Consider the following 69100-nt stretch of genomic DNA (forward strand, 5'->3'; position numbering starts at 1 on the left):
TTAGGAGCTTTTGTCTGGTGCAGTCTCTGAAAACACAGCAACACCTGTCTTTGGAGACCTTTTGAGAAAGCATTTCAGAGGTTTGAAGACATAGCATGAAATTAAACACCCTTTTTGTATTTGCTATTATTGTTTTAAAAGCTAGGCACATGACATGGTGCAATGACGAGCACACCTGCAAAACAGGTTGATCAACAAGCAACTCCTATCTTATTTCCTGCATATGGGAAATCACTTTACCTCACAGAACAGCAAAAATAATATGTAACTTGCCTGTGTGTAGCCTATCTGTAATTGTGTGACAGGATGACAGAGAAACAAGTAGAAAGACAGGAGGAAATAGAGACACAAGAAACTTGAGAGGGCAGGGGAGATCTCTTTTGTGTGCACCTGGGTGTTAGAAGAATGTGTGTGCTCCGCTGTCCTGGACAAAGAGGAGCCAGAGACTTTATTTTGCTTCATCTCTGCCGGCTGTGTGACCCGGCTGAGGCTATGTCCACCTGGAGACAGGTATCTTGACCTAAAAAAACACAGAGATCTCTTGTAGCTAACAATCTTTTTCAGTGACACTGGGATTATTTGCCTTTGCCTATTTTGTTTCCATCCCCATCTGCTCTCTTTTTGCCAGGCAGTGTAAGGTATAGCTCAGGTTGATGAAGGTACCACTACGGCAATAAATGATGCATTATCACCAGGTTTGCAGGTAGCCATTGGTCAACCATGTGATCAGACTGCACTCTGGTCTTTCTTGTGCAGTCTTCTAATAACGCATTTTATTTTACTAGTGTCAAGCTTCAGGAAGCTTTGTTGAAAACACTTATTATAACATTAACACTATTATCTATCTATCTATCTATCTATCTATATATATATATATATATATATATATATATATATATATATATATATATATATTTCTAGATCACCATTATTTAAAAGTTACATTTAGTGATCAAACATATGTTGGTGTAACTTATTTGGTACTTGAATTTTTTGAAGGTGATAAACCTAGTTAAGAGATGTCAAAAAAAATGCTCAGTTAGTCATGACCTTTTATCTCTTTATCGAGCACAGAACAAACAACAATATTATACATGTCATCAATAACAATAAAATGTGACAAAATAATACAAATAAATACATAAATAAATACATTGAGCAGGGTTTTCTACATACATAACGTGCTGGGTTAACAAACTTTAAATAATCAAAAAAGACATTTATAACATTATGTTGTTCTTATGTTTAATAGATCTCATAGATTGCATTTGAGATTTGAAGTCTACTGAGAATTAAAAAAATAGTCTACTATCAATGTGCTAAAAAGTAAAGTGGCTTAAATCAATTTTAGCTTAATGGAGTTGCAATATATTTTAAAGGATCTCAAAGTGAACTTTTTCTATCTTCATAAGAATAAAGTATTAGTAGTAGCCTAGTCAGCCAAACATTCTTCCAACCAACACATTAAAGACTCCAAAATCATTTCCCTGTCCCTTTTATATGTTCACTGCAAAGTGATTTAAAAAAAAAAAAAACAATAGTAAACCTAAGTAATATATATTATAAATTGTTAAAATATTACAGTATTTGGGTCAGTCAGTTGTGATTATGGCTGCAGTTGTCAGTCACGGATGTGTTTCTGCGTCATCGCTCCCCAGCCAATCACATGGCGACGTCAAGAAACAGGGCACCCAAGGCGTAAATCTGGCAAATATGGCGACGCTCCGAAGAGAGTACGGAGATTGGAAATACGACCGTTTTTAACCGAGAAAATAACCTCCTCTTCGCATGTTACAATGTGGTGGGGTTAGCCAGAGCCACCGCACGCACAGCCTTTTAGACGATGTTTGCAGAGGTAAGTTAGCGCCGGTGAAATAGACGCGTGAATCGTTACAGTAGTTTGTTTTTCAGTGATAGACACGGCTAACTAGTTAGCTTGTAGCAGCTAGCGCCTTAGCGTTAGCCCCATAGTAGCCCCACAGGTAAACACAGCCTGACAGGGAGAGGACAGCACACAGCCGCTGTGCTTTCAGAAAGGCTGTCTGCTATAAGTGGCAGTCAGCCCGGGATTACATAGTTAACGCTAAGTTAATACGATGAGCTCAGGATATCCTCACTGTCAACACCGTGGTTGAATTAACACAGGCAATGTCGGTAGTATGCGTTTAGATTATGAGTAACGTTCCTCAACAACGAATTTCTTCTACATCACAACAAACACAGGTGAGCCGGGCGTTAGCTGTCGATAGATCGACTAAAACCTAACGTTAAAGGCGAAAGAAAGTTACCTAACGTTACTTGGTATCAGCAAGGTTGATTAAAAGCACGTTGTGGACTACTGCTTACCAAACTGTTTTCTCGTTTAGCTAACATGTATGTTGGCAACAAGCACATTGAGCGCTGACAGCTAATTACCAGAATGATAAGAGTGTTGTGGCATTTTCTTCTCATTTTACTTTCACTATAGAAAAAGTCTGAGACATGTATACACAGCTGTCCTATAGAGATGTTTCCAGTTGCATTCAGTAGCCAGAATAACAGTCAGAATAGCTCCCTGCTCTTGTCTGGTCTCTGTTGATGCTTTTAAAACGCAGCTGAAGACTCACCTATTTAAACTAGCCTTTGTCTCATGTTTGTAATTGTGTTTGTTCAGTCCATTTTTGCTGGTCAGTGATTATGAAGATTACACCTTGGCTTTTTGATCACTCGTTTTTTAAGTGGGACTTGTGATAACATTGTAGTTTTGCTACAGTTCTCACATGAAGCAGTTTCTCAATGCAGGCTGGTTTCCTGATTTTAGATAGACTCCTGACCATGACATGTGCTGACAGGAAAACAGACTACACTGTCCACCTCACCCAGTCGGCAGGTCACCTAGCCACATCTAGGCACCTCTCCAGCAGTTTAAGTACAGGTTTAGCCTTGGTAATGAGGCTTTAGCTGCTACTGCACTATTATGCATGTCTGACAGGGAGCACTGATTTCTGTGTAATGTGCAGTCAGGTGTTGAACTATAGCTTAGTAGCTCTTGCAAAACGTTGTCTATGTTAACCTTTAGTCTGAAGTAAATGATATGCTTGTTTTGGACCATCCTGTGATGAGTGTTGGCTTCACACCGGCTTTTGTAGTGTCCTTGTGATTTAAGATGTAAAGTGGGTTTGGAGATAATACAGTAGATGTAGCAACTCACCTCATAGATTTTGTCTCAGACTTTTAGCAACATTTTATTTATTATAGTTTGCTTTTTGCTATGATTTGCATTTTGTGTCATTTGATTTTAAATGCACATTTGCACACTAAGTTGTAATACAAATGTTGCTCTCGTGTTTTGTAGTTCTGTTGCACATCACAAGTGAGATCAAGTTTTGGCTGTAAACATTTATCATGGATTTCTTTTCTGTCAGACTGTGATTAACTTTTTTGACAAAATGGCTTACACGTAGCTTGAATAATTGAGTTAGTTTGTTGTAGGGGGTGTGAGGGCATTGTGTGTTTATCCACAGGCAGACAAAGTTATCTTGGTCCTTTTCACCTCTGGCTTAATCTCGTCAAGGTGTCTTAATCAAAGCTTGGTAGACATTAGGCCAGCACACTGTCACATCAGGCCTGCTTGTCATCTAGTACATCTTTTCCTCCTTTCTTTAGTATATAGAAGTGGCTGCCCTGCCAAACAAGCTGACACCTTTCAAGAACTAAGCCCTGCACAGACCTGTGTCTTGTTTTTTAGATATATCCATACCGTGTTTAGGTCATGCTGAGAGACACAGAATGCAGTTCACATTTGGCATCACAGTTAGACTTGTGTGACCAGTTATGAATGGATTCTGATTTAGGCCTACTATGTGTAACAGTTATGTATCATTTCAGAAAAAATAGGTGAACAAAATTGTGCTCTGCCATACAGGTTGGGAGTAGATGGCCACAGTGTTTGTCTGTGTGCCAAAGGGTGTACTTTTCTTCTCCCTGCAGCGGTATGTGTCTAATACTTTTCGGATTTTTGGGTACATTTTATTAACCTAAAAATTAGGTTATTGTCTACTGGCGGTCCCTGGGGACCTCAGGCTCCGTGCCGTCGACACTGCCATCTTTGTCAGGCAACAGAGGTGCACAGAGCTTCGGAGGGCTGGGGATAAGAGCAGGTGTCAGTTCTGTGCAGAGCACCGGAACAAAAACACAGACACATCACCAACACCACCTCCGAATGTGGTCTGAGCGATCAGAACTCAATGCGTCCTCAATGCTTTTTTCACCTGTACATAGAGCTGTCCACTTGTAATTGATCAGCAAGGACGCATGTTAATATCAGGTCTTAACAGGGCCTTAGTAAGGTCTTGGGCCACCAGAAACGCATTAGCCTAATTGTACAATTGTCTGGAACTTTACTTCAACTTTATTTTGTCCCTAAGGGCAATTGATTTTGCAGCAAGACAATACAAAGACATACAAGACAATAAAATACAAAAAGCCTACATAGCAACATAAAAAAAGGGAGACACCATCCACACCATTTCTCCAAAAAGATATTCACTAATTTTTTTTTTTTATGGTGGCGCATCTGACATGTCATTCCAAAGCGTCAGCATTTATGTTAAATTTTTCATGCATAGATGTGCTCACACATATCTATTACCACTTAAGAAAGTCTAGTACTTCCTTGCTCAGTCACATACATTTCTATTTAGTTACAGCTGCCTACCTGTGATCAGATCATCAAAGATGCATTACAGTGCAACATTTGAACAGGGCCAAAGATTAGGCTATTCAAGGGTTTGTTGTTTGTTAGTCTGGGCTGTCAGTGATTTGACAGCGGAAGGCTGACCACCTACAGATAACAGAATAGTTTAGACATGCTGGTGAGGTTTCAGTCAACCTGCCTGTGGACAGGACCACCTATCAGGGCTTACTTTCTCTCCCTCTGATGCATTAACCATGGCTCTCCCACAGGAGAGCTTTAATGGGCTAAGTTAACCTCTCGCCCAATGACCACACATATTGGGGTTGCAGCTAAGCGCTTGTGGCATACCTGCAAACTAGTCGCTTTTCGGTTTTGAATGGGACAATGTCATCCACGTGAATCGTGTAGATCTGAAGACTTTTTATTCTGCAGTCAGGTGCAATTGGTTCATTGGCTGGTCAATTCCCATGATGCAAGGCGGTAAATAGAGTTGTGTTAAAATTTGCTGAAAAGTTTGCAGTTTGTTCAAAATACAAATGTAACTTTATGAATTCCGTTTATTAAACATGTCTGCTTAGAATGTAGTATTTTGTTGCCTGGTAATTGTCATTGTTGTGCTGGTTTACATTTGTAACCATGAGTTAAGTGACTGTTACGTTTGATAAGAAGAGCTAGAGTATTGCAGTGTTAAACTTTGAGCAGTAATAGTCTTCCTTCAGCCATTATTCTGCTATGTGTCACTTCACTAGTGGCCCTTTTACGTCAAGTGATGCAAGATCAGCGGCTTTAGAGGGGCCCCTATTTTGCTAGCTCTGCTATAAATGTGGTTTTGTTGTTTTAACTTGAAACTATGAGTTGTTAAAAAGCAGAAAAGTATGTCTGTTATACTAGGCAAGGAAGGTTTCTTGCATTATTAAAGAAAATAAGTTATTTGTTTTAACTTAAAGTATGAAGTTATACCAAGTAATAAAAAGTTAAACTAAAACTTCAACTAAAAGAACAACTTTAATAAAACTAGAACACTGTAGTTACATCAACCTCATTAACTTTAATTTCTAAGTTGAAACAAAGGCAGTCTTCAAGTTGAGTGAACTTTTTCAAGGCAGCAGGTGAACTTGCATTTCCAAGTTAAACTACCATGAAATTTCTTACAGTGAGTCTGCTGCTGCCGTTGTCTGAAAAACAACACAGATGTTGTGTTCACTTGAAACTCGCCTCGCCAGCCTCGTGCTGCATTCAAAGTTATTGTAAAATACCCTTTTCCCATCCAGTGGTTGTTTTAGTCGTTTAACAGGAATTTACTGGTGAAATAAGTTATTGTTATTGTTATTCAGTTTTTAATAAATCGGAAGAAGGATGGGAAATAGTTTTAACATGACTTTAAAATCGACATCCACCGAGCCAAAATGCTTATGTTATCAATAGTTAGTTCGTTCTGGTTTCCTAACTGCGTTGCGAATTATAGGAGCTTAGCTGGGAGCTTCATGGAGACAGCTAAAGACTATGTTAACTGCCCTACAGCTGTCAGAGTTAGCCTTGACTTCATATATTACCTTCTAACAGCTGTATTCTCAGTAACGTGACAATCTGTAAGAAACAGCTCGCTTTTAAATCACTAAAATAGTAGTGACAGAACCGTTTGGCTTATTTATCAATGTCGTTAGCATCGTCGCTAACATTTAGTGTTACTTAGTTTATGACAAATCGTTTTGGCTGTGCTTTCTAACATGATGTCATTGTGTTAACCGAGCACCGTTAGCCTTTACAACAGATCAATACACTTGTTAGATAATGCTTCATTACAGAGTTCTCAGTTTTGTGTTTGTCGCTGTGTGCGTGGTGGAAAATAATGTAAATGGAGAGCAGCGTGCCAGACCAACCACATGGTTATAGTGGCATTGGCAGTGCATAAACCTGAGTAGTGTAGTACATATTTATAACAGGCTGCATATGAGCATTAAATATTCGAATATAAAAAAAAAAAATGGAATTTAAATGGTATTATAGAGGAAGACTGACAGCTCTAGTGTGGGTTGCGTAATAAATTGCCTAGATGTTTGGATGTGTGCGTTCCCGATGGGCTTGGGTGTTAATCACTGGAGCAGATGGTTCATGTTTAAAACCCTGTGTAAGCTGTAATGACTCAAGAGTGTGGGTTATTGTCTTTCCTACAGAGCCAAGCCTCCACAGCCTCATCACCTTATCACGCACAGCCCGTACGAATAGCCTCCACATTCACTGCTGCTCACGCCTGACGTCAGACTGGACTTGCGTTACTCATTTGAACTACATTCAAATACTTTCTCATGTAATTTTATTGCATTTGGTAGGAGGGACTTGGACAGTATTTCTTTTACGTTGGAAAATTTCCCACACTCCAAGAAAAAGTCAATTGACCAGAATTTTTTTCTTTTCTTTTCATGATAGTACTGTTCAAATAAAATCTGTTTGTAAACTGTTATTTTTTTTTTATGAAAGGGTAGCTTTAAGGTTTGTTTTTTTTCAACCTGGACCCTATTTTCTTATGTTTTTGTGTCTAAGCGGCGAAACAAGCTACAATGTAACGTTAATGGGCAATTGTGCACCTTTAATCCACGTCCACAAAACATGCTTGTGTCTGACAACATTATGTAAAGGATCCCTACAGAGGTCAACCTTTTTGTTAAACAGTAAGATCCTTCAAAATCAAAAGCCGTCTTAGTTCGTCTTTCCACTGCTCCAACAATAACCACTGGTTTGGTTGAAATAAACCCTTAATTCACCCATTTACATGTGACAATATATGCTCTGTATACGCTAAAAGTATTGATTATTTAAATGGAGTCTGGTGAGTTTGGCGATTTTTGCACTGTTCTGTTAAAAAAAGTAAGGATTTTACTCTTTAACAAAAAAGTCTATCTCTAGGGATCCTTTCTATAATGTTGTCAGACACTTACAATAATAGTCTGAGCATGTCAGTGGCAAAAACAGAACTTTTAGTGGACAGAAATGAATGATGCACATTTGCTCCATATGATTACATTGCAGCCCGGTCCCCGACTGATGGTTACAGCGTTGTTGCTCAATACTGGACCAGTTTCAAAGATCTTTAAACTGATACAGGAATTGCCCTCATATTTACTAAAACACTGCTTAATGTCTGTTCTGGCAACCACAAACCCAACCCACATCCACTACATCAGTCTTAAAGGAATTTAAATGTTTAAAAAGAAAAGAAAATTAACCAGCTCTGACCGTCTCTGGCAGTGTGTTTTTGGGTCCTGCATACCAAGGTCAATGTTGTTCACTAAAGAGTAGTTGCTGGTTCAGGTTACTCCACAGTTATGCTACTTTATTGTCACACTGTTATCATGTGTGTGTATAATAAATACAGTCACCGGTTAGCATGTAGCTTAGGCCTGGTGGTAATAAATGTCTCAGTGATGACTGCAGTAGGCTGCTGGGAGCTACTGAACATTCAGTGAAGCAACTGACTTCTCTGTGATTACTGTGTGGGTCAAAGGTAAACAGAGTAGATGTGGCCAGACAGGTCAAGCTGTTCATTGAGGTTTGCTTGAAAGTCATTTCCTAGTGTTTAATGTGGTTTTCTTGTCATGGCGACAACATTGTGGCAGATAACAGTTCATTTAAGATAGTCCGCGTTTGTGGCATGGTATAAACTACTCTGTGAATAGCAGTCCTTTGTATTTCTACCAGTCATAGCTCAACTGTAATAATAGACCTCTTTGGCCAGCCCTGTTCTCTTCCCAGAGTCCTAACCATGCTATTGTGACTTTGTCCCAGCCAGTTATGACTTGAGAAAGAGGGTTAGTCTAGCCAGTTTGGACACATTCTGCAGCTCAGACACCAGTGTGTTCACATGCACTCAATACACTTGGGCAATAACCTGATTTCCTAAACTTTATGTACATAAGAATCCTTGTTTTCTTAATATGGGTAAGGAATTTAGTGGTTAACACAGCTACATTTCTGCTGGGAGAATTCATCTTGGCCATGTAGTGTATAATGTATGTTAAACAGGCATAGATGAGGTCATGTGCATGACAAAGACTTCAGACAGGGAAATCCCTGAAAGTATCACAGAGGGATGAACTGAAACATTAGCTTTACTTCCTTTTTTACAAAATATGTCATTTGTAAGACTGAAATTGAAAAATACATTTAAATAATCTGGTTTCTACATTAAGGGAAACAAATGTGTCCTCCCTTACTATGCTGTCAGTCCAGATTCAACAAAGAAGAAAAACCCTTCAGTCTTACATAACTAATACAATTAAAATGGTCAGCCTTGGTTCAAAATATGGTAGGTGGTGGGGAAGAGAACTGATTACTGGCCAGTTACATGTAAAGGAGAGGTTTAGAGTAGTTGCAGTGCATGTAGATATGTTCTAATATTTCCTGCCCTAACCTGATTTCTCCCATAACCAGGTTCATAAATGAAATGACTGTCTGCTGTGCGTCATATATTCCAAGGCGTGCTTAGAGATACTGTTGTTCTGTTAATGTAATGACCCATGTGTTTAAAACCAGTTCTGCTGTTTTAGCCTACGCTATGACAAGCCTTAGCATGTCTATAATATATTAAGTATTAGTTGTTTGGTTTACAATGAGTAAGTAAAGTCAGGGTCAGTGGGTTCTCACTGACAGCCATTAGCTTCAGGCTTTATTTTTCCAGTGTGCTGCTATGTAATCAGCTGGTGTAGCGACCAGGGATGTCACAAGCTGATCTGCAAGATCTGAGCTGGAGCCAATCAATTAATTTTTTTAATAGACTGGTATCAGCTTTGTGAAGCCTGATCCGATTGAGATCCTTTGTTCAGTGTAGCCCATCATGCTCTGTCTGGATACACCACGGACAATATGTCAGACTAGAGGTCGACCAATATGGGTTTTCTCTGGCTGATGCCCTTCTTTAGAAATCAGGGTCAGCCGATTTATTTTGGCGGATATGTGCTTGTTTTTAAACATCTATTTGAAAGATAAAATGTAACACTAATATACACAGAATTTTTCAACAAAAACATTTATTGAACACTTCACCAATCTACACTTGTATACTTCATTTAAAAATGTATAATGTAAAAACATACTGTATATTGTATAAATAATGTATGAAAAATATATTAAACAAAACAGGTAAGAAGAAAATAAACTTTGTCAAATAAACTTTTCAATGAAAAAATAAAGTTTAGTGCACTTAGCAGCATTTATTAAACTTCTGAGAATACAAATCTGCAAGCTTCACAGAAAGTGACATGTTATTATTAATCTCAACACTATTTCCTCCTAACTCCCGTTGAATCACATAACACTAGGGCTATCTAAAGTAAATTTTTGTTCACCTTGTTTGTTAGATCATTGTTCATTTGTTGAAGTGTTTTATCTGTGTTTTGGGGATCCTACTGTTACATGTCCTGTTGCACTCATTAGGATCTTATCTGAGCAGATTTCTGTTATTCAAACAAGTCTTGGTTGTAATTTAAAACTCGTCCAGCCAATTTAATAAAATTAAGGGTTTTATTCGCGCTCGAGTCCATAGATGCAGTTAATGGATACAGGCACGGAGAACTGAAGGCTCTGTTAGCAACGATTAGCTCCGTTAGCGGTTAGCTCCAGTTAGCTCCGTTATAGGAGTGGATGAGACTGCCACGGACAGGGGTAACAACCAGAGTCTGATAAATGACATTCAGGGAGCTTCCACAGCGGTGTGGCCACGGTGTTTTGTACGGTTTTATTAGTACAGTCAATCCCAAGGCAATAACACCAGCAATATGCTACTACTAACGGTAGCGTCTGTGCCTGAAGTGATGCAGTGATGCAAGACACACAGCGCAAGATTTCACGAGGGGAGGGGCTGGAGGCAGCTGGTCTGGGTGCGCTGTAAAAAATGTCGCCTATAGAGCTCAACGGTCCCGCCCACAGCGGGTTCCGGAAGTAAAAATACAATGCAATTTCTCCATTGACATTTGCAGTATAAGCCATAAAATCGTAACTGTCGATGGTAGACTTAAAACCAGCTTGCATACATGACTAAGCGATTGTATATGCTCATATAGACGCCAAAATATCATGGGGCACTAACCTTGTTTAGAGATAAATGTCTTTTATTTGCGATGTCTTGGATAAGTACTTCATTACCCACAATTCTGAACAATCCTACAATCCCACAGTGATGACTCTTTGGTGGAACTCATGCTGGTGAGGAGGGGGGTCAGTACCCGATCTCTGCTGCTTGCACGATCCATCACGAGGATTTACGACACTGCACGAATCACGATCTGTGTGTCACGCTTCTGATGTTAGCCTCTGCCGGGAAGCTAACGTTAGTTTAGCTAACAGCTAATTCAGCTAACCGCTAGCTGACAGCTTGATTCAGTCTAAAATAACGTTAACTCAAACTTAACACTGGGTAAAGCCGTCTACAGCTGACGTAACAGCTGTTATATATGTTAACGGTTATTTTCAGGTTTATTTTGAGGGTCTTTTAAAGTTATTACATTCTGTCTCACATGCTAGCGGTTAGCCGAATTAGCTGTTAGCTAAACTAACGTTAGCTTCCTTTGTTCAGTGGTACACGGTGGTTTATGGGATGAGTAGTTCCTTCACTCTGAGATGACGATAGATACAGTCTTGTACCTTTGACTTTTTGGGGGATTTTCTGTTCGTTTTTTTACTCGAAATGATACGTTGTATGCTTATGAGTCACATCCCATCTGGTTAGGCCTAAGGCATGGTCTAAAACACTTGGATTTTCCCAGACGTCAATAGGAGAAATAAATGGGAAATTTACTTCCGGAACCCAAGGTCTCTCAGAGGGGCGGGACTGTTGAGCTCTATTCATGTTTTTAACACTAGGCTGCCCGCAGATGCGCCTGCCTATTAATCGGCTTGATATACTGGGATATTGGCCGATGCCGATATGTAAAAAAAAAGCCAAAAATCGGCCGATTAATCGGTCAACCTCTATCTCAGACATGTCAATATGTCAGACTTAAGCAACTAATGACAGAAATTATAAATCCAGACAGGTCATCAAGACATCCTAGTCATGAGGCATGCACTTTGACATGATCTCAGCATTGCCTTTAGATTCTCAGGGAGTGTTTAAAAATGATGATGTTTTCATTTTTAGTACAATGCAGGTCCTACTTATAATCAAACCTTGATAATTAGACTGATCATTAAAGTAGTAATGACATTTAGGGCTGCGTATTGGCAAGAATCTGGCGATACGATACGTATCAAGATACATGGGTCACGATTCAATAAATTGCAATATATTTCGATACTGTGCGTAAGGCGATATATTGGGTAGTAAGTAAGTATAAATAGTAAGTATAATTTTAGAAAAACTAATATTTAAAAAAAGACATGATGTGCATAAAAGTCAAAGAAGTTTACTTGAGGTAAACAATTCAGTACACAGAAAATCAAACTGCCAGTTTGGGATTGTGGTTCACAGGTTCTTAGTGAGCAAATTTTTATATGCTAAAGTAGGCCAAAGTTCAGTCATAGCTACATTGTTAGCTTCTATCAAAAAGTCAGGCACTGCTAGGCACTGTTAGGCAAGGACACTAGGGGTGCGTCTCAGCATAGCCATCTAGCGGTAGGGGGTTTAAACACAACATAAACGTGAACCACTGTCTTACATGAATATTTTTGCACGTAAACTAAAAAAATAAATAATCAATATTGCGTTTTTGAAAATCAATACAGTATTGCAAAATGTTTGTTTGTTTGTGCTATACAACATAAGCTGGCTGGCCCAGTTGGCAGCATGTGTCATCTTATTGTCCATTGCTGGCTGTGGCAGAGAGAACAATGTCTCAGTGTCCTGAGGAAGCTCTGTCTGTCCCTATCCGGCTCCATCAGTGGAGCTGTTTATCTAAGGAACTCTAGAATGAATGTAGGTCAGCCAAAGATCATCACTGCTGATCACCATGGTGTCTGCCTATCTGATGGCTCCATAGTCAGTGTGAGCTTTATACAGTGTGTGACTCTGTGAGAGTTTTTCACTTTTAACCACCATTGTGTAGATAACTGCATGTTTCACATTAACTAATGAAACTGTATATTATAGTACTTTGCTAAGGGTTGCATGGCCCAATAGTCCAGCTTGCACTTGGGTCAAAGACGAATAAGGATTTCAAATTTGAAAATAAATGAAAGTGTCAAAAAATGCCAACTCCAGCACTTTCTATTTTCATTAGAGTGTTCTATATACATCTCAACAACAGGAATTTAATTTAGAAATGCAATTTCATTTTTTTGGATGAATCATGTCATTTATTCCATGAAAAATGTCCTTCCTGGGTAACGGGAATGGATATAAAAAATATTTAAATGTCTACCTTTTTAGCATATAAATGTTTAGGCATATCCATAGTTACAGCTAATCAAACACACACTGTTCAAAAAAACTAAGTTTTTAACACAATATGATATATTTGGGTATTTATAATTAAATGGGTTCATCGTTTGATTTTGGTCACACAATATTCCTTGCCAAAAACAGAAAAATTATGAAAGAAGTCTTAAAATGCTTTACAGTAAAGGTTATCATGTTATTATTGTATACTCAACTGAAGAAAACATGATTGTGTAATATACCATGAAAATCTGAGTTTAAACACTTGACTGTGTCATTGTTACTAGGGATGACATCCAGTTAGCCAGGAATGACATAATGCAAAAATGCCATAAAAGATTAAAGAAATACATATTATTTTATTAATATAATCTAACATTATCAACACAATGCTTGAAACGTGATAAATACTAATAAAAAAACTATTTTCATTAACATGTCCGGATAACGGAGGACATGTCCTGGGTAATCTTCGTTATCCAGGAAGGACAAAAACATGATTTTCCCCCCAAAACTCTGTCAAACATGGCATACTCAGCTAAAATATATCTTAGCCTTTAAAACATGAATGCCATATTTCACAAGAAATAGGCATTTTTTTTAAATATCAAAACATCAAATATGTTTTATTAGCGTTATCCAGAAAGACACATGATTTTTGGACATAGTTCACCAATGACCGAAAAAGCAAAATATAAATTTTTTTAAGAGAGAATTACTAAACTCTCCAGATGTTTTGGGGTCCTCCAAAATCTTCTTTATGATGTAATATCATATTTCATGACTATGCAATTGCATTATGGGTAATTTATGGAGATTAAGGTCTGTTACCCAGGAATGACATTAGGGAAATCCAAAAGTAAGGACAAAAGTATTTCTTGAGTAACATTTTAAATAAGGGTAGGATTGTTACTATATTTGTAGGTATCACTGCAAACATCGACACAATTATGCCAAAGTAGATAATTAATGCTCTTATTATTATTTTTGACATTTTTGTCACATTTTTATACTTAGATTTTAAGCCCAGTCGTTGCCCAGGAGGGACAGTTTGGTACTTCTGAGCTCAATAGCTCTTTGAATTTAATTGTTTTGCAATAAATACCAATTAAAGTGAGTAAAGAGCGGCGAGTTGAGTAATATAATGTAGTTTTTTAAAATTTATATTTATCTTTTGCATTATGAATATGCTTTGGACACCATAATTGACATGCCACGTCTTTGACCCACTTGCTGGGGCAGTCAAGTTTGTGGAGCTCTATGGCAGGCTCATCCTTCAAAAAACAACCCCCATCATGCATACACACACACTGTTTAGCCTGACTGATACTGGATTTTAGGTATTTCAGGTATCGATACTGATATCTAAATTTGGGATTTAAGTTTCTGGTGTATTTTAATTGCAATGATCGCATCTGTAGCATTGGCATAGTATAGGACTGAAAATAATGGGTCTACTCGAGTAACGTGGAGAACTGGGACACAGTTTCAAACAAGCTTGGTTTCCTGCACTGACAATAACAGGAAAATCATAGGATGTGACACACGAGTATGCACACACACACACAGTCTATGCCTAATACACTCTAACAATCAAACACACCACCCTGTGTGTCTTTTTTTAAATAATCTTTTCCTGTGCCGACATCTAAAGTGTAGAATAGTGTTTTTCCTGTGGATGACGCAATTGTCTAATAATCTTTTTTAGTCTGTATCGGAGTGCTGCTGATTTATTGGTACTTTTTCTTTACAATGGAGTGAGCAGTCGAGTCCAAACTGTTTTATGTGGAGAATTGATGATTGATTTATGTGGGGATTTTTTAAATCAAATTTGTAAATGTAGGACTTTTTATTTTTGGAGTTTGGTCTTAGTCTGCATATTAAAAGATCTGTCATTAAGTGATAGAAGATGGCTTGATCAGGCTTTCCTGATGAAATCTTTCTTCTGACCAACTCTAATGATCTCCAGATGGGTTGAAGTATAAGCTGAAGTGCATGAAGTATTTAGCCTGTGTTTTGTGTTTGTGTGTGTGTTTTAGGCCAGTCTGTCCATCTGGGGATGGGGGGGTCTTGGAGTCGTGCTGTTCCTCGTCACCTTTGGACCCTTTGCCGTATTCTACCTGGCCTTTTATATATTCTGCTTCATTGGAGGGTGAGCAGGAAGACCAGTAAACCATCCATCATGTCTTTACATAAGCAAGCTCTCTCTTATTAACCACAACACCTGATCGATCAGTTTTCTCTCATTCTCACTTCTGTTTTCCAGGGGCTTTGCGGTCACTCTGCTATATGGAAAGATCAACTCAGAGAAACACCTGGAAAAGTGCGAGCAGTCTTACTTGCCACCCACACAAATTGGTATACTAAAGGTAAAAGCATGCTTGAGCACACATACATTTGACCTCGCCTACACAAACAAATTAATTAATCATGTTCCTTTGTTGAAGTCTGCTTGCCAGTTACCAAGCAGATCATAACAGTTTCATTGATTGTCTTTTGGTCACCTTCAGACATTGGATGAGATGAAGCTGGAGATGAAGCCCATAAAGATTGACAGGAGACTGACTGGCTCCAGTTTCATAGATGAACCACTACAACAGGTGTGTGTGTGTGTGTGTGTGTGTGTGTGTGTGTGTGTGTGTGTGTGTGTGTGTGTGTGTGTGTGTGTGTGTGTGTGTGTGTGTGTGTGTGTGTGTGTGTGTGTGTGTGTGTGTGTGTGTGTGTGTGTGTGTGTGTGTGTGTGTGTGTGTGTGTGTGTGTGGTCACAAATCCTGAATGTCATCATATAGGACTGACTGTTAAAGTATTTCCTTTTGCTTTTAAGTCTCCACTGTCAACTTCACTAAAATATGAGACAAATACTAACACTGCAGAAATTTATAATGGGTACTGACAAAATGTGTGGCTGGCACACATTCTCCTTAACACTGAATGAATTTCAGTTCTGCTTCTATATTTTTATGAGGATGAAAGAGAGGTCACTTATTACTAGTAAGTCATCTTCATACATCATTTGATTGATTTAATAGTTAATAAACAGCTTTAGTGTTTTTCATAGTTAATTACTATGTCTACAAAACAATATTTAAATGTATTCTAGATTACTTAAATCATGTAAGCAGGTAACGCTACTGTTACACTGTCAGTGTTGCACCAAAGCTCTCTTCATCATGTGGCTTAAGTAAAAGACTGTTGCAGGCTGAACTCTAATAGTTTCACTCTGGCTGTGAGTCTGCTGGTAATTGACTCAGAATCTTTTTCAGCTCAACGCATTCATAAATAGATCTTCGGTTAGGCTGTGAGTGTCAGCCAGCGTTGCAGCCAGGGAAAATGAGCTTAGTAGCTTTTGTCTGGTCACAGTTTTTCTTTCCACCCTATCCTGTGGTTACAACACTTCCCGCTGAAAACAAGCTTTTAGCATGTTGTCCTCAGTAAAGCAGCGTAGCTGGCAGAGTTAAGTGCAGACACAGCAGTTTGTGATGGTCAGATGACACTAACTGCTCTACTGTGGTGCTTCTGTTCTCCCCTTCTCCCTTGGAATGCACACTAAGCATTTCAGCAGCATATGAACCTTGAGATCTTTAGCACAGTTAAACATGACATCATGTAAACCTGCGTCATGCTCTCTGAAAGATGTTCTTGATTTTTCTGGCACATTCTCTTTGTCTCTTTTCTCATCTGCACAAACACACTTTCATGACAAAGTCCTACCTCCCTCTGCAGCTTATAAAGTAGCAGTCTATAATGACAGTTAACATTGATTCATATGTTTGCTTGATTTAATCATACTACTCAGCTCAATCCTGTATGCAACGGTACAACTAAATGATTGATTTACCCAGCTTTCCTAGGACCTGAAAGCCCAGTAATCTGTTCTCCAAGACAATGATAATCAACACATTTAATTGTGTTTCACTTATTTACCCATCTCACACTTAAATCTTGTACAGCATTTAATTAACAATCAATCCCTTTTTCTTTCCACTCCCCTCAGTCCAGCTCATTGGGTTGTCTTTACTAAATTTCTTTTCTATTTTTCTCCTCCATATTTCTTTGCCTCTATAGGTGATCCAGTTTGCCCTGAGAGATTATATCCAGTACTGGTACTACACTCTGAGCGAGGATGAGTCCTTCTTATTGGAGATCAGACAGACGCTGCAGAATGCCCTTGTCCAGTTTTCTACACGGTACAAGCCGGGCATATGTTTTCTGTCTTGATATTAAATGTTTTATTCAAACCAATTTTTATTTTTCAATTTTCTACATTATTGATGTGTTTATGTGCCAAGGTCCAAAGAGGTGGACTGGCAGCCTTACTTCACCACTCGCTTGGTGGACGACTTTGCCACCCATTTACGTGTCTTTAGAAAAGCCCAGGATCGCCTCGCTGACAGAGAGGACAAGCAAAGTAAGCACACACATTCACACACACTTGCTTTCTCACTCACAGTTGTCATTAGTATTGGCATTGTTTGGCCAGTTTGGCATGTCACCTGAGTTGAGTCAGCTTGTCTTTAACAATGATTGTGATGATTCAGTTCTGAGTTCAATCAGAGTTTGGTGATCCTTTGATGGACTACACAATAAGTGGTGCAGAAAGATTCCTTCATAAAGGTTTTGATTAAGTCAAATTATTAGAATTTAGACATTAGTGGTGATAATGACAATGACAGAGAGTGATGTCTAAACAGGGGACATAACAGAGGAGCTGGTGGACTCCTTCTTTGAGGCCGAGGTGGAGATGGAAAGGAAGATTTGTCGAGATGTAGTGTGCACTTCACACAAAGATGAAGAAGGTAAACACACTTCTGTAATGTGTCTAGCCTTACAGTTCGAACTGCCATGAAGAACTCTTCACACGCATGTTGCTGTTTGATGCTGTAACTAGTAAACACTGTGTGTGTGTGTGTGTGTGTGTGTGTGTGTGTGTGTGTCAGGTTTTCTTCGGGACTTGTGTGAGTTGCTTCTGTATCTGTTACTACCTCCTGGAGATTTCCACAACAAGAACATGAGATACTTCCTAAGGGTGAGTGCACACAAACAAACACAAAATATCTCTCTCACTTACACTGTCTCTCAAATGATCACAACACACGTGACTTCATTGGTCTGAGATGCAAATGTGAGGCGAGAAATCACATATTCAGTACGTACAACCTGTGTTGTTAATTTATCACGGTCGAGCCACCAGCCAAAAGCTGCCACTTTGGCTGCCAGCCAGCCATGAGTATTATTTTCCAACAACAGGCTCCTGAATAGACTACAATGCCGTACCAGACCACATGATGCCATGTTTGTTGTGTAAATTGTTGTGAGTGAACCTGAAAATGTCCTATGATGTTTTTTTTAAGGAGGTGCTGGCGCGTGGTGTGCTACTTCCTCTGATCAACCAGCTTAGCGACCCAGATTACATCAACCAGTTTGTCATCTGGATGGTGAGAGTTGACACTCACACCCATCCATACCTCCTACCTATTAGCCATTATTTGAACTGACTATTTGTGTATATAATATAAAAACTAAACAAAAAAAAATCAAGAAAGAATGAAGTGGGACAGAAACAACGACATGGCATGTATGTTGTGGATATGTAAATGGAGGTGATTTTGTATAGATACGGGACTCCAGCTGTAACTATGAAGCCTTCATGAACATCCTGAAGCTGACAGATAAGCCTCCTGAGCTGGAAGCCGTCAAGGACAAGGTGCTAGAGGAGCTGCAGTACCTCCGCTCTCTGGACACCGCAGGAGATGGTGGGCACTCACTTTTTTTCTCACTGACATACAGAGACATTCACTAATGAAACTAATTCATCATATGAGCAGGAAGATACAAAGCCCATATTTAAAGCGGGGCTCAATAAATGCACTTCTTTCATTTCCTCCCTTGATGTCTTTGTTTCTCTGTCCTTTAGACATCAATGTGATTAAGAACCAGATTAACAGTCTTCTGTTTGTGAAGAAGGTGTGTGAGACCAGGATCCAGAGACTGCACTCTGGCAAGGTGAGAAACTGCAGCACAACCGTATAATGCTTACTAATGCACTAATTGTTAGTTTCATGGTAAAACATTGTCCGCAAGTACCAGCTGCAATTGCTCAAAGTCAGTTTGTTAGTTACATTTTGTGTATCAGACTTTACTTATCCTTTTCCTGTCTTATGTAGGAGGTGGATGCCTTGAAGCTGGCAGCCAACTTTGGCAAGCTGTGTGTTATCCCACTGGATCACATCCTCATCCACAACATAGCCCTGCAGTTCTTCATGGGTAATTCTGGACATGCATCATTTCCAAGGCCTTAACCCTGAACATTTCTATTAATCATCTTTATAATCCATAACTTATTCCATTTCTCTAGAATGTATAACTCCAACCTGTCTGGTTAGGCACACACTTCTTTTCAGTCCCAGACCTTGTCAGAGACCTTAAAAGGTCACTCCACTTTACATATCAGATTACAGTTCAGTGTGTTTGCGTTTATGTGCAAACTAAGGACTCAAGCCAAGTTGTGTCAGATTTTTTGTGGAAAATGAGTAAGTGCCAACAGCCTAAACTGTATGGCTGTTTTTTTAAATAAATGTGTTTAGATCACTAAAACTCACACATTGTAACCAACCAAAGTAAAAAGTATCATAACCTTCATATCTTATTTTCATATTATCCAAAGGAGTTTACTAAGAGTGTAACAGTAGATGGATCTTTAGTTACAAGGTCACCAGAGACCACAGGCAGCCAAAAATACCAAGTGCTTAATGTTAAAGGCACCGGCCTAGTTACTATGCATGTATGTGTAACCAAAGTGCTATAGTAGACAGACACCAACTCTTATGTGTCTGTTGATCCAGATTTCATGCAGGCAGCAGGGGCCCAGGCAGAGCTGTTCTTCTGGCTCACAGTGGAGGGCTACAGGGTGACAGCACAGCAGCAACTGGAGGCCATGCAGGGCTGGCAGAAAGACGGCAAAAAGCAGCCCTGCGCCACCAAGGGGCTGCTAAAGGCTGCTGCACTGGGTGTCTACGAACAATACCTCTCGGACAAGGTGGGAGAGCACATGAGTGTTTCAAAAGTAATTTTAGCCATAAAGGAGATCAACACTTAAAATGTTTTGGTCTTTCAGAAGATCAGATTATACATATTGCCTGTAATTTCATGGTAAATTTCAAACAAATGCTCTTGCTTAATAGCACTTCGCTCATTTGCCTGTAAGGTTGAATATTTTGAGAAAGTATCCTACAATATCTATCTTCTCTTTTTTTTCAAACCCAACAGGCGTCACCCAGGGTGCAGGTGGACGAGGCATCCGTAACAACACTAGGGGAGAAGCTACAGAAAGACGACCCCACACCAGAGATATTTGATGAAATCCAGAGAAATGTACTAACTCTTTTCTTTTATCTGCATAAGAGGGAATTTTATGAATCATGTAAAATATTAAACATTTTCTGCTTTACACTATATTTTCTTGATCTTTTTTGAATGAGCTGCCTTGCTGGTTTTCCACCTGTTAACAATGTTTCACACATATTTATCCCAGGTGTATGACATGATGCTACGTGATGAGCGCTACTACCCCTCATTCAAGCAAAGTCCTCTTTACGTCCGCATGCTAGCAGAGCTGGACATGTTGAAAGAGCCAAGCTACCGGGGGTCTGATGACGGTGATGGAGAATCCTTCAATGGCTCTCCCACAGGAAGCATAAACATAGTAAGTCTTCTTCACTTCCCGTTGCAGGGCTCAGAAAAATGCTGATGTAGAGACACGTCCAGCATTGTTTTTGTCGCCCATCATCAACTGCTTTTAACATTAAGCACTTGGATGTGAAATGATGACTTGTTTCTTGTGATTTTAGTCTTTGGATGACTTGTCAAACTCCTGCCATGATGAATCTATGCACCTACATGCTTTCATCTCCGACACAGGTACACACACACACACACACACACACACACACACACACACACTCTCTTTAAGTCACTCTGGCACTTTATGCTTGGTGTGATTACAAATGTCAATTTTGATTGAGGGTTGTAAAAAAAACTTTACAGGTTTATGCTAGATTCTGGCAACTTGTGTATGCATGTCAGGTTTTTAGAAACATTTCATTTGACTTTCACTTAATGTGGGATTTGGGTGTTGTAATGGCTTATGTTAAGAGTGTGTGAATTTGTTGTGTACTGTATATCAGGTATCTGTTAGCCCCTGTTAGTCCCTCCCTGGCCGGCATGTTTTTTTATTTCAACTTTTCACCTCCGAGCTCCATTCATCATGTCTGCTTTGTCACTTCATACTGTTCCAGTATTCTTTATTTCTTTCATTTTATCACCTACACTGTTTTTTTGTTCTTTCTTTTTCTTCCTCTTACCTTTCCTGTCATTCTGTCACATTTCCCTCCCTTTTATCACATTTCCACACCTTCTGCTCTGCATTCTTTCTTTTGCTTGCTCTTCCTCTCCGCACACACTTTGAACCTGCACATTCCCATTTTGGATATAATGCCGGGCGGGGTAGCTGACGCTTGTCTCCCCGGCTTTTGGGGTGCTGCAGGGGTTTGCAATGACCACGGTAAGACCTACGCGCTGTACGCCATCACTGTGTTCAGACGCAACCATGACGGCAGTGAGGACTGCTGGAAGACCTATCGCCGCTACTCAGACTTCCACGACTTCCATATGAGGATCACTGAACAGGTGTGTGTGTGTGAGATACAATGTTTGTGTACCAGTTGTTCAGAAGTCAGGAACATTTCTACCCCAGAAGAAAGTTAACATCTCATGAACTTGGTTGTCTCCTTCTGAGTGTTCCATATCTTGTGTTTCAGTTTGAAAACCTGGCGTCGATCCTTAAGCTGCCAGGGAAGAAAACATTCAACAACATGGACAGAGACTTTTTGGAGAAGAGAAAAAAAGACCTCAATGCTTACCTACAGGTAACAATTTTATGTTAGTGTTGACTAGTCAAATATTGAATGCCTTTTATTTTCTTGCATCATTTTGTAGAGTGCATATCAATAACTTTTGTGTGTGTGTATGTTCCAGTTGCTGCTGAACCCAGAAATGGTGAAGGCCTGTCCAACTCTGATTCCTTATGTCTATGACTTCCTAGAGAACAAGGCCTACAGCAAGGGCAAGGGGGAGTTTGCACGCAAGGTCACTACATTTTTTAGGAATAAGTGTTTCAGTGTCATTTATTTACTATAAAATAACTGCAAATTTATTATATATATATATATATATATATAGTTAATAATATATAAGCATACTCTGCATTTATTTCATTACAGATATATGAGTGGCTGTACTTAAGAGATTACTAATTTGTGACTGGTTTTCTAAAATACATTTTCTCCTTTTTGTTTTATTCCCCCATCAGATAGACACATTTGTAAATCCTCTGAGGAGTTCCATGAGAAACGTGTCCAACGCGGTGAAGGGCCTGCCAGATAGTCTGGCTGAGGGCATGACCAAGGTGTCTGATAACATGGGCCGCATGTCAGAAAGACTGGGTCAGGACATCAAACAGTCTATACTCAAGGTAACACCATCACATAGAGCAAGTACTAGTCTAGTATATCAGTGTAAAAAATGTATATTTTCTGTTTGGTCTGTTAGCTTTAAACCTAATCACTTGGCTATGGTTATAATGATTGGACTCCTTATAGGGTCCTCACAAGTCCTGGCCCTGTGGCCTCTATTTCTGTAAATAAACCAGTTTCCTCTTACCCTCACTGTTCTGACAAGTTCATCCAACGTATGACTATCCAGTGTCCTCTTTTTTTTTCCAGGTGCCTCCACTCCTCCCCAAGTCTGACATTGACCCTGAACACTGTCGAGTCTCTGCTCAGCTTGATGACAACGTGAGTCAGTGGGCATTTTTGGTGCTGCGTGTTTGTTTAATTTCTTTCATTTCCTTGGGCTTTTAGTTATTTAAATGGTCATTTATATGTTTATTTGTGTGTCCAGGTGGATGATAACATCCCACTGAGGGTAATGCTGCTACTGATGGACGAAGTGTTTGACCTTAAGGAGAAAAACCAGTGGCTGCGCAGGAACATTAAGAACCTGCTGCAGCAGCTCATCAGGGCCACGTATGGAGACACCATCAACAGGTCAGAGACACAAAATACACAGTTCACAGAACTACAGAAAGTATAGGCACATATACAGCAGACCAGTTAGAAATGTTTTATGTATTGTAGTTATAAATTACTTAATTTCTGTGCCCACCAAAACATGTCTATAAATGATTTCAAACTCAATCAGACCTATTAACAATCTTGCAGAACTTAATTTGGTTTAAGAATTATGGTTAACTTGAAGTATTTCCCGCAGGAGGACTTTTCATTTTTATGTCACAGGTGATATACCAAACAGGCCATATATAACATAACTGATACTAGGATCGTTCTATTTCCAGTGAGTTGAGCTGTTTTGTTAATGTGAAAAGAGATGACTACATTTAAACCAAATACAGTATTTCAGACTAGATGTGTAACAGTACACAAAGGTTTATACCCCCAATTAGGAGTCACGGTACTAGTCATTGGAATCGGACAATTTAGTCATTGGCCCATTGGCAAATAAGGTGACATGCGCTGATGGCAGTAGCTGATGTTTATCTATTTTGCGCTGCCTTAATGTTGGGATAATTGGTCTGACTATACAACAGTAGCCTACCCAGCTTCAAAAAAGGCAAAAGGCGGGCACTCTGGCATGCCATAACGCCAGGGGGCTGCAGGTTCACGCACATGCGTTTTTGTTTTGAAATAAGTCAAATAAAATGTCTGCTATGTGGGAGTATTTTACTGTTTTGAAGAAAGATCAGTGATATACAGTTTGCAAACAAATTCCTGTGACATTTCAAGAGGAGGTGTGGCAGTCAAGAGTTTAAATACATTGAATCTCATTGGCCATTTGAAAAGCCGACAGAACGACTCTACCCTATGTTAACCACAGCATTCAAAAAGGTAAAAAAATTCCCCTATGGAGAGTGTAGTTTACCGGCTGGTAGCATGCAGCTAAAGACATAGGGTAACATTAGCTTACCGGTAGCCTGCAGCTTAACTATTCCAGACACCATGGCCACTGCCTGAGTCATAGATGACGGAGAAACAACAGAAAATACTCCTGCTTCTCTGAAGTCACTGCCGTGGCGAACATTTTGCCTTCTCCTTGAGTGAGTTACATATGTAAACAAACAACGAAGGTAAAGCATGTGGGCTATGGTGCCTTCAGGTACACTCGTTAAACTAATAGTGCATTCAATTACGGCACTAAAAAAATCTGAGAAACTCAAACTGTTCATAAATTTGTTTGATTGGATTTTTGCTCATTCAAAGTACGATCAAGATGGTTTCATATTTTTTAGGAGATTTATTTGTTTACCATGCGGATAATAAAATAACAAGTATCGACATCAGCCAAATTAATATTCTACACATCGGTATTGGCTGAGAAATCTGCAATCGGTGTGTCCCTACTTAAAACTGAAAAGCATCTCTTTCGCTATGAAACTCTTTCTCCGTTGCTGTTGTAGCTAACCGGTAATCTGCAAGCCAGACCCACATCAAGATGTTGGTTTCTGGGAACTCACCATTGGCAGGGCTCAATCCAAGGGGCGGGATAAACGGTTGTCTTTCAACTTTCCTCTGCACTCATAGCCAACCAGAGCAACGCTAGTTGATAGATTAAACTTTTGCCGTATCCGGTCGGCAAAACTCCAAACACATCTTCCTTTTTTAAGAATGACTTCAGTGCTTAACTCCAAGTCTTCCAGAGTCGCGGCCAAAGCCGATTCAAAAGACCGCTGTTTGCCAGCAGCAGCAGCCATCTTCTTTGCTTTCAAGTAACAGGGAATTCACGCGGAACCGTCGCAACTCTGCCGTCCTTATGTTAAGCCCGCCCACCGACTCTAAACACGATGTGATTGGCCTGACCAGAATTTGGTTTTTCCAGCTCGCAAGCCAACAGAGAGTTGCTAGACTGACCCTGGCTGCAAATTACATTTGCTGCCGCTAGGGCGCGTCTAGATTTCTAGGCTAGGGTCTTCCAGCTCTGGCATTTGATTTGCGCTCGCCATAGTGTGACTGACTTGCACTCCATTCCACTGGTTGTGCTTAAATGTTGCTAGTGGCATAAGGCTAAAGATTTTTGGGCAGAACGCATACGTGTGAACTTTGGTTCCACATTATGTGCATCAATTTACAACCGGGGTATTCTGCATGTGGCTCCGGACTGTGACCCCCGGACTGTGACAGTTGAGTACGAATACACAAACAGTTGTAGCCCTATCTCAGACAAACATCTCCTGACCTAAGACATCAATATCTTTATTGCAGAACCAGTTCCACGCAAGCAAATGTTATAATAGGATTAAAGTTCACAGATCACAGGATGTTTACACACACCTAAACTGAACACAAGTACACACATGTTCAGAGCTTCAGAAAACATCTCAGAAGTCTTGTACACAAAATAAAGAGCAGTAAATGGCATCACACAGAGCACAACCTGAATCATCTTTCCTTTGTCTCTGTAGGAAAATTGTGGATCATGTGGACTACTTGACCTCACCTGAGCAGGTTGCAGACTACGTCAAGAAGTTCAGGTAACCACTCCTTTTTTCTTTCAGTAACTCTAATTGGTCAGAAGAATTATGAATAACCTTTAATGGCTCTGTCTCTTTATAGGGATTCCTACTGGCCCAACGGTATTCTGGCTGAGGCGGCGCCCCGTCGCGACAAGAGCATCCGCATGAGAACACGAATAGCTGCCAAGACCAGTCTGCTGGGCATCATGCCAGGTGAAAACACACACACACACACACACACACACACACACACACATTACCCAGCCCCATTTGAGACTGTCTCATCCATTTCATCCTTGAGGCCCTCTCTCTTGTACAACTGAAACATACTGTTGGAAAACACTTCTGATCAAGCATAAATCCACAGAGGTGTATATGAGCATAACAGAAAAGGAAGAGGACACACAAGGATTTTAGTAGCTGTCTTTTATCTGTTTCTTTGCACCTTTTCATTTTGTAAATTTGGTGGTATGTTCGCGACACTTTCATTGTGAACTTGGGGCAAAAATAAAACCCCTGCCTTCCTTGAGGGTTTGTGCACACTCCTGACCACTATATTTCTATCCCTACCTCAGACGAGCTGAAGCACATCATCGGAGCGGACACCACGAGAAAGGGCATACTCCGCGTCTTCGACATGTTTCAGTACCAACCCACGAACCGTCGGCTAGTCTACGTTTTCCTGGAGGGCTTCTTGGAGACGATGTTCCCCCAGTACAAATTCCCCGAGCTCTTTGTCAAGCTGCACTCCCGCTCACCACGCATCCACAGATATAGCCAGAAACTCAAATCCTCCTCTCTCAAGAGGTGACAGGAGAGGACAGAGGCAGCGGTACATGGGCCGATTAGACACACACAGACTTGAGAGCTAAGAATGGGTGGGGCTTGATGTGAACGTTGGGGTATGTGTGTGTGATTTCTGCCCTTCCACTTTCCTCACACACTCTTTTCAGTGAAAACACTCCACTTATCTAGCTGATTATTTCTGTCAAGACAGAACTGAAGGATGAACAACACACTCTTTCCTCCTCTCACTCTGTGACACACACACACACACACACACACACACATGCAAACATAAATCCTGTAGTTTGCACCCAGACTGAAAATGGTCTTTTCTTATAGTTTAGATATTTTCCCTCTTCCTTTTAGGACTTTTTAGTTGTGTTTAGCTTTATCCTGGGCCAGCCAATGCTGCTTACTCCTAGTCCAGAGAGCAGACCACAAATACTGTATTGTTTTTAAACTACTAGAGTAGATAGCATAGACCCACACCTTGCCTTACTTTCCCGCTTCTGTCTTTTGGCCAGCACTCTCTACCATCTCAATGACCTGGCAATTCGGCTGTAGTCAAACTTACCTTTATGCTGTAGACATTTTATCTGCAAAAGCTGCACACTTGTAAACATGCAACAATATTTGTTTTCATAGCAACCAAATATGTCAATAGCACTGGGTTAAAAAGGCGCTGTTTTTAAAATGTGACTGAACAAATGTGGGTCGAAAGAGATGATTTAGATTTTTTTTCAGCCTCAAAGCCTCTCTTGAGACATGAGTTGTTGTTGTTTTTCTCTTTCTAAGTTACATTATCTGTACTACCCATGATCCTCAAAGAATAGATCCACATCCCCTTTAATGCTACTGTCATAACCTGTGATGACCAAAGCTCATGCTGTTCCATACGTGTGTGTGCACTGGTTTGATGTTGGGATACTCTGAACATTACTGTGCTTCATATCCTTAATCATGTGAGGAAAGAGAATGCAAAGTTGACCTTTACCGACCTAAAAGGTGAGGCTGTGAGGACAAACTGAAGTGTGTTATAGTTGTGGGAGGCTCAGCTCTGGCTCTCCAAGCGCACTATCAAAGAATGTACTCTCTGGTCTAGTGTATTTGGCTCGTGTAGAATTTTGTGTGAATATGTGTGTGTGTTTAGCACGAAGATGCAACCCTATACAGTCAAAAACTGTGCCGGTGTGAGCTAGTGAACCAGCCTTAAAACTATAAACAGTATATACTGACCAAGAGACGCACGCTAGACATAGCTCTCCGTCACTCGACTGAACGTTACAAGGAAATCAAGATAAAGAAATGGACATATATCCCTGATCACTTTTATTCAGAAAAATGTCTAATTTTGTGCAATATTTTTTTTCTTTAATGCATGTGCATTTTGAATCATTGTATTCTGAAAAAAGTAATTATTTTGGTTTTAATAATAGAAGCTTCCCCAGAAATGTCTTCTTATACGAACAACTTTACATTCCGTTGTTGTAAAAGTACAATGTTTATTTTACGGACTTGTTTTAAAAGTCTGAATTTTTTTTTTTTTGGTGTGTGGGGTATTTTACACTTATCCCTAGCCTACTCAGACAGAATCTGTGTTTGGGTATCAATTGGACAGTGGTAGGGGGTTTTCTGTGTTGCAGCCCGATGATTAGGTCATTTGGCTATAGCTAGTTTAGAGGCAACCTCAAACAACTGCTTCTTTTTAACTCATAAGTGGTGTTTTATGCATTCAAGTCTGTTCTGTTGAGGTTAAGATCTTTGTTATTAACTGACTGCTGGAGGGGACCCCCCCCCCTCTATCCAATAGGCTCACAGGAGAGCCATAGCCAGTGACCAATGGATTCACTGCTAATAAGCACTTACCGTAGCAACCGTGGGAGGGCCACTCCCATTGGCTGGACGGAGCCCCATTCTGCTGCAGTCATTGGATGGAACTCCCTCGTCTGCTTTCATTTGCTTGCACTGAGCAGCCCTGATTGACTCTGACTCTGATTGGCTGAGTAGGAGGACAAGAATTGTAGCCTCACTTACTGGGAGCGGAATATTTGTTCCCACGGTGAAGGAGGTGTCACTTCTAACTTTCTGTACATCTCTCCATACAGGAAGGCTTGTCTTTTTTTTAACCCCAGTATTTATGAATCTATGATAATGAAAATTGTGCATATATCTGTACAGTATGTGTTAATAGTGTGCCTAAATGTACTGTCAACTCTATTTTCATATTTTTCTTTAACCTAAAAAAAAAAATCAATCAGAATGTCATGATCATTTTACGCGACTGAAAATGACTTTAGGATGTTTTTTTGCATCATGCTTATCAAACTCTTCCTTGTGAGCAATTGTGCTCAGATCAGTATAACACTAATAAAAGGTAACTCAGACTAACTGACCCACAATGTATACTGTCTTCAGTGTGTTTGCTTGCTGCATTTGTGGTTCGTAAAGATTTACAGGTTCTGTGTAGGTTTTCGTATATACAGTCCACTAATTAATATACAGTTGTGCTCCTAAGTTTATGAACCCATGCTAAAGTTGAGTAAAAAGAGGAATAAAAAAATCATCTTTTGGAAATTGATCTTAATGCCTTAATTTAAAAAAAAAAAGAGAGGAAAAAACGGTCCTTTAAGGACACCAATTTTCATTGTGAATGAATAATGTATCGTAAATAAATAAATGTTCTTCCTTAAAATACAGGGGGCATAAGTAAGAACACCCCTATGTTAAATTCCCATAGAGGCAGGCAGATTTTTATTTTTAAAGGCCAGTTATTTCATGGATCTAGGATACTATGCATCCTGATAAAGTTCCCTTGGTCTTTGGAATTAAAATAGCCCCACATCATCACATACCCTTCACCATACCTAGAGATTGGCATGGGGTACTTTCCATAAAATCATCTCTCAATGCAAATCAAACCAGCTATTTGGCATGGTTTTATTTCAGTTAGCCTATCTCTAGGTATGGTGAAGGGTATGTGATGATGTGAGGCTATTTTAATTCCAAAGACCAAGGGAACTTTATCAGGATGCTTAGTATCCTGGATCTATGAAATAACTGGCCTTTAAAAATAAAAATCTGCCTGCCTCTATGGGAATTTAACATAGGGGTGTGTATACTTAAGCCCCCTGTATTTTAAGGAAGAACATTTATTTATTTACGATACATTATTCATTCACAAAGAAAATTGGTGTCCTTAAAGGTTGGATTTTCAAAAGATGATTTTTTTTATTCCTCTTTTTAGTTAACTTTAGCATGGGTTCATAAACTTATGAGCACAACTGTAAGATCATCTCCTTACTCCCTGCTGTCTACTGTGCAGTCGGTAAGTATTTTATACAGTGAAACACTTTCACTTGTGTTTCTTTCTGTCAGCTTTATTTGAGGGTGTTTATATTCATGTCAGGCAAAAAGTGTAGGAATTGTAGCCCTATTGTCATATATATATAGTATACTGCACTGTCCAAATTTTTTTTTACTATGTATTAAAAGCGCTATGATTCATAGTGTTTATTAGTACAGATGCTACTTCTAAGAGCCAAAATAAAGACTGTAAAAGTAGTCATAGTATAGTAAAACATTCCAGTGCTGAAGATTATTTTAAAATGTTCTTGTTTATCTAGTAAACACAAGTCTCTTTTCTACAAGTGATCGATCTTTGTTTGTGGAGACAAGTGAGTTTGATGCAGAGACTGACAAACGAGAAAGTATTCCAATGGGTGGGGGACTCATTTTGCCATGCTAGTTATTTAATACCACACAATTGTGACATTCCATATCAACTATATGTGGGATGACAAAACTAAATTAAAATCATATATATTTCTAAAGTTTATGTGGTTGTCATGAGGCCCTACACTGCCGCATCATTCTCTTATGAACCAGGACGGCTCTGAGCAAATGTCTTAACTTACACTGCATTCCCCTTTATTTAATGTTGTCATAATGCAATAGGTTTGTTTTGTCTGCTTAAAATCAACCAAATGACTAAAATTGGGTTTATAATTAATTGTAGTATTGTCAATACTCACTCAGTCCTGATAATGTATGATAAGTATGAATTAAATGTTTTTTGCATTGCATGCATGTAAGAAATTACTATTTAAAACTGTGTTTTTATAACAATGTAACGTTGACAGATATAAAATTGCCTTTTTAAAGAATATGATCTCTTTAATTTTTAATTCAACCAATCAAAAGCTTCCAATACTGCTTGGTTTATATGATGCTTTTTAATGTCATAATAATGCAAACGCAACATAGCTTTACTACAGACTCAAGAGCAGCTTCTTCTGTGTCATATATTGTACATTAATTTTGTCTTGCAGTCCATGTTTGAGCTAGCTATTGATGCTGTTATGAATTTCTAAGCAGGCTTCACGTCTTCCTTTGCGCTTTTCCTACCGGGTCAGCGATGATAACAATTCCCCATGCAGCCAGACCTGAAAGATAAAACACAGGTGTGCATTTTTTGCTTAAAACGACGACAAGTAATGTTACCTAAAGAGTCAGAGTATTGCATAACTTACTAGCAGCAAATGTAATCTGTGCCACTGTGCCAACAGAGGTACGTGCACCTTGCCGCATCACTCTCCGGGCTGCATTAAACACATAAGCTCCAGACAGGATCAAACCCCCGCCGGAGATGAGCCGACAGCTCCAGCAGCTCTTAAACATATGGCTGGGTTTTGACACGGGAACATCGGCTCCTCCTGTTGGTGCCTCTGGTGCAGTTGACATATTGCACTAGGTGTGTGCTAACGCTAATACACTTTCTGGTATAACGTTATGTATGGAGCGCCAGACAAACATGAAAACATAAACAAGGGTCCGTTTCTAGAAATCGTCCTCATATGTTTAAATAATTGGTCCACATGAAGGGCAAAGTTACTACTGAAGTATATCTCTGGTCCTGCTCATGCTGCCTGCAGGAAGGTCGGATTTATGAAGTGTTTCCGGGTTATGTGGTTTCCTGTCTTGTACTTCCAAAATAAGTTTTTTGTTTATGAACCGCTGCCGGTGTTACTGTTAAAGTGGTGACTGAATTAACTGGTGACATGATTATTCCTGTAGTCCTCGTTTTGAACTAAGCTGCAGTTTAAATAGATCACTGTGAAACAATGTGCAGGATGGTGATGTCTAAAACTACATTCCGAAGTATATCTGCACAAATAAACATAACGTTAGGCTACATAAACAAAGTAATCGGAACTTATTTCTTGGTTATGAGGACACGCCAACGCCACATCTTGAATATGTCACCAGTTAATTTAGTCACCACTTAAAAAAAAAAAATAATAATAATTTAGTCACCACATAAACCTTAACATACCGGTTGTCGCTATGTCTATACGGCCTATGTGCGGTAAATAATCTGTTTTCTGTGATCCGTTTAAGGCAGGATATGTAGCTAGGCTATGTGAAAATGTAGGACATTGACCTGCTGCACAATCTACGATCGCCGATCGGTGTTCAACGCACTCCCGTTTCAGTTTTGTCGGGTCTGAGTGGCCATGGTGTAATTAGTCCGTCTGGGTAACATGATTCATGTCTCACGGGAAAGAAACAATGTGTTTGTTCGTTGTTGTTTTTTGCAGTTTTGCTTTAACGTCGGCCGTTAATCAAACAGAGTCTGATGTGGACTCCTGGTATGTTGCTGCTGTGTATGAGCACAACTTAATCCTGAACCCGGAGCCTGATGTCCCCCTGTCCCGCCTCGATGCCCTGCAGCACATGCAGAAAAACCTGGATATCTACGAGGAGCAGGCTGCCCAGGCTGCTCAGCAGGTATGGACAGGTCAGGTCATGGGGAGAGTTCATTTTTGGGTTTCTCAGTCAAACAAACAATGTTGCTTTTTGGTCACTTCATAAATAACAGTATATCCAGTATCTTTGAGATCCTTGAAAGGAAGAAAAGCTTTCAACATTGACTTCAATTTGCTTCAAAAGAGAGTAACTCAAAGAAAGTCAACGTTGTCACATTTCTCATTGACTATATTGTTTGCTGAAACAGTGAACAAATATTACATTTTTGTTTAGAATCAGAAACGGTTTATTTCCAAGTAGGCTAGGCCTATACAATTTGATTAGGTAATGATGACGTGCATTACAATAAACACTGCAACAGTAGTGTGTAAATATAAAACAATTGTAGCCTACAGTTATGCAGCCATGTGCAAATTATTGTCCAGGGGATATGTTCACAGTGTAATTATCCTATAAGTACAACAATATGTGCAAGAAGGGAGATCGCAAGGATGTGCATTAATGTAATGCAAATCGTCAGGAGTGGATCAGGATAAGAGTCAGTGGTTCCGGGCCTTGTTGATGAGGCCATGCAGCTGCAGTTTGGAAGAAACTCTGGTCCTGATGGACTCATTAAAAATGTTTGTGTCTGGGGTGGAAGGGGTCAGCTAGAATCTTTCCTGCCCGCCTCAGGGTCTTGGAGGGACGGCAGACTGCAGCCAATCACCTGCCAAACATTGCAGTTGTTATTAACTCAAACTGTACACTGTAGTCCTTGGACCCTTTAGCCCAATTTAAGTCTCAGATATCACTTCTGTTGTCACTTGCTATAATTGCAGATTATCATTATTTTATTATGTACAAGTTACCTGAGCTTGGATCATAGCCAAAGACCACTTCATTTAAGATTTGTTTGGGTTCAGTTTTCGTGCGTGCGTGCATCCACTTGTCTTTTCAAATATCTCGAGAACTGCTCATCCGATCTACATCACACTTGGCTTTCTGGTTTCCCCGCAAAATACCCACGCTAATTAAATCCATGCTTTAAAAGTTACTTACTTTAACCTTATGCTACTAACTCAGCCTGTTGGGAAATGAATACCTCTGCTGAAGTGTTAAATTCGTAAACAATAATATTACTGTAATTAATCAGGGTCCCAAAACGGGCTACTTTTGCCGTGATATATCATTCGTACCCAGATAATGAACTAATGTAATGTAACCAAGGGAGCACATTGGTACATTATTACTGGCTTTCAACTGAGACATTTGGATGTAGTTTCCTAGTTAGGCTTCAAAATGGCGATATGGTAACGTTTGCACATAGTAAAAAATGAAAAATGTCACAATTGCAAATCCCGTTGAAATATGGTCTAGATGTGAACGCTCAATCAACGTCTTTAAACAGTCATCACATTCACCGGTGACCATAGTCTTTTTAAATGTCTTTATAACGGAAAAATGCTCATGCTATGAATTGCTGATATTAACAGTTTTCTAAGCTCGGCTCATACTCAGAGACCACTACATTTCAGAATCCATTTCTGTTTGATAAGTTACTAAAAAAGCACAGTCAGGATATTAGTAAATGAAAAGACCCATTTATTAAACTTGTGATGGCAGGGTAGTTATGAATGCATCTATTACTGCAAACGAATCAGTGTTCCCAAGTAAACTCAGTCACCAGAAGTGGATTTATTTCTCTGTATACTCACAAAAAGAAGCACATTTAATGCCACACAGTTCATGACTGCAGAATAGTAACGAAGCTTGTCTCATCTCTACTCTGCCCTCATCTTTCCTTGGTCAGGGTGCCCAGATCCTGGTGTTTCCAGAAGATGGTCTTCATGGTTTTAACTTCAGCCGTTCTTCCATCTCCGGCTACCTAGAAACCATTCCTGACCCCCAGCAGGAGAGCTGGAACCCCTGCACAGAACCGGGCAAATACAACAACACTGAGGTACACAATCATACGACTTGATGTTGTTATTGAACGACCATTCTGACAGGATACACTGACATAGAGACACCACTAGGCTAGCCCAGACCCTTCACTAATGAAGCACCAGTCTTTGAATATAAATCACATTTGAGTGTGGTTGTGTTTCACAGGTTCTCCAGCGGCTGAGCTGTATGGCCCGTCGTAACAACCTCTACCTGGTGGCCAACATGGCTGACCTGCAGCCCTGCCCCCTGAAGACTGACCCCTCCTCCTCCTGTCCCTCTGATGGACGCTGGCAGTTCAACACCAACGTGGTTTTCAGGTGCAGTGTAGACCTTAAAATAGAAGTTTTTTTAACTAAAGTCTAGCATGTGCATCAATACATTATTCCCTAGTGATCTGTTCACAAAACCTTCTTTCATACAGGTCAGATGGTCTGCTGGTGGCTCGCTACCATAAAAACAACCTCTACTTTGAGGAGGCCTTCGATACGCCGCCGCAACCTGAGATCATAACGTTTGATACATCTTTTGCTGGAAGGTTTGGCCTCATGATCTGCTTTGACATCCTGTTCCACAAGCCCACAGTTGCCCTGGTGGAGAAGGTGGAAAACAGCCACTCAAATTCTGTACCCAACTCTACATTCCTGTGTGTGGTCTTCTTTTTTCTTAACATCCTCCTCTCCTTGGACCCCTTTTAGGGTGTGCGTCAGCTGATCTACCCTACAGCTTGGATGAACCAGCTCCCCCTTCTGGACACGATCCAGTTCCAGCAGGCATTCAGCTTAGGTGCCAATGTCACCCTGCTAGCGGCCAACATTCGTAACGACCAGCTGAAGATGAGAGGAAGTGGTATCTACACCCCTTTTTCTGCCACCTACCACCACGCCCAGAAAGGAGACCCAGAGGAGGGCAGGCTGCTGGTGGCCAGGGTGCCAGTCTTAGACCCACTGTGGGTGGGGCAGAGTGTAACTACAGAGGAGGGGGTAGTTAGGAGTGAGTCCACATCATCTACAGCTACAGACTCTGGATTTTGTCACCAAGAAAGCTGTTCTGATTCTCCCCCTCCTGAAACTGCTTCACCAGTTCCTCCCTCCTCTGCCACCTTCATCTCATCTATGATGTACGATCCCTTTACATTTGTCCTCTTGAATGAAACAGAGGGCAAAGTGAATGTGTGTAATGGCACCTTTTGCTGTCACCTGCAGTACCGGCGGTTACCACAGGGCAGCAGTAAAGAGTTTTACGCATTGGGAGCATTTGCTGGAACACACACTGTGAACGGACGCTACGGCCTCCAGGTATGAATGAGAATAATTTTGGATATTTTAAAAAGGAGACAGTTGTCACAGTTATCACATCTTTGTTGCAGGTGTGTGCACTAGTCCGCTGTGCAGGGTTGGACGTCAGTTCCTGTGGACAGGAAGTGGAAGAGGCTGAGTCTAAAATGGACTTCCTGTTGGAGGGGAAGTTTGGGACCAGATATGTGTACCCATCAGTTTTGGCTAGCAAGATGGTCCTGGAGCAGCCAGAGCATCTGGAAACAGCTGCAGATGGCAGAGTAACCATGAAACACTCAAACATGACTGGTGGCCTGGTCACTGCCTGTCTGTACGGACGAATGTATCACCTGGACAATGAATGAAGTGCTTTGGAGTAGATAGGTGTTTCAGGAGATCACTACAAAACGCATTTCCTGCATAAAATGTTTGTGAATGCTGAAAAGCTAAATTTCTAAAGCAAACTGGAGGTGAAGAAGTGAGAATAGTTGGAAAAGTGGGAATGGTTTCAATTAGTATGAATTTTTGTTGAATAATACCAATTATGTATCAAACTAAAGTGGACTATTTAAAAAAAAAGATTGAATAGCTGTCGCTACACTGAAGTCTTAAAAAAGTCATTGTATAGTATGTCGACAAAAGTGATAAAAAAAATCGTAGTATAGTATGTCAAAAAAAGTGATAAAAAAGTCATAGTATAGTTTGTCGAAAAAAGTGATAAAAAAGTCATAGCATAGTATGTTGAAAAAAGTGATAAAAAAGTCATAGTAGTTTGTCCAAAAAAAGTGATAAAAAAGTTATAGTATAGTATGTCACAGAAAGTCTGGAAGAACATGCAAAATATTATATTTTGCACAAAAGGGACATGCCCCGACAAGGGATCAAACCAAAGGTCAGATCCTGCAGTGTTTTTATGCAAATTTTTAGTGCAAACCACAGAGCCACTGTGCAACCAAGTTAAACACATTGATTAGTCATGTCATAGTATGTCGAAAAACGTCCTAGCATAGTATGTCGAAAAAAGTCATAGTATAGTACAAGAACTTTATAGCATAGGATGTCGAAAAAAGTAATGAAAAATCGTATTATAGTATGTCGAAAAAAGTGCTAAAAAAAGTTTGAATATAGTTGTCGAAAAAAGTCATAGTATAGTATGTCGAAAAAAAAGTCATAGTATAGTATGTTGAAAAAAGTGATGAAAAAGTCATTGTATAGTATGTCGAAAAAAGTCATAGCATAGTATGTTGAAAAAAGTGATTAAAAAAGTCATAGTACAGTATGTCGAAAAAAAGTGATAAAGTCATAGTATAGTATGTTGAAAAAGTGACAAAAAAGCATAGTATAGTATGTCGAAAAAAGTACAGTATGTCAAAAAAAGTCATAGTATAGTATGTTGAAAAAGTGATAACAAGGTCATAGTATAGTATGTCACTGAAAGTCTGGAAGAACATGCAAAATATAAACAAAAAGGACCAGCCCTGACTGAAGTGTCAGAGCCTGAAGTGTCTATTTGGAGCAATGCGAAGAAAAAAAGTCATAGTATAGCGTGTAAAAAAAAAAAAAGTGATAAAAAAGTCATAGTATAGTATGTTGAATAAATTGACAAAAAAGTAATAGTATAGTATGTCGAAAAAAAAGTGATGAAAAAGTCATATTATAGTATGTTGAAAAAAAGTGATGAAAAAGTCATAGTATAGTATGTTGAAAAAAAGTGATGAAAAAGTCATAGTATGGTATGTCGAAAAAAAAGTCATAGTGTAGTATGACAATAAAGTCATAGTATAGTATGACGAAAAAGTCATAATATAGTATGTCGAAAAAAAGTGATTAAAAAGTTATAGTAAGTGTATCAAAGAAAGTGTAGTATCCAATGGCTTATTCATATGAATCATGATTATGTTTCTGGTACAAAGGTTTCATATAAGACACTGTATCCTCATGCGAAAGTGTAGCAGTGCAGTGGTTTAATGATTAACCTCTTAGTGGCGTGATTTCGCTTGGATGTTCAATAGGTGGTCTAGGATTGGATGTTGAGGGGTTAACGAACTATAATGTATGTCCAGGGAGCCCCCCAAGCGGACACTAACCTATGCTAAATGTACTATGTTATTTAACATGTTACCTAAACATACCCAATCTAAGCTATGAGTTTTAGAGCCAGAATTAGAGTGCATTTTGGCTGTGTAGCTACTCTCCAGGCTCTGCGCAGGTCTGTAATTGATGCTAAAAACTTGATGTAATAAAACCTTTATGATCAAGAACAGTGTCCAGCAGAGTCTCTTCCACACATCCTCAACACAGCATCGCAACTAAGATACAACAAAACTTGGTGTCTTGAAAAAAGTCATAGTATAATATGTTGAAAAAGTCATAGTATAGTATGTCAAAAAAGTGATAAAAAGTCATAGTATAGTATGTCAAAAATAGTGATAAAAAGTCATAGCATAGTATGTCGAATTTTTTAAATAAAGTCATAGAAAAGTTTGTTGAAAAAAGTGATGAAAAAGTCATAGTAGAGTATTTTGAAACAAGACCATTTTGCAGAGCCACGCTCGCTGCGTCTGAGCTTAGCGCCAGCCAAGACTATTGTGAATGGTTTAAATAAATGCAAATAACCCAGAGCATTTTTTTTCTCCTATCCTAGTGTGTGTGGTGTAGCCAAACCTTACTCCACAGCGCGCAGATAGGTCTGGCAAAGAGAGACTACCTGGCGACACTTGCAATACACGTAAACAAGATAGCAGCAGGTTGGATTAGCCTGACTGGCTAGCCACTTGTTTGTCTGTTTGCATTTGTGGTAATACTAGGCGTTCTGATTCATGTCCTGTGGCCTAGTCATAGTCATCAGTTGTGCCCTATGCTAAAATTCAGCTGGCATTTATGGCCTACATGTGACATCACTCATGTGAGATTTTGATCTGTGTGGAAAACTATGAGACATATCCACTTTGTATAATGTCACTGGCAGTCATTCAGGGGTTCACAAAACCACAGTTATGTTATGTAACTTCCAATAAGTAGGCTATTTGAAAATGTAAGACATGGAGCTACTGTACAACCTATAACTGTAAATGTGACTCCAGATTTATACAGTAAACAACACTGTTTCACAAGGGGAGCTTCTTATCACTAAACCAGTCAGCTCTGTTTACCTCAGCCTCTAGTAGGACTTCGAACCCCTGATGAGAGGCTATGGTAAACAAAAAAGTAGTATTGTTGTCTATCATCGAAGACTGGAACAATGTTTTTGATCGTTGTCGTCAGTTTTTCTTTAATTTCGGCCGTTGTTCAGACAGAGCCTGTCATGGACTCCTGGTATGTTGCTGCTGTGTATGAGCACAACTTAATCCTGAACCCAGAGCCTGATGTCCCCCTGTCCCGCCTCGATGCCCTGCAGCACATGCAGAAAAACCTGGATATCTACGAGGAGCAGGCTGCCCAGGCTGCTCAGCAGGTATACTATTCAGTATTAAGTACTTTGTCCTACATATCACAATTTATTCCACTAAAAACTTTCCACTGGAAAAGCATTGGTCTATGCTCAGATGTCACTGCAGTTGTCACTTCATAACAAGAGACCACTATATTTAAGAAGTTTTCTGTTGGATCAGTGACATAAGTTACTAAAAAGCACAGTCAGGATAATACCATATCAATAAAATGACCATTCCTTAAACTTGTGATAGCAGGGTAGGTATGAGCATATACTGCCAACGAGTCAGTGTTCCCAAGTAAGGCACGTTTAAGGAATGGCCATTTTATTATATATGTATATATATATATGAGCATATATTACTGCAAATGAGTCTGTGTTCCCAAGTAAACTCAGTCATCATGAATACAATAACAACAATAACAGAAGCAGTCATTAGTCATGTTTCCATCAACGTATTTGCATGCGCATTTTGAAGTATCGCATTAGAAAATTTTGATGGAAACGGCAAAATCGAAAAAACGTCCTCAAATTACGCTCACTTGAGGTACTTTTTGCCTTTTTCGAAAAAGAGTTAATGCGCAAAATGGGAGATGGAAACAGCTTTGCCGAATAAGTTGTGACGTAGCGAACATGTAGCCTAACTCAACCAACCATATATACTGTCAAGCGTAGTCTAGTTTATTCGCTCTAAACTAGTTGATGGAAACACTTCTAATTCGCTTTTCTTTTTTTGCAACATTTTAAAAGTTTCTCTGTATACTTACATAAAGAAGCTCAGTTATTGCCACACAGTTCATGACTGCAGAATAGTAATGAAGCTTGTCTCATCTCTACTCTGCCCTTTCCTTGGTCAGGGTGCCCAGATCCTGGTGTTTCCAGAAGATGGTCTTCATGGTTTTAACTTCAGCCGTTCTTCCATCTCCGGCTACCTAGAAACCATTCCTGACCCCCAGCAGGAGAGCTGGAACCCCTGCACAGAGCCGGGCAAATACAACAACACTGAGGTACACAATCATACTTTCCAACTTTATGTTGTTATTGAATGAGCATTCTGACAGGATACACTGACATAGAGACACCACTAGGCTAGCCCAGACCCTTCACTAATGAAGCACCAGTCTGTGAATATAAATCACATTTGAGTGTGGTTGTGTTTCACAGGTTCTCCAGCGACTGAGCTGTATGGCCCGTCGTAACAACCTCTACCTGGTGGCCAACATGGCTGACCTGCAGCCCTGCCCCCTGAAGACTGACCCCTCCTCCTCCTGTCCCTCTGATGGACGCTGGCAGTTCAACACCAATGTGGTTTTCAGGTGCAGTGTAGACCTTAAAATAGAAGCTGTTTAGCTGAAGTCCAACAAGTGCACCAATAAATCATTTCCTAGTGTTCTGTTTACAGAACCTTCTTTCATACAGGTCAGATGGCCTGCTGGTGGCTCGCTACCATAAAAACAACCTTTTTCTCTTTGAGCCACACTTTGACACGCCGCCGCAACCTGAGATCATAACGTTTGATACACCTTTTGCTGGAAGGTTTGGCCTCATGATCTGCTTTGACATCCTGTTCCACAAGCCCACAGTTGCCCTGGTGGAGAAGGTAGAAAAACAGCCACTCAAATATTGTACCCAACTCTGCATTTCTGTTTGTTCTTCGCTTTTCCTAACATCCTTCTCTTCTTGCACCCATTTTAGGGTGTGCGTCAGCTGGTCTACCCAACAGCCTGGATAAACATGCTCCCCCTAATGGACGCGGTTCAGTTCCAGCAGGCATTCAGCTTAGGTGCCAATGTCACCCTGCTAGCGGCCAACATTCGTTATGACCAAAAGAAGATGAGAGGAAGTGGTATCTACACCCCTTTTTCTGCCACCTACCACCACACCCAGAAAGGAGACCCAGAGGAGGGCAGGCTGCTGGTGGCCAGGGTGCCAGTCTTAGACCCACTGTGGGTGGGGCAGAGTGTAACCACAGAGGAGGGCGTAGTTAGGAGTGAATCCACATCATCTACAGCTACAGACTCTGGATTTTGTCACCAAGAAAGCTGTTCTGATTCTCCCCCTCCTGAAACTGCTTCATCAGTTCCTCCCTCCTCTGCCACCTTCATCTCATCTATGATGTTTGACCCATTTACATTTGTCCTCTTAAACGAGACAGAGGGCAAAGTGAATGTGTGTAATGGCACCTTTTGCTGTCACCTGCAGTACCGGCGGTTACCACAGGGTGGCAGTAAAGAGCTTTATGCATTGGGAGCATTTGCTGGAACACAAACTATGTATTCACGCATGGCCCTGCAGGTATGAATGAGAATCATTTTTGATATCTTAAAACTGCCGAACTAGGCTCTTATCACATTTATCATATCTCTGTTGCAGGTGTGTGCACTAGTCCGCTGTGCAGGGTTGGACGCCAGTTCTTGTGGACAGGAAGTGGAAGAGGCTGAGTCTAAAATGGACTTCCTGTTGGAGGGGAAGTTTGGGACCAGATATGTGTACCCATCAGTTTTGGCTAGCAAGATGGTCCTGGAGCAGCCAGAGCATCTGGAAACAGCTGCAGATGGCAGAGTGACCATGAAACACTCAAACATGACTGGTGGCCTGGTCACTGCCTGTCTGTTCGGACGAATGTATCACCTGGACAATGAATGAACTGTTTTGAAATAGATAGGTTTGTCAGGAGAAGATTTTTTAAATACATTTAAAAAGCTGTTCTGGAGCCATATTAAAATGAGCTAGCCTGCCTCTAACATTATAAAGCCCTGTGTCTTCTTTCATACACAAACTGCAATTAATCAAAAACAAATCTATTTATTTGTTCATTACTTAATCCGTACAAACATTAAACCAGTAGCGTACATCCTCTGCCTGAAAGTAGCTTGTTCCTTAAAAGGCAATATTAATTAATTTCTCACACACACACACACACACACACACACACACACACACACACACACACACACACACACACACACACACTTCACCCTCTCTCCAGCAGTACACAGACATTGAGTAGTTACAGCATTGCAAGTTAAAAGTTGAGCCGCTCATTCGGGTCATCAATCAAGTGACTGGACCAGTCATACAGTAAATGGATCTTACATCCACCTGTTGTCCTAAACAGCTCCCAATGATTCAGTCCACTGTTAATCCCTTCCTGGCTGCTACATGCAGGGGCCTGAAAAAAGGTGGAGGGAGATGTTAAAGTAAGTCTGAAATTAGTACATTACCCCATCTCATTACTCACTCATTAATATTTATAATAAGTCCCTAATGTTTTATCTTATTTGTATTTTTCTGACATGTGAACCCATAGTACTTACTCATTTTTTCCAACATGTAGAGAAAAACAAACATTTTAGGACAAACCTTCTCTTTGGTCAGAGATCCTTGGAGACATGTTAACATCCATAATTCACCATGTCCAGTGAATACAAAAGCATTTCTGTTTCTGTTAATGGTTGTTACCTTGCTGCAAGCCAGATGTAATGCTGTGTTCCTGTTTGTGTCCTGTAGTGTGAAGTCTGCTTTAGCACTGCTCACCAGCATCTCTGCAACACAAGAATGAAGATGGTTACATGTCAAAGGTTTAGAAATCAAAGGCCAACATTGTATCTATGACACATAGCGGGTGTACTGACCCACAGTATTGGTTTGTCCGCTTATAGCGGCCATCATCAGCGGTGTCCTGCGTGTGTGTGTGTGTCGACCACGTTTGCCTGAGCTCCGTGGCTAAGCAAAAGGGAAACACACTCCACATGGTCGGAAAAAGCTGCAGCGTGTGGGGGGGGTCCTGCGTTGACACAAACACAGTTGACAACATACCAGCAGAGGTTGTGCCCAGGATGACTGTTCCTGATGTCTCCATTAACTGAAATAGAGAGATGGTTCCCATATTACTATTTTCAGATCCAGGTTTGGCACACATGGCAAGTCACTGCCTCATTAAAGTTGCACAGAAATGTCATGGTTACATGACATGACATGGTCACACTGCTCCACATGGTCCTAATGAATTGAAAGAGAGGTTAGTGGTACCAAGAGGAGTTTTATGTTTCTGTGAAGTCAGCTGAGCACATTAGGAGGCGGGGCCAACCCTAACACAAGTGTAGTGTGTGTGTGTGTGTGTGTGTGTGTGTGTGTGTGTGTGTGTGTGTGTGTGTGTGTGTGTGTGTGTGTGTGTGTGTGTGTGTGTGTGTGTGTGTGTGTGTGTGTGTTCACTGTTTCTCAATAATGTGAAGAGCAAGCAACAGGTGCAACTTCAGGGATATTTTAACCCTCAAGCTGGGCCACAGAGGATCATGGGAATTTTATATATTCTAGGCACTGTTGGCACATGGCAGGAATTAGCCTTCTGGGCCTTTCTGCCAGAAATGGTCTATTTAAGTCGAAAAAAGTGATAAAAAAGTCATAGTATAGTATGTCAATAAAGGTCATAGTAGAGTATGTCGAAAACAGTTACAAAAAAAGTCATAGTATAGTATGTCGAAGAAAGTGTTGAAAAGTCATAGTATAGTGTGTCGAAAAAAGTGATAAAAATGTCATAGTATAGTACGTTGAAAAAGTGATAAAAAAAAAGTCATAGTATAGTATGTAAAAAAAAAGTGATTAAAAAAAAGTCATGGTATAGTATGTTGAAAAAAGTCATAGTATATATGTCGAAAAAAATTATAAAAAAGTCATAGTATAGTATGTCAAAAAAGTGATTAAAAAGTCATAGAATAGCATGTCGAAAAGTTATAGTATAGTATGTTGAAAAAAGTCATAGTATAGTACGTTGAAAAAGTGATAAAAAAAAGTCATAGCATAGTATGTCAAAAAAAGTGATTAAAAAAAAGTCATGGTATAGTTTGTTGAAAAAAGTCATAGTATATATGTTGAAAAAAATTATAAAAAAAGTCATAGAATAGCATGTCGAAAAGTTATAGTATAGTATGTCGAAAAAAGTGATAAAAGTCATAGTACAGGATGTCGAAAAAAGTGATAAAAACTCATGGTATACTTTGTCAAAAAAAGTGATAAAGAAGTCATAGTATAGTATGTCGAAAAAAGTGATAAAAAAGTCATAGTATAGTATGTCAAAAAAAGTCATAAAAAAGTCATAGTATAGTATGTCAAAAAAGCGAGAAAAAAATAATGCAGCTAACCCTGACTTTAACCCTAAACATAACCATTGCCGCGCTGCCTGGAAGGAGACGTTAGGGGCAAAAAACACCAAAGACCTAAAAAAAGTCAATACAGTATGTTGAAAAAATTGATAAAAAAAAGTCGGTATGTGGAAAAAAGTCATAGTATAGTGTAAGGGAAACATTCTGATTATTATTATTATTCTGTTATCACTTGTTTTTTGTATTTTCACTTGTGTGACTAGAACTATTGAACTATATAGTTATCATTTTAAATTGGCTAAATGTCCTTGACAAGATAAGAGGTTTCAACCGACACGTTAAGGGAGGATTTCTCGAGGCCTTAGGAGGTCTGAGAAACAAACTGATAATGTGTAACTGCTAGCTTATTAACAAACTCCTTATATGGTCAAGGTAGTGATGTAATGAAACTGTTCATTTTCTTGTCAAAAGTGTCTTTTGTATGAAGTATCTGTGGGACTGCCTCACAGACAGATTTTGTACAGACTCTGACACTCTGTGAACTGTCTTTTCTTGTGCACAAGAATAAAAATACAACAAAGACATTTGACTGACTCAAGATCTTTATTGAACAAATCCTTGTTTCCTTTACAATAGTATGTCGAAAAAAGTGATAGTAGAGTATATCAAAAAAAGTTACAAAAAAAGTCATAGTATAGTATGTCGACAAAAGTGTTGAAAAGTCATAGTATAGTGTGTCGAAAAACGTGATAAAAAAAGTCATAGTATAGTATGTCAAAGAAAGTCTGGAAGAACACAAAAGGGACATGCCCAGACTGGGGAATCAAACCAAAGGTCAAATGCTGCAGTGTTTATTAGCAGGAGTGCAAACCACTGAGCCACTGTACAACCAAGTCAAACACATTGATTAGTCATGTCATAGTATGTCGAAAAAGGTCCTAGCATAGTATGTCGAAAAAAGTGAAAAAGTCATAGTATAGTACAAAAAACTGATAGCATAGGATGTCGAAAAAAGTAATGAAATGTGTCGAAAAAGTCATAGAGTATGTCGAAAAAAGTGATTAAAAAAAGTCATAGTATAGTCTGTCGAAAAAAGTGATGAAAAAGTCATAGTATAGTTTGTCGAAAAAAGCCATAGTATAGTATGTCGAAAAAAGTCATAGTATAGTATGTCAAAAAAAGTGATAAAAAAGTCATAGTATAGTGGTATGTCGAAAAAGTGATAACAAGGTCATAGTATAGTATGTCGAAAAAGTCATATTATAATATGTCTAAAAAAGTGATAAAAAGTCATAGTATAGTACAAAAAATTTATAGTATAGGCTGTCGAAAAAAGTAATGAAAAGTTGTAGTATAGTATGTCGAAAGAAGTCATAGAGTATGTCAAAAAAAGATGATGTGATACAAAAAATAAAAATAAAAAATAGTATAGTATGTCACTGAAAGTCTGGAAGAACATGCAAAATATAAACAAAAGGGACATGCCCTGACTGGGGATCAAACCAAAGGTCAAATCCTGTAGTGTTTATTCACAGGAGTGCAAACCACTGAGCCACTGTGCAACCGAGTTAAACACCTTGATTAGTCATGTCATAGTATGTTGAAAAAGGTCCTAGCATAGTATGTCGAAAAAAGTGAAAAAGTCATAGTATAGTACAAAAAACTGATAGCATAGGATGTCAAAAAAAGTAATGAAAAGTCGTATTATAGTATGTCGAAAAAGGCATAGAGTATGTCAAAAAAAGTGATGAAAAATATAATTGTATAGTATGTTGAAAAAAGTCATAGTATAGTATGTTGAAAAAAGTGATAAAAAAGTCATAGTATAGTTTGTCGAAAAAAGTGATGAAAAAGTCATAATATAGTATGTTGAAAAAAGTGATAAAAAAAGTCTTAGTATAGTTTGTCGAAAAAAGTGATAAAAAAGTCATAGTATATTATGTCAAAAAAAGTGATTAAAAAAAGTCATAATATAGTATGTTGAAAAAAGTGATAAAAAAGTCATAGTATAGTTTGTCGAAAAAAGTGATGAAAAAGTCTTAGTATAGTTTGTCGAAAAAAGTGATAAAAAAGTCATAGTATATTATGTCGAAAAAAGTGATTAAAAAAAGTCATACTATAGTATGTTGAAAAAAGTGATAAAAAAGTCATAGTATAGTATGTCGAAAAAAGTGATAAAAAAGTCATAGTATAGTGGTATGTCGAAAAAATCATAACAAGGTCATAGTATAGTATGTCGAAAAACGTAATAAAAAAGTCATAGTATAGTATGTAGAAAAAGTCATATTATAATATGTCGAAAAAAGTGATAAAAAGTCATATTATAATATGTCGAACAAAGTGATTGAAAAAGTCATAGTATGTTGAAAAAAGTGATAAAAAAGTCATAGTATAGTATGTTAAATAAAGTGATAAAAAAAGTAATTGTATAGTATGTCGAAAAAAATCATAGTATAGTATGTTTAAAAAAGTGATAAAAAAGTCATAGTATAGTATGTCAAAAAAAGTGATAAAAAGTCATAGTATAGTATGTCAAAAAAAGTGATAAAAAGTCATAGTATAGTATGTCAAATGTTTTAAATAAAAAAGTCATAGAATAGTTTGTCGAAAAAAGTGATGAAAAAGTCATAGTAGAGTATTAGTAGTAGTAGTAGTAGTAGTAGTAGTATTTTGAAACAAGACCATTTTGCAGAGCCACGCTCGCTGCGTCTGAGCTTAGCGCCAGCCAAGACTATTGTGAATGGTTTAAATAAATGCAAATAACCCAGAGCATTTTTTTTCTCCTATCCTAGTGTGTGTGGTGTAGCCAAACCTTACTCCACAGCGCGCAGATAGGTCTGGCAAAGAGAGACTACCTGGCGACACTTGCAATACACGTAAACAAGATAGCAGCAGGTTGGATTAGCCTGACTGGCTAGCCACTTGTTTGTCTGTTTGCATTTGTGGTAATACTAGGCGTTCTGATTCATGTCCTGTGGCCTAGTCATAGTCATCAGTTGTGCCCTATGCTAAAATTCAGCTGGCATTTATGGCCTACATGTGACATCACTCATGTGAGATTTTGATCTGTGTGGAAAACTATGAGACATATCCACTTTGTATAATGTCACTGGCAGTCATTCAGGGGTTCACAAAACCACAGTTATGTTATGTAACTTCCAATAAGTAGGCTATTTGAAAATGTAAGACATGGAGCTACTGTACAACCTATAACTGTAAATGTGACTCCAGATTTATACAGTAAACAACACTGTTTCACAAGGGGAGCTTCTTATCACTAAACCAGTCAGCTCTGTTTACCTCAGCCTCTAGTAGGACTTCGAACCCCTGATGAGAGGCTATGGTAAACAAAAAAAGTAGTATTGTTGTCTATCATCGAAGACTGGAACAATGTTTTTGATCGTTGTCGTCAGTTTTTCTTTAATTTCGGCCGTTGTTCAGACAGAGCCTGTCATGGACTCCTGGTATGTTGCTGCTGTGTATGAGCACAACTTAATCCTGAACCCGGAGCCTGATGTCCCCCTGTCCCGCCTCGATGCCCTGCAGCACATGCAGAGAAACCTGGATATCTACGAGGAGCAGGCTGCCCAGGCTGCTCAGCAGGTATACTATTCAGTATTAAGTACTTTGTCCTACATATCACAATTTATTCCACTAAAAACTTTCCACTGGAAAAGCATTGGTCTATGCTCAGATGTCACTGAAGTTGTCACTTCATAACAAGAGACCACTATATTTAAGAAGTTTTCTGTTTGATCAGTGACATAAGTTACTAAAAAACTACTTATATATATATATATATATATATATATATATATATATATATATAAGCATATATTACTGCAAATGAGTCTGTGTTCCCAAGTAAACTCAGTCATCATGAATACAATAACAACAATAACAGAAGCAGTCATTAGTCATGTTTCCATCAACGTATTTGCATGCGCATTTTGAAGTATCGCATTAGAAAATTTTGATGGAAACGGCAAAATCGAAAAAACGTCCTCAAATTACGCTCACTTGAGGTACTTTTTGCCTTTTTCGAAAAAGAGTTAATGCGCAAAATGGGAGATGGAAACAGCTTTGCCGAATAAGTTGCGACGTAGCGAACATGTAGCCTAACTCACATGACTACAGTCATGTGCGCCGTACACTTGTGGCACAAGGTGCGTAGTGGAGCTGCGGTGCGCCTGTGCATCAGCCACGTCGGGTATATTGACGAATTGGTTCAACAGCTTGAATCGTATGGCCCTGCACACCGCGTATACACAGCAGTGAACGGTAGTCTTGCTGACACCAGATGTCTCTGACACAACCCTGTATTCTGCACAGGTGGCCAACTTGTACAATGCTACCTATCTCCAGTTAGCCAAAAAACGTAGCTTCTAAACTCTTTGATTTTACAAGCCGGTTTGCAATCTACAACCATTCATACTGTCAAGCGTAGTCTAGTTTATTCGCTCTAAACTAGTTGATGGAAACACTTCTAATTCGCTTTTCTTTTTTTGCGACATTTTAAAAGTTTGCTTAAAATTCGCTTGACAATTAGATGGAAATATGACTACTGGTGATGAAGGCCTCAGGCACGAATGGATGTATTTCTCTGTATACTTACATAAAGAAGCTCAGTTATTGCCACACAGTTCATGACTGCAGAATAGTAATGAAGCTTGTCTCATCTCTACTCTGCCCTTTCCTTGGTCAGGGTGCCCAGATCCTGGTGTTTCCAGAAGATGGTCTTCATGGTTTTAACTTCAGCCGTTCTTCCATCTCCGGCTACCTAGAAACCATTCCTGACCCCCAGCAGGAGAGCTGGAACCCCTGCACAGAGCCGGGCAAATACAACAACACTGAGGTAAACAATCATACTTTCCAACTTTATGTTGTTATTGAACGACCATTCTGACAGGATACACTGACATAGAGACACCACTAGGCTAGCCCAGACCCTTCACTAATGAAGCACCAGTCTTTGAATATAAATCACATTTGAGTGTGGTTGTGTTTCACAGGTTCTCCAGCGGCTGAGCTGTATGGCCCGTCGTAACAACCTCTACCTGGTGGCCAACATGGCTGACCTGCAGCCCTGCCCCCTGAAGACTGACCCCTCCTCCTCCTGTCCCTCTGATGGACGCTGGCAGTTCAACACCAATGTGGTTTTCAGGTGCAGTGTAGACCTTAAAATAGAAGCTGTTTAGCTAAAGTCCAGCAAGTGCACCAATAAATCATTTCCTAGTGTTCTGTTTACAGAACCTTCTTTCATACAGGTCAGATGGCCTGCTGGTGGCTCGCTACCATAAAAACAACCTCTACTTTGAGCAGTCCTTTGACACGCCACCGCAACCTGAGATCATAACGTTTGATACACCTTTTGCTGGAAGGTTTGGCCTCATGATCTGCTTTGACATCCTGTTCCACAAGCCCACAATTGCCCTCGTGGAGAAGGTAGAACACAGACACTTATTCCTGTGTTTGGTTTTCTGTTTTCCTAATATTGGCCTCTCCTTTTAGGGTGTGCGTCAGCTGATCTTCCCCACAGCCTGGATGAACCTGCTCCCCCTACTTGATTCAGTCCAGTTCCAGCAGGCATTCAGCTTAGGTGCCAATGTCACCCTACTAGCGGCCAACCTTCGTAAAGACCAATATAACATGAGAGGAAGTGGTATCTACACACCCTTTTCTGCAACCTACCACCACGCCCAGAAAGGAGACCCAGAGGAGGGCAGGCTGCTGGTGGCCAGGGTGCCAGTCTTAGACCCACTGTGGGTGGGACACAGTGTAACCACAGAGGAGGGGGTAGTTAGGAGTGTATCGTCATCTACAGCTACAGACTCTGGATTCTGTCAACAAGGGAGCTGTTCTGATTCTCCCCCTCCTGAAACTGCTTCATCAGTTCCTCCCTCCTCTGCCACCTTCATCTCATCCATAGATCACGACCCATTTACATTTGTCCTCTTAAACGAGACAGAGGGCAAAGTGAATGTGTGTAATGGCACCTTTTGCTGTCACCTGCAGTACCGGCGGTTACCACAGGATGACAGTAAAGAGCTCTATGCATTGGGGGCATTTGCTGGAACACACACTTTGGATGGGCGCTATGCCCTGCAGGTATGAATGAGAATATATTTTATATTTTAAAACTGCTTAATGAGACTCTTATCACATTTATCATATTTCGTGGCAGGTGTGTGCACTAGTCCGCTGTGCAGGGTTGGATGCCAGTTCCTGTGGACAGGAAGTGGAAGAGGCTGAGTCTAAAATGGACTTCCTGTTGGAGGGGAAGTTTGGGACCAGATATGTGTACCCATCAGTTTTGGCTAGCAAGATGGTCCTGGAGCAGCCAGCACATCTGGAAACAGCTGCAGATGGCAGAGTAACCATGAAACACTCAAACATGACTGGTGGCCTGGTCACTGCCTGTCTGTTCGGACGAATGTATCACCTGGACAATGAATGAACTGTTTTGAAATAGAAAAATATCAAATACATTTTTAAAACTGAAAAAAATGTTCTGACCAAGAAGTGTACAAACAAGTGTATGTTGTTACACATTTGTCTTTTGTCATATACGTTACCAATGTGCGTGAGTGACAGCCATCCATGTCTGCTATGATAGCCTGAAGAAGAACTCTGAATTACATCTAAATATATCTGTTTAATTCCTTCCTGACTGCCAGTGGCAGTAACAAAGTGCATATGTCAATCACATTCTGTTTCCATCACAGTTCTCACTTGGATTACCTGGCTACTAGTCTTCATCAAAGGAATTACATTTCCAGGATAATTGCCTGAGCCATGTGCCGGATGTCCCTCACCTCCACTCTCTGTGTGTTGCCGTTCACAAAATCCCTTCAATCCGGGAAACAAAAAACTTCGAGCTAGCAAGTTACATGCTGAAAATGGCAACTTTTGAAGAAAATTTGGATTGTGCAATGAGGTAGGCCTGCTTGTTTTTTTAGGGGAATGATTTTAAAGATTTACAAAGAATATGTTTACGGCATTTACTATCTAACTAGGACAATTTGGGACCGATTTGCGGGGATTGCTGTGGACGAAGTACACACGGCGATACACTGGTAAGAGCAAATGACGTTTAACCATTTATCCAGCTAATTTAAATAGCTCACATTACTGTATTGTGTAAACCAGTGGCGATTTTAGACCCTGTTTACGGGGGCTCAAGCCCCCCTAAATAGCATAAATTTTGGTGCTTCAAGTTAGAGTTTGCGAACTTGTCTGTTAATGACTGAGGACAAACAATTACAGGTTCAAAGGGCTTGAAACAGGTTTAATATCCTGTGTCGCTGTCGCCGATGCCATGCACCTTTAACCCAATCAAGGAAAGGGTTAACAGAAACGTAGTGTTGGCCAATCTGAGGAGGTTGTGCCAGACATCTTTGATGGAGGTTAAGTTAGTTAGTTGTAATGTAAACGCCCTTCATATTCCGGTGCAAAAAAAGAAGATCCTTAACCAATTGAAACAACTTGGTTGTGGGATAGCTTTTTTTGCAGGAAACCCATCTCTCAGATAAGGAACATGACAAACTGAATGAATGAATGTTCTTCAGAGGTTGCTGTACCCATTTCAGATGCTCCCCATTCCCATACCAAAACCAATATTTTGTATGTTGGACCGTTTGATATCCCGTTTTATATGGCAGGACAAGAGCTTCTGCTCCCTAAACCTGATGGGGGTCTTTCTTTACCATGCCTACAATTATATTTTTGGGCTGGGCAACTAAAGCCCATGGTCGCCTGGATCATTAACGATATCTCAACCAGGTGGTTAAATATAGAAATATCACAATGTGAGTATACACTTCAACAGATATCTTTCTCCAACATATCACTGAAATCATGTAGGATAAATATGTGGACAAAAAACACGGCCCTAATCTGGAGAGAAATGCAGAAAACATATAAGCTACCAAGCTCCATATCCTCTTTATCTACAATAAAATTCACTCCTAATTTTATGCCACTACGATTGGATGCAGGCTTCAAACACTGGTCTAGATATGGACTTATTTATATCCACCAGCTAGTTCAGTCAAATAACGTAAAGTCCTTTTCCCAGATTGCAGAGGAGTTTGGGCTTCCAAACACGGATTTCTTCAGGTTCCTTCAAATCCGACAGTTCCTTAATAAGCAGGAGGAGTTTGAGAAAATTCGCTCACCATCTGCGGTAGAGCAGTATCTCATCAGGGTTCAATTAGGTGAAAGTGGGAGGAAAATTATTTCTTGTCTTTATAACTGCCTCCAGAATATGGAAGCACACAATACTTTGTATATCAAAGCAAAATTGGAGGCAGAGTTTAGGCAAGATATTTCCTTGGAATCCTGGGTTAAAATCTGTTCTGAGGCGCACAGAGTAACTTCCTCCAATAGCTGGGGAGAATTCAAATGGAAAATGGTAGCAAGATACTTTAAAACGCCGCACATAACAGGAAAGTATAGTTCTTCAACAACAAGTTGCTGCTGGAGGAACTGTGGAGAAACTGACTCAAATTTCGTCCACACCTTTTGGTCTTGTGGGAAACTTAAGAAATATTGGGATGATATCTATTCGGCATTGGCCAATATTTTTAACATAGAAGTCAATAGGGACCCGTTGGTTGCTTTGTTGGGAGCCACCCCTTATGGTTTTGATCGAAGGGATAATATATACCTTCTGCAAATCCTTCTTGCTGCAGCCATTAAGGGTATCACTATAAATTGGCTTAAGCCCACTGTACTAACATTTCAGTGGTGGAACGAGCGGGTGTGGGAGCTTTACAGAATGCAAGAAATAACTCACAATCTGAGGCTCCAGAGGGACACATTTTTGAAGAGATGGACCCCTGTTGTGCTTAAAATGTTTTGAAGAGGAACATTGTGTCAAATTGGTTGTTATTACTGTGACTTATAAAGTGTCAGGTTTAGTTCCATCATAGTAAATCTAAATCTTTAAATGCCGTGAACATATTCTTTTTAAATCTTTAAAATCATTCCCCTAAAAAAACAAGCAAGCAGGCCTGCCTCATTGCACAATCCAAATTTTCTTCAAAAGTTTCCATTTTCAGCATTGTAACTTGCAAGCTCAAAGTTTGTTGTTGTTTCCCGGATTGAAGGGATTTTGTGAACGGCAACACACAGAGAGTGGAGGTGAGGGACATCCGGCACATGGCTCAGGCAATTATCCTGGAAATGTAATTCCACTCCATCTTTATAAACTATCTTTTTAATAAACTGTCTGTACACTTACAAAGTTCTCAATGCTTTGGTTTACATGTAGGGACCCTCATTATGCTACCGTGGAAGTGTGGTGCTATTTTGAGCCTTGTTAGTGGTATAGAAATAGAGATTTATTTTTACTTTACCAGTGCCCCGATTATTAGCGTTACAAGCTAATTAGTGGTTAGCGCTAAAACTGGTCACATTCGATTAGCATGAAAACATATCCCAGAAAACGGTCGACTCGGTATGCATGTGTTATTAACCCCTAGGTTCATTTTACGTCGGAATTGTCCTTTAATAGTGTCAAAAAACGTTAGCTGACGTTGTTGTTCAGTAGCTAGCTCAGAGATTATCGGCTAATGAAATTACTGATTTAGCAGCGGGGGTTAACACTTTTGCAAGGCAACGTGTCACTTTCTCATTAGGGGCTGAGCCCCCCTAAAGGTCTGATCCTAGAATCGCCCCTGCTGTGAACAGTTTATATCATTGAATTAGCCTGACTGGCTAGTCACTTGCAATTGTCTGTTTGCAATTATGATAATACTGTACATCTACTAGAGGTTCTGATTCATGTCCTGTGGCCTAGTCATAGTCATCAGTTGTGTCCTAAGCTCAAATTCAGCTTAAAGCATTGGCGTGGGCTCCACTTACCCCTACGTTTTGCCTAGGATTCAGGTGAGGATGGGGATGATGTAATGTAAGGGCTTTAAAATTTCAAGAATGTAAAGGTGCATTTAGCGCCAGGGAAAATCCATCTCCTTTACCTTCACTGTAATTTCAGGCCACTGAGCCTGCAAACGTAGACTTTCCTCAGGAGCTTTGTAAGCACTGAGCTAGGTGAGGGACCTTGCCCACTACGGACAGCACTGTGTGCAGCCCTGGCTAAAGTTGGGGTGTTTCAACAGGGTCCTGCAGCCCCATCATTTGAAGTTTGTCATTCTACCAGGAATGAGGCCACATCCTGGGCGGTTGACGCGGTCCAATTGGTCAGTTAGGACAGAAGACAAACAACTTTTCTCGTTTAAGGTGGTTTGTTATAAGTAACAAAGCAAAAGGATTACAGGATCTTGCTTCACTCTGAAAGCTCCGCAAAGTGGCCCAGACTTCCTAGTACAGACAGTTGATATTCTACTCCGGGGTGTCACCTCCTCCCATTGGTTGGTTGGGGCCAGGATCCTTTGGCCCTTTGCTTCAGCGCAATCCTGGTCCAATGACTTCTTCAGCCGCCCTCTGAAGGAGGAGTGTGCCTATAAACATAGTTTGCCTGTAACTCCTCACCTAGTTAAGATATGTCTGACCTACAGGATGTGGCAACCCCCTCATGTTATGGCCACATTCCTTTCTACTCTGAGGGGGGCTGTTTGACTTTCTTGACTTCTCTCCCTCAACATCTACAAAGAATACTGCAGACAAACTGAAATCAATATCTGATACATCCCCATTATATTTAAAGAAAGTAATTATAACTGCTTGGGGCTGCTTACTCAGGGGCCTTGGTGTGTCTGAATTTGGGCTATAGCATGTTGACTATTATTTATTTCTTCACATGGTAATGACAGAATATTACACTATCAGAGGTCTGTGTGGTGTTTTCCTGGACAGCATCTTGCACTATGTCAAGGTTTTATGGTTCTGTGAATTCTTGGATGACTTCCAATCAGAACCTTTTAGAGCGAGAAGATTCTGAGAGGCCGAATGTAGACTACGGTATTTAACAGCCTACATGTGACATCACGCATGTGAGATTTCAATCTGCGTAGAAAACTAAGTGACATACACTTTGCATAATGTCACTGGCAGTCATCCAGGCATTCACAAAACCACCTACATATGTAACTTCCAATAAGTATTTGAAAATGTAAGACATGGAGCTAATGCAAAAACCCAGATTGTAAACACAACACTATTTCGCAAGGGGAGCTTCTAATCACTTCTAAACCGGAAGGGTCTGATGAGTCACCTCTGTTTACCTAGGCCTCTAGTAGAACTTCGGACCCGTAAGACGCCATGGTAACCATAAAAATAACTGATTTCAACATTGTTGTCTGTCAACGAAGACTGGAACAATGTTTTTGATCGTTGTCTTCAGTTTTTCTTTAATTTCGGCCGTTGTTCAGACAGAGCCTGTCATGGACTCCTGGTATGTTGCTGCTGTGTATGAGCACAACTTAATCCTAAACCTGGAGCCTGATGTCCCCCTGTCCCGCCTCGATGCCCTGCAGCACATGCAGAAAAACCTGGATATCTATGAGGAGCAGGCTGCCCAGGCTGCTCAGCAGGTATGGTCAGGTCAGGAGACAGTTATAAATGTTTAGTTTTTCAGCCAAATAAACAATTTGATTGCTTATTCCTCACTTCACTGAAAGTGACAGTCAAACCTTTTACAGTATTAGAGACTTTGTTCTGCATATCACAATTTTTGTTAATTTTCCACAGTATTGGTCTTTGAACCTCTTAAGTAAAGTCTCAGATGTCACTGCAGTTTTCCCTTGCTATAAATTGCAGAATATTTAACAGTTAACTAAGCGTTCATAACCAGAGACCACTATATGTAAGAATTAGTTTCTGTTTGATCAGTGACATAAGTTACAGAAAAGCACAGTCAGGATAATACTGTATAAATAAAATGGACATTCCTTAAACTTGCGATAGCAGGGTAGTTATGAGCATATATTATTGCAAACGAGTCAGTGTTTCCAAGTAAACTCAGTCATCAGGAACTCAAGGTTCTTTATTTGTCATGTGTACAATAATAACAGAAGCAGTCATTGGTGATGAAGGCCTCAGGCACGAATGGATGTATTTCTCTGTATACTTACATAAAGAAGCTCAGTTATTGCCACACAGTTCATGACTGCAGAATAGTAACGAAGCTTGTTTCATCTCTACTCTGCCCTCATCTTTCCTTGGTCAGGGTGCCCAGATCCTGGTGTTTCCAGAAGATGGTCTTCATGGTTTTAACTTCAGCCGTTCTTCCATCTCCGGCTACCTAGAAACCATTCCTGACCCCCAGCAGGAGAGCTGGAACCCCTGCACAGAACCGGGCAAATACAACAACACTGAGGTACACAATCATACTTTCCAACTTTATGTTGTTATTGAACGACCATTCTGACAGGATACACTGACATAGAGACACCACTAGGCTAGCCCAGACCCTTCACTAATGAAGCACCAGTCTTTGAATATAAATCACATTTGAGTGTGGTTGTGTTTCACAGGTTCTCCAGCGGCTGAGCTGTATGGCCCGTCGTAACAACCTCTACCTGGTGGCCAACATGGCTGACCTGCAGCCCTGCCCCCTGAAGACTGACCCCTCCTCCTCCTGTCCCTCTGATGGACGCTGGCAGTTCAACACCAATGTGGTTTTCAGGTGCAGTAAATGGCACCAGAATATGGGGGACAAAAGGTTTTAGGTGTTATGGTAATTAAGTAGTAACGTCTAAGCTAGGTATAACTGACATGTCTCGTGGCTAGGCACCCTCCGTGTGGTGCACTAAGGCATGGGGTGGGATTAGAAAGAATGCATTATAATAGGTGGGTGCATTAAAAGCTGTGACAATCATGACTTATTATAATCACCACTTTTACCCCCTTTTAATCACAGAGCTATCCCGTGTCATGAAGCACTGACAATTTGGGAATCCTGATCTGCCGTGCATGAATGTGGCAACATCAAAGTTAAAAACTGCAGTATAGTACTAAGGCACACCAGAGAAGTGTTGATATTTACATGTTAAAAATAACCTTTTATAGTGATAACTACCAAAACAACCAAAACTCGAGTATTTTCATGAATAAGTGTCATCAGACATTACCTAAATGTGTTGTCCCCCAAGTGTTCAACCCAAGTCGGCACTAAGGGTGCAGTAGACACTTGTGTTGACCTCGGGTCACATTGACCCGTTTTAAATTTTTGTTTTATATCAGAAAATATGGGACGTAGAAATAAGTGCTGAAAATGTGTAGAAGAAAAATTTTAAAATGTAAAACGTTGGAAAAAGCAAAAACAAATTGTGAAAAAAAGGCGTCAAAAATGTCAGAAAAAAAAGTGTTTTTTTCAAGGTTGAAGGGAAGACAACACAAGGGTTAAAAAAGAAGTTTAGCTGAAGGCCAACAAGTGCACCAATAAATCATTTCCTAGTGTTCTGTTTACAGAACCTTCTTTCATACAGGTCAGATGGCCTGCTGGTGGCTCGCTACCATAAAAACAACCTTTTTCTCTTTGAGCCACACTTTGACACGCCGCCGCAACCTGAGATCATAACGTTCGATACACCTTTTGCTGGAAGGTTTGGCCTCATGATCTGCTTTGACATCCTGTTCCACAAGCCCACAGTTGCCCTGGTGGAGAAGGTAGAAAAACAGCTATTGAAATTTTGTACCCAACTCTGCATTTCTGTTTGTTCTTCGCTTTTCCTAACATCCTTCTCTTCTTGCACCCATTTTAGGGTGTGCGTCAGCTGGTCTACCCAACAGCCTGGATAAACCATCCCCCCCTAATGGACGCGGTTCAGTTCCAGCGGGCATTCAGCTTAGGTGCCAATGTCACCCTGCTAGCGGCCAACATTCGTTATGACCAACTGAAGATGAGAGGAAGTGGTATCTACACCCCTTTTTCTGCCACCTACCACCACGCCCAGAAAGGAGACCCAGAGGAGGGCAGGCTGCTGGTGGCCAGGGTGCCAGTCTTAGACCCACTGTGGGTGGGGCAGAATGTAACCACAGAGGAGGGCGTAGTTAGGAGTGAGTCCACATCATCTACAGCTACAGACTCTGGATTTTGTCACCAAGAAAGCTGTTCTGATTCTCCCCCTCCTGAAACTGCTTCATCAGCTCTTCCCTCCTCTGCCACCTTCATCTCATCTATGGTTTTTGACCCATTTACATTTGTCCTCTTAAACGAGACAGAGGGCAAAGTGAATGTGTGTAATGGCACCTTTTGCTGTCACCTGCAGTACCGGCGGTTACCACAGGGTGGCAGTAAAGAGCTCTATGCATTGGGAGCATTTGCTGGAACACACACTATGTATTCACGCATGGCCCTGCAGGTATGAATGAGAATATCTTTTATATCTTAAAACTGCCGAACTAGACTCTTATCACATTTATCATATCTCTGTTGCAGGTGTGTGCACTAGTCCGCTGTGCAGGGTTGGACATCAGTTCCTGTGGACAGGAAGTGGAGGAGGCTGAGTCTAAAATGGACTTCCTGTTGGAGGGGAAGTTTGGGACCAGATATGTGTACCCATCAGTTTTGGCTAGCAAGATGGTCCTGGAGCAGCCAGAGCATCTGGAAACAGCTGCAGATGGCAGAGTAACCATGAAACACTCAAACATGACTGGTGGCCTGGTCACTGCCTGTCTGTACGGACGAATGTATCACCTGGACAATGAATGAAGTGCTTTGAAATAGATAGGTTTGTCAGGAGAAGATTTTTTAAATACATTTAAAAAGCTGTTCTGGAGCCATATTAAAATGAGCTAGCCTGCCTCTAACATTATAAAGCCCTGTGTCTTCTTTCATACACAAACTGCAATTAATCAAAAACAAATCTATTTATTCGTTCATTACTTAATCCGTACAAACATTGAACCAGTAGCGTACATCCTCTGCCTGAAAGTAGCTTGTTCCTTAAAAGGCAATATTAATTAATTTCTCACACACACACACACACACACACACACACACACACACACACACACACCTCCCCCTGTCTCCAGCAGTACACAGACATTGAGTAGTTACAGCATTGCAAGTTCAAAGTTGAGCCGCTCATTCGGGTCATCAATCAAGTGACTGGACCAGTCATACAGTAAATGGATCTTACATCCACCTGTTGTCCTAAACAGCTCCCAATGATTCAGTCCACTTGGAATAAATTCATAGGATTCAATAATGACTTCCTCTCCAAGGAATTTAAAAGTGGTTCAATAACAATGACGCAGCATTACCAATGTGCGGGAGTGACAGCCATCAGTGTCTGCCTTCAAAGCTCGAAGAACTCTGAATAAAAACTCAAAAGTACAGTCGGGAAAACGACAATCAATCTCCTGGTCCCATGTGATTGTCCCTCTGTTTTTTCTTTAGACAATCGTGCCAGTCCTCTTTTCTCCAGTAGATACTCTTCTAGTAATAGTTGAAGGAAAAATTGTGAAAAGTCTTAAAACCACTTCATAAAGTATCAGCAAAGAACAAGAGAAAAATAACATTGCTTTAAATTTAAAAAGACACTGGCCATGTTACTGACCATACAGTGATGATATCTGAGAGAAATTTAGTGTGTATTCACCTTATTCTATATTTTTAGTATGTTAATTTTACACCCCATGGGTATGCACCATAAGGAAACAAACATGGTTTACAACAAGGGTTATTTTAAGATTTAAAGAAGCGTGCCTAAAAATAATCTGCACACTGGCTCTATTTTCTCCCTCTTTTACTTTCTTGTCAGTGATCTATTAAGGCTCCTGAGTGGCTGGCTAGCCTGCCAGTATTGTGGGGCTCTGTTCAATAGCAGGTATGTTCTCAGTACGTCTCTGAATCTGAGTCATTCAGTTCATCATCCCCAGTGATGGAGGACAGTGGGCGCTCCGGTCTGCAGTAGGAGGCGTGGTCAGGCCTCAGAGGGGGAGGGGTGTCAAAGGCCACCCCTTTGGAGACATGGTTTTTGGTCGGGTGGTGGTTGATCACTGTCTGAGTAAGAGAATGTGCAGGCAAAGCGGCTATGGTGACCATAGGGGACGTGGGCATCATGGAGTTGAGGATGAGTGCCAGACAGTCTGCCACATCACGGTTGGGAGCACAGGCCAGAGCTGGAGTGTAACCTACGTATAAGAGAAGAGTGACAGAGTAAAACAAAAAGTTCACATTAGACTCTAGAAGTATGTGTGAATAGTGAGGTGTACGCTACAGAAGTAAGATGAAAGCCGACCGTTCTCGTCCACTGCCAACACACTGGCTCCTTTCCCCAGCAGCTCCTGGACCACCACTGTTAAGCCCTTCCTGGCTGCTACATGAAGGGGCCTGAAAGAAGGTGGATGGAGATGTTAAAGTTAAGTCTGAAATTAGTACATTACCCCACCGCACAGCTGAGTGTCTGCCTGCACCCTGGGAATACTACGTACGTCTGGAGAGAAGTATTGGTGCTGTTGATGAGGTTCTTGTCACTGAGCTTCTCCAGAATCAACAAGGCACCCGTCTCATGACCCTGAGAGGAACAGAGAGCAACAAAGTGATTAACAGGGGAAATTGAAAATAAGTATAATTATAGATGTCTTGCACAATATAAAAAAGCCCTTTGACTCATTCATATTTATAATAAGTCCCTAATGTTTTATTCCATTTGTATATTTGTCACATGTGAACCCATAATACTTACTTATTTTTTCCAACATGTAGAGGAAAAAAACCTTTTAGGACATTGTGTGGAGAGCCTTTAATAAACTCACATTAGAAGGCGATTTTCAATACCAACTCATTTATTTTCTTCTCTTTGGTCAGAGATCCTTGGAGACATGTTAACATCCATAATTCACCATGTCCAGTGAATACAAAAGCATTTCTGTTTCTGTTAATGGTTGTTACCTTGCTGCAAGCCAGATGTAATGCTGTGTTCCTGTTTGTGTCCTGTAGTGTGAAGTCTGCTTTAGCACTGCTCACCAGCATCTCTGCAACACAAGAATGAAGATGGTTACATGTCAAAGGTTTAGAAATCAAAGGCCAACATTGTATCTATGACACATAGCGGGTGTACTGACCCACAGTATTGGTTTGTCCGCTTATAGCGGCCATCATCAGCGGTGTCCTGCGTGTGTGTGTGTCGACCACGTTTGCCTGAGCTCCGTGGCTAAGCAGAAGGGAAACACACTCCACATGGTCGGAAAAAGCTGCAGCGTGTAGGGGGGTTCTGTGTTGACACAAACACAGTTGACAACATACCAGCAGAGCTTGTGCCCACCCTAAACAACTTTCATAAAAACATGTTATTTGAGTCCATTTGCAGCCCTCACCTGCCCTTGGAGTCAGTGGTGTTGACGATATTTGTTCCCAGGGAGTCAATCAACATCTCAGCCACTCCCTCGTTATTGCTCATACTGAAATACACAACACACACTGTCACATACCCTCAGACGAAATCAGACCAGTGTCTATCTACATAAAAACATTCATTGGTACAAACAGACACATCGCTTACACAGCACAGTGCAGCGGACTGAAAGCGTTGCCCTTAATCTTCTTGAACACCTCCTGGTCTAACAACAACTCCACACAAGCATCGTATCCTAAGAAAACAAAGAGAGGATAGAGGTACAAAGGGAGGAACAGATGAGAATACTACATTGTTGTGGCTTCATACAGAGCAGACATGTATCTCAAGTAAGTCCTGCTATGTCCCAGTACCGTTGTAGCAGGCCCAGTGCAGTGGTGTGTAGCCCTGGTTGTCAGTGAGGTGTGTTTGAGTGTGTGTGGAGGTGGTCATGGCCTGCAGCAGGGCACCCAGGACACCCACACGGCCGCAAGCGGATGCCAGGTGAAGAGGGGAGCGGCCCCGGATGTCTCTGACACACACACCGGCCCCCCGCTGGAGGAGGGCCTCCACACTCTCCTCCTGGCCGGTCACCGCCTGTGTGAAAAATCAGAACGTGAAAAATAATATTAGTAATAAATATATCATAATAGAAAAGGATTAATCAAAGTTGTAATGCCAGTAAAAAATTATAAATAAGTTGTAATGTTAGTGGGTTTGTGTGAATGTCTCACCCCTCGGTGTAGTGCCGTCCTCCCCCAGCGGTCCTGATACTCTACACTGGCCCCTTGACTGAGTAGAGAGTACACACACTCTGTGTGTCCATTTAGCACTGCCAACATCAGAGGAGTCCTGTACACAGTGTGGAAATATGACTTAAGACAGTTCATTTGATTTATTTATGAAACTAGTTAAAGTTACCTCCTCAAAGTGAAAACCTCCAGCCTAAGCCATTTTCTCCATGCACACATACAGTATACACACTCACTGTCCGTTGGCGTCTTGTACATCCACATTAATGTGTTGGTCGTTGCTCATGAGCAGGCGCAGGCACTCTGGGTGGCCATTCATAGCTGCGGCAGACACACACACATGCCAGAGTATGACTTTTCTAAAGCAACATGTTTGCCATTTTAAAAGGTAGAGAATAAACCTTGTTCATGTGATGTGAAGGTGTTGCATCCAAACAGATTTCTGCGCCTGAGTATGTAACTGCCTGTATGTATACCTGCAGCATGTATGGCTGTCCGTTTGTGTGTGTAGTCACAGGTCATGGGTGAGGAGCCATGGTGCAGCAGCAGGGAGACACACTCTTGGTGACCCTTGGAGCAGGCCAGGCTGAGGGGCGTCTGGCCCTCTGAGCTGCAAACATCCACTTCCAGCATGGACGATAAGAGAACCTCTAAAGCTCCACAGTGTCCATGGTAGGCCTAAGTCAATGGAAGACACATACTTCTTGTCTGATGTCTAATGGTAATAGATACAGCAGAGAGATAAACCCTGTGTGTGAGAGAAAGACAAATAAAGACAAACTGACAAATCCTTGAACTCACCGCCAGGTGGAGTGGACTGACGGGGGCCTGGCTCTCTGAGTCACCCAGGATGCCTGTTCCTGATGTCTCCATTAACTGAAATAGAGAGATGGTTCCCATATTACTATTTTCAGATCCAGGTTTGGCACACATGGCAAGTCACTGCCTCATTAAAAATTGCACAGAAATGTCATGGTTACATGACATGACATGGTCACACCGCTCCACATGGCCCAAATGAATTGAAAGAGAGGTTAGGGGTACCAAGAGGAGTTTTATGTTAAAACCGTTTTTTGCTAAATGCTTATATTGACCCACCAATTGTTCAATTACAAGACAGAAGATGTTTCACAGTAGTTTCATCTGTGTCAGATTATCTAACCATTATGTTCCCAATCTGCCCAACAGAGGGAGCCAACTACAAATAATTAATCAATATAAGGGCTCATTGTGTTACAGTGGATGACATTTCTTTCTTACCACATCAAGAGGTGTCTCACTTGCCATCTGAAAGAAACAGACAGAGACTTGTGTGCTGTAGTTTTCTCTACAGTTCTAAAAGCTTTTAGCACATGGAAGTGATCAGACTTTAGGACATGCACGATATTTTCACTCTGTGTGGTGGCTGTACGTACCAGTTCCAGGCAGAGTGTGCGTCCGTAAGATGAGGCATAGTGCACTGCACTATAACCCTGCGTGTCTCTAACTCCTGCATCAGCATCGTTCCTCAACAGGTACTCCACACACCTGACAATAACAAAGCCTTCATCTGACTTTGATACTTAACGACAAACTGTATCAATTAAACACAGAGTAGAACTTACTTTCCATCAGTGTCGGCGGCAGCAGCGTAGTGCAGGGGACTGCAGCCTCTCTGGTCCAGCTCATTGATGCTTGCCCCAGAGCCCACCAAGGCAAACACACACTGGTAGTTACAGTTAGCTGATGCATAGTGTAGTGGAGTCCTGGGATGGTCAGAGAGTCAACATCAGCCATTATTTATGCTAGTGAGGACTTACTTATTCCTCTACTCTGCAAAATGTGGTCAAAAGTCTTCCTCTGTCTTCAGACCGTATTTTATTTATATGCCTCACATTCCTGGAATTAAACCACATGCTTGGCTCACCTTCCAAAGTTGTCTTTCCTATTAAAGTCCGCTCCTATGTTTAACAGCAGATTCAGACACTCCAGGTTCCTGGTTAGAGAGACAGCTTTAACAGTGATGTTTTGTTGACATACCAATCTATTGTAATCAAGTGCACGGATAATATTTCAGATGAAAAAAAAGAATGAATGCTGTAACAAAGAAAAGCATTAAAGAGGCTCAGAAATTAAACAATAATAAGGCAGTGAGCAGGAACGATGACTCACCCTCCAGCTGCAGCAGCATGTAGACAGGTCCTTCCAAAGTCATCAGGGGTGTCTATGTCAAACCCTGCAAAAATATGCGATCAGCATCAATTAGGATGTCAACTAGATGATTCCAGTAACAAGAATGGTGTCAGCATGAATGTACCTGAGGACAGCAGCTTCCTGCAGCAATCTGAGAAGCCGCTGAGAGCTGCCAGGTGTAGAGGGAACATCCCATGAATGCCTCTCCTAAAAAGATTTAAGGCAGAGAAGGCAAGTCATCACAGGAGGGTCAGGTGTGAGAGCATAGGCGCATTTTCGATGACAGAAAGAAAACAAAAAAGAGGTTGAAAGAATGGTTTATCCTAAGTTAAAACATCACCCCCTTAAGCAGATTATATTCAGTGGGAAGATAGACTGATGGCTAAATGTCAATTGTTACTAACTTGGCGGTGTTGGCTCTGTGTTTGAGGAGTGCTGTGATGATGAGTTCATGGCCAAAGCGGGCAGAGATGTGAAGGGCAGTGTTTTGGCTCCTGTCCTCACAATCAATCTCAGCTCCTTCACACACATAAATAAAGGGTATATGTATGCATTTGCATTAAAACACTCAGGAATTAAGCAGACAGCACACTGTTGTGGCTCTCACCATTTTGAACGAGGGCCTGAGAGCAGGAGAACCTTCCATGTGTTGCTGCCATGTGGAGGGGAGTCTTACCATCCTTACTCTGGACAGATGGAGGGAGAGATAGTGGAGACAAGCAGAGAAGGACAAAGACGATTATGATTTTCTGTGGAGTACTGATTCTATACAGTATATCAGTGTTGCAGTGCATAGAGATGTACAGTTTAGTGCCAGTGCGGTAAGCTGACTCAGCATCAGAGTCTAACACTGTAGTGTTAGAAAGCTTAGCATGAACAGAAGCTATCTTAGACCCCCTTGTGGACCACACGCACACACCCACACACATATTCCATGAGCAGCTTGCAGCCTCAGGGAGCCACCCCCTCCACCGTCATCTTCCATATGGCCTTGCATCTTGAGGCTGTGGGGACCTAATATCAGTTTCCATCACTGTTACCAACGTGTTCACAACACTGTCATTTTTAACTTTCTACTAGATACTGGGCAGCATACATATAAAAAGCAGAGGACACAGGCTCATTTTATTTGTGTACAGGTGATGTGTACGTGTTTGTATGAAAGTGTGTCTGCATTTGGACACACCGGCATGTTGATGTGAGCTCCATGGGACAACAGCAGCTCCTGGCACAGTGCCCCCTGTCGTGAGGACGAGGCAAAGTGGAGAGCGGAAAAACCCCTCTCATTCACCTGAAAGCAAGGTACCAAACAACACAATTAAACACACACACACACTCTCCCCACGCACATACTATTTCGAACAAGGGGACGCACACACACACACACCTGGTTGACGTTGGCCCCTGCCTCGATGAGCTCACTGACCACCACATCCTGTCCATTGTAACAGGCCAAATGGAGAGGAGTGTTGCCGTAGCCGTTCACCTCGTTCACCTATGCAAGGAGAGAAGAAATCAATGTTTTTGCATTTTATTGACTTGAGAAAATTATATCGATATGATTTAAAACAGCTTTAATATTTACAGTTGAAGATTTATCTAGGGAAAAGGGTTATGGCCCATTATTTACACAACAAGGACATTGCTAGTGTATACATATGTGTAAATGTGTGTGTCTGTACTGACGTGGACCCCCAGGCTCAGCAGATAGTGCACTGTGCTGCTCATGCCACTGGAGGCGGCTGCATGGAGCGGAGTATATGCTTTTTTGTCCTTACAGTCAACCTCTGCTCCACTGGCCACCAATAACTTTACAACCTCCAGGTGACCTGAAACAGATGAGGGAGGGGAGGAAATGATATTGATCAAATTCAAATTTAACTTAAGTCAAGGCACGTTCATTTCGCCATGTACTATTTATGGAAGTGACAACTAGGGAGAGACAGAGGCTTCAACAGTCTCACCCATGTAGGCTGCCCAGTGGATGGCTCTCCTGTCCTTCTTGTCAAATGCATTAATGTTGGCTCCTCTGGACAGCAGCAGCTTCACCATCTATCACACAAAAGGAAATTAACTAGATGCTGACATGTATGTGAGTGTCCTTGTGTGTGTCTAAATGAGACCCACCTCTACATGTCCACTGAAGGCAGCGTGGTGCAAAGCAGTGCGTCCCGCCCGGTCAGACACGTTGACGTTGCTAAGCAGCGGGACCAAAGCCTCAGCACAGCGTACTGCCTTGTTGCTAGCTGCAACATGGAGCGGCGTCTGCCAGTTCTTGTCACGGGCGTTAACATCTGCACTGTGCTTCAGCAACACTGCCACTGCATCCTGGATGGAGAGGGAGAATGGTTCAGAGTGTGCCGACAGAGGCTCTATTTCTAATTTGCCTCAGTGTACTAACAAAGTACACACCAATGTGCGCAAATGGCTATGAATGGGTGGTTTGAAAAGTATTTGCTATTCTTAGGGGGCTTTATAGCACTGAGAAGGAGAAACAACACAAGGGGCTGTGTTAGTGTGGGCAAGTGTGGGCATGTTGCCCAGCCAGGACCAAGCAAAATAGGTAAAGAGATTTTAAAGGTTTATCACATACCAACACACTGCACAGTGGTTGTGTCACTTTACCCTTTTAAGGACAAATCTGTAACATCTGTGAACATCTCGGCAGCAATACTTTTCTACATCTCATGCCAGTAAGGTAACTACAAGATATCCTTTCTGGTATGCGTGTTGCTGCACTAAGCCGTGTTTTCTGCCCCCACAGGGGTTTCACTGAAATTAAATAAGTTGGCATTTTTGTTGCAGTGCTATTGTCAGTGGAAAAGCTCCCTTAGTATGGTTGCATTTGGGTTATCATACAGGGGATTATCAAAGGTATAAAAAGTTACAACCTAATTGTGAGACGAACATAGGCACATAATTACAGTGGAGTCACCACCGTACACATTAGCAAGTGTGTTTGTGTAATGTGTTACCTCACTACAAGAGGCGACAGCTCGATGAAGAGGAGTCAACCACTTGTTATCTTTGGCATTAACTCTGGCTCCTTGAATGACAGAAGGAGAGTGAGCAAGAGATGTCAGAGATAAGTCAACGATGGCAGACACAGCAAAGACAAACAGTGAAAAACCTGTAAAAATGTCTGATCACTGAAAAAATACATTAAAGGCTCAAGATACCTAACAGTAATTGATAGACAGAGTGTGAATAGTAAAACTCTTAAAGATAAACTAACAGTTGAAAAGGCTTTTACCATGCCTTAAGGCTCTGACACACCAACCCAACGGCCGACCGTCGGCAGAAAAGGCAGTTGGCCTGACTGCTTCCCCGAGTTGGTCAAAAAAGTGCCTCAGAACACACCGAAGCGACGCCGACTTGAGCGTACGTTCTGTGCATGCGTGAAACATAATACGTCTCCCTAACAGCAGGCGGCGCTAATCTGTATTGTTGCCCAAAAAATGAAAACTGGCAGCTGATTGGACGAACGCGTCACGTGGGTCTGGCTGCTCCCGGATTTTACAACCGGGCATAATGGCGGCTTCATTCGGAATACAATCTCATATTATACGAAGATAGTTCACCGAAATGCGTTTCTGAAAACATTTTAACCTTAACCCTAACCCTAAGTCACACTCATCCCGCTAGTCATTTCCAGGTTAGCGCTCCACCAATCAGATTGGCCATTGAGTCCGACTGCCCGCCTTCCGATTCAACATGTCAAATTGGCCCAAATGAAGGCCGACAGCTCCTCCGACTGACGACGGCACGGAACACAGCGACCAGACTCGAGTCACTGACCTCGCCAGACTATCCGACGGCCAATAATCAAGTTGGTGTGTCAGGGCCTTTATGCGAAGGTGCTGTTGTGAGTTAACAGTGCACTGTTGGGAGAAGATGGCCTTCAGGTCTGCCAGAAATCTTGTTAAGTTTAGGCAACAAAACTACTTGCTTAGGTTTAGGAAAATATCATGGTTTGGGTTTAAATAGACCCTTTTTGGCAGAAAGGCCCTGAAGGCTAAATCCTTCCATGTGCCAACAGTGCCTAGAAGTTATAAAATTCCCATGATCCTCTGTGGCCCAGCTTGAGGGTTAAAATAGCCCTTAAGCTGCACCTGTTGCTTGCTCTTCACATTATTGAGAAACAGTGAACACAAATACACACACACACACACACACACACACACACACACACAACGCTTGTGTTAGGGTTGGCCCCACCTCCTAACGTGCTCAGCTGACTTCACAGAAAGTGAAGCCGTCATAGACCCTATCAGATGATTGATAAATAACAAGTCACCAAGAGAGGGTGACAGCCACAGAGCAGTGAGCAGACACACAGGCATGTAAACTACTGAGGGAACGGGGAGCAACATGTGGGGAAGAGAAAAATGAAAAACAGGCAGTGGCTTTTGGAAAGTTTAGGAAAACATGGCGTGATTTTTGGTATTATGACTCAAATCTTGTCTTTCTTCAAACAAGTCGAAAAACAGACAATACATTTGTTTCCAATTTAGTTTGACCCGTTTAATGATTTATGAAGGAATGTTTAAATATACAAAGGAATTAATAAACATTAGACAAATATCTCAGAGCTAATATGCACAGATGAAAAATAGGGGCGGATGGATGTATACAGGAATGGTTGCTAACAGCCAGTGTGGATGGATGAGTAAGCTTTCAAGTAGAATTAATACGAAAGGTGGATGGATATTAGCTGTAAATTAAATGGAATGGATGGCTAAACAGATTGATGGCTGGGCTGTAGTGTTTATTACCTGAGAGAATGAGCAGTTCAATGATCTCAGCGTCTCCCAGGTAGGCTGCAGCATGCAGAGGCGTCCTCTTCTCGTTGTCCTGACAGGAGATCCCAAAACACAGAAAAACACAAATTTAAGCATGTGTATTATTTCTCTTTTTCACACAAACATAGGCCTTGAGACACATGCTCACACATAAACGGACATCATGATGGGGTGAAGACATAAATAACATGCCCCAATCAAAATCTATAGACCTC

General features: G+C 40.7%; 6 protein-coding genes across 11 annotated transcripts in view; 5 read left to right on the forward strand and 1 right to left on the reverse strand.

Annotated features, from left to right (window-relative positions):
* Positions 1-245: 245 nt before the first annotated feature.
* Positions 246-28804, forward strand: snx13 (sorting nexin 13). 4 transcript variants are annotated; one of them, XM_078267348.1, is made up of 25 exons: positions 246-510; positions 15083-15195; positions 15310-15412; positions 15554-15643; positions 17109-17230; positions 17333-17451; positions 17735-17839; positions 17981-18069; positions 18395-18478; positions 18658-18796; positions 18958-19046; positions 19208-19307; positions 19886-20079; positions 20310-20414; positions 20575-20745; positions 20891-20960; positions 21550-21728; positions 21860-21967; positions 22077-22187; positions 22411-22572; positions 22823-22894; positions 23001-23146; positions 25576-25644; positions 25727-25839; positions 26202-28804. In XM_078267348.1, the coding sequence occupies exons 1-25, from the start codon at positions 406-408 to the stop codon at positions 26435-26437; spliced, it is 2994 nt and encodes a 997-aa protein (XP_078123474.1). In that variant the 5' UTR covers positions 246-405; the 3' UTR covers positions 26438-28804. The 4 variants fall into 4 exon arrangements, with proteins under 4 accessions (XP_078123474.1, XP_078123475.1, XP_078123477.1 ...); XM_078267349.1 differs by having other exon boundaries at positions 247-510; positions 21586-21728; XM_078267351.1 differs by lacking the exon at positions 246-510 and adding an exon at positions 1698-1855.
* A 2632-nt stretch (positions 28805-31436) lies between these two features.
* LOC144529034 (biotinidase-like) lies at positions 31437-35852 on the forward strand. 2 transcript variants are annotated; one of them, XM_078267959.1, is made up of 7 exons: positions 31437-31777; positions 32010-32199; positions 33968-34117; positions 34270-34421; positions 34526-34703; positions 34800-35399; positions 35471-35852. In XM_078267959.1, exons 2-7 carry the CDS (start codon positions 32146-32148, stop codon positions 35741-35743), a joined length of 1407 nt encoding a protein of 468 aa, XP_078124085.1. In that variant the 5' UTR covers positions 31437-31777; positions 32010-32145; the 3' UTR covers positions 35744-35852. The 2 variants fall into 2 exon arrangements, with proteins under 2 accessions (XP_078124085.1, XP_078124084.1); XM_078267958.1 differs by having other exon boundaries at positions 31437-32199.
* Positions 35853-38667: 2815 nt separating this feature from the next.
* On the forward strand, positions 38668-41558 carry LOC144528866 (biotinidase-like). Its single transcript, XM_078267719.1, has 6 exons — positions 38668-38832; positions 39669-39818; positions 39976-40127; positions 40231-40411; positions 40507-41106; positions 41185-41558. Exons 1-6 carry the CDS (start codon positions 38683-38685, stop codon positions 41455-41457), a joined length of 1506 nt encoding a protein of 501 aa, XP_078123845.1. The 5' UTR covers positions 38668-38682; the 3' UTR covers positions 41458-41558.
* A 5792-nt stretch (positions 41559-47350) lies between these two features.
* On the forward strand, positions 47351-50370 carry LOC144528869 (biotinidase-like). The gene is made up of 6 exons (XM_078267721.1): positions 47351-47516; positions 48619-48768; positions 48926-49077; positions 49181-49358; positions 49425-50021; positions 50098-50370. The coding sequence occupies exons 1-6, from the start codon at positions 47367-47369 to the stop codon at positions 50368-50370; spliced, it is 1500 nt and encodes a 499-aa protein (XP_078123847.1). The 5' UTR covers positions 47351-47366.
* A 4715-nt stretch (positions 50371-55085) lies between these two features.
* On the forward strand, positions 55086-58630 carry LOC144528481 (biotinidase-like). Its single transcript, XM_078267083.1, has 6 exons — positions 55086-55408; positions 56044-56193; positions 56351-56502; positions 57305-57485; positions 57581-58180; positions 58258-58630. Exons 1-6 carry the CDS (start codon positions 55196-55198, stop codon positions 58528-58530), a joined length of 1569 nt encoding a protein of 522 aa, XP_078123209.1. The 5' UTR covers positions 55086-55195; the 3' UTR covers positions 58531-58630.
* Positions 58631-58669: 39 nt separating this feature from the next.
* Positions 58670-69100, reverse strand: part of LOC144528479 (serine/threonine-protein phosphatase 6 regulatory ankyrin repeat subunit A-like) — a 19341-nt gene continuing 8910 nt past the window's right edge. For both annotated transcript variants that reach the window (XM_078267082.1, XM_078267081.1), the window contains exons 3-29: positions 68859-68937; positions 67059-67129; positions 66211-66411; positions 66048-66135; positions 65770-65912; positions 65471-65578; positions 65270-65374; positions 64691-64769; positions 64488-64602; positions 64208-64290; positions 64063-64126; positions 63818-63886; positions 63516-63656; positions 63327-63438; positions 63172-63198; positions 62713-62787; positions 62388-62589; positions 62148-62232; positions 61894-62011; positions 61534-61756; positions 61328-61415; positions 61143-61226; positions 60891-61039; positions 60718-60800; positions 60258-60340; positions 60065-60156; positions 58670-59957 (exon numbers count right to left, since the gene is read on the reverse strand). In XM_078267082.1, the coding sequence (XP_078123208.1) occupies positions 59659-59957; positions 60065-60156; positions 60258-60340; positions 60718-60800; positions 60891-61039; positions 61143-61226; positions 61328-61415; positions 61534-61756; positions 61894-62011; positions 62148-62232; positions 62388-62589; positions 62713-62787; positions 63172-63198; positions 63327-63438; positions 63516-63656; positions 63818-63886; positions 64063-64126; positions 64208-64290; positions 64488-64602; positions 64691-64769; positions 65270-65374; positions 65471-65578; positions 65770-65912; positions 66048-66135; positions 66211-66411; positions 67059-67129; positions 68859-68937 (3066 nt within the window). In that variant the 3' untranslated portion in view covers positions 58670-59658. The remainder of the gene's footprint in view (positions 59958-60064; positions 60157-60257; positions 60341-60717; positions 60801-60890; positions 61040-61142; positions 61227-61327; positions 61416-61533; positions 61757-61893; positions 62012-62147; positions 62233-62387; positions 62590-62712; positions 62788-63171; positions 63199-63326; positions 63439-63515; positions 63657-63817; positions 63887-64062; positions 64127-64207; positions 64291-64487; positions 64603-64690; positions 64770-65269; positions 65375-65470; positions 65579-65769; positions 65913-66047; positions 66136-66210; positions 66412-67058; positions 67130-68858; positions 68938-69100) is intronic.

The sequence above is a fragment of the Sander vitreus genome, chromosome 14 (genome assembly GCF_031162955.1).
Source record: "Sander vitreus isolate 19-12246 chromosome 14, sanVit1, whole genome shotgun sequence".
NCBI lineage: Eukaryota > Metazoa > Chordata > Actinopteri > Perciformes > Percidae > Sander > Sander vitreus.

Bases quoted from the DNA above. Each gene is read 5' to 3' on its own strand.
- LOC144528481 (XM_078267083.1), top strand. From the start codon at position 55,196: ATGTTTTTGATCGTTGTCTTCAGTTTTTCTTTAATTTCGGCCGTTGTT. The intron at 56,194-56,350 runs GTACACAATCAT...TGTGTTTCACAG, and splicing joins GCAAATACAACAACACTGAG to GTTCTCCAGCGGCTGAGCTG. The intron at 58,181-58,257 runs GTATGAATGAGA...TCTCTGTTGCAG, and splicing joins ATTCACGCATGGCCCTGCAG to GTGTGTGCACTAGTCCGCTG.
- LOC144528866 (XM_078267719.1), top strand. From the start codon at position 38,683: ATGGACTCCTGGTATGTTGCTGCTGTGTATGAGCACAACTTAATCCTG. The intron at 39,819-39,975 runs GTACACAATCAT...TGTGTTTCACAG, and splicing joins GCAAATACAACAACACTGAG to GTTCTCCAGCGACTGAGCTG. The intron at 41,107-41,184 runs GTATGAATGAGA...TCTCTGTTGCAG, and splicing joins ATTCACGCATGGCCCTGCAG to GTGTGTGCACTAGTCCGCTG.
- snx13 (XM_078267348.1), top strand. From the start codon at position 406: ATGTGTGTGCTCCGCTGTCCTGGACAAAGAGGAGCCAGAGACTTTATT. The intron at 17,452-17,734 runs GTAAGCACACAC...ATGTCTAAACAG, and splicing joins TGACAGAGAGGACAAGCAAA to GGGACATAACAGAGGAGCTG. The intron at 21,968-22,076 runs GTAACAATTTTA...TGTATGTTCCAG, and splicing joins ACCTCAATGCTTACCTACAG to TTGCTGCTGAACCCAGAAAT.
- LOC144529034 (XM_078267958.1), top strand. From the start codon at position 31,960: ATGTCTCACGGGAAAGAAACAATGTGTTTGTTCGTTGTTGTTTTTTGC. The intron at 34,118-34,269 runs GTACACAATCAT...TGTGTTTCACAG, and splicing joins GCAAATACAACAACACTGAG to GTTCTCCAGCGGCTGAGCTG. The intron at 35,400-35,470 runs GTATGAATGAGA...TCTTTGTTGCAG, and splicing joins ACGGACGCTACGGCCTCCAG to GTGTGTGCACTAGTCCGCTG.
- LOC144528869 (XM_078267721.1), top strand. From the start codon at position 47,367: ATGGACTCCTGGTATGTTGCTGCTGTGTATGAGCACAACTTAATCCTG. The intron at 48,769-48,925 runs GTAAACAATCAT...TGTGTTTCACAG, and splicing joins GCAAATACAACAACACTGAG to GTTCTCCAGCGGCTGAGCTG. The intron at 49,078-49,180 runs GTGCAGTGTAGA...TCTTTCATACAG, and splicing joins AACACCAATGTGGTTTTCAG to GTCAGATGGCCTGCTGGTGG.